The sequence below is a fragment of the Oryctolagus cuniculus genome, chromosome 7 (genome assembly GCF_051225735.1).
Source record: "Oryctolagus cuniculus isolate XC-2025 breed Fujian yellow rabbit chromosome 7, ASM5122573v1, whole genome shotgun sequence".
Classification (NCBI taxonomy): Eukaryota; Metazoa; Chordata; class Mammalia; order Lagomorpha; family Leporidae; genus Oryctolagus; species Oryctolagus cuniculus.
Window position 1 is genome coordinate 18,676,193 of NC_142873.1, and position 72,089 is coordinate 18,748,281.

The 72,089-nt window shown below is 44.4% G+C and overlaps 5 pseudogenes; 1 reads left to right on the forward strand and 4 right to left on the reverse strand.

The window, feature by feature from the left end:
* Window positions 1-27,421: 27,421 nt before the first annotated feature.
* LOC127493522 (nucleoporin SEH1 pseudogene) lies at window positions 27,422-30,155 on the reverse strand (annotated as a pseudogene).
* Window positions 30,156-31,334: 1,179 nt separating this feature from the next.
* LOC149125342 (phospholipase DDHD1 pseudogene) lies at window positions 31,335-33,899 on the forward strand (annotated as a pseudogene).
* A 13,805-nt stretch (window positions 33,900-47,704) lies between these two features.
* LOC149125343 (protein crumbs homolog 3 pseudogene) lies at window positions 47,705-48,365 on the reverse strand (annotated as a pseudogene).
* A 3,956-nt stretch (window positions 48,366-52,321) lies between these two features.
* LOC100346030 (syntaxin-18 pseudogene) lies at window positions 52,322-53,079 on the reverse strand (annotated as a pseudogene).
* Window positions 53,080-60,931: 7,852 nt separating this feature from the next.
* LOC100340363 (ADP-ribosylation factor GTPase-activating protein 2 pseudogene) lies at window positions 60,932-63,529 on the reverse strand (annotated as a pseudogene).
* Window positions 63,530-72,089: the final 8,560 nt, after the last annotated feature.

A 72,089-nucleotide genomic window follows, 5' to 3' on the forward strand; every position in this document is an offset into this window, starting at 1 on the left:
CAATTCAATGCGATGGTATTCTTTGTGTATACAAATGCAATTGATTTTGTTAATTTTATATCCTGCAACTTTACCAAACTCTCTTAAGAGTTCCAATAATCTCTTAGCAGGTTTTTTAGTTCCCTTACATATAGGATCATGTCATCTGCAAACAGGGATAATTTGACTTCCTCTTTTCCCATTTGTATACCTTCAATTTCTTTTTCTTGCCTGATGGCTCTGGCTAAAACTTCCATTTGAATAGTAGTGGTGAGAGTGAGCATCTTTGTCTGGTTCTGGATCTTGGGTGGAAATACTTCCAACTTTCCCCATTCAATATGATGCTGCCTGTGGGTTTGTCGTAAATTACCTGGATTGTGTTGAGGGATGTTCCTTCTATACCCAATTTGCTTAATGTTTTTATCATGAAAGGACATTGTGGTTTATTGAATGCTTTCTCTGCATCTATTGAGATAATCATATCATTTTAATTCTTCAGTTTGTTAGTGTAAAATATCACATTTATTGATTTGCATATGTTGAACCATCCCTGCATACCAGGGATGGGTCCCACTTTGTCCAGGTGAATGATATTTCTGATGTGTTGTTGGATTTTATTTGCTAGTACTTTATTGATCATTTTTTTGCATCTATGTTCATCAGGGACATTATTGTATTGATCTCTTTCTTTCTTGTATCTTTTTCTGGTTTTGTAGTTAATGTGATGCTGACTTCATAGAAGCAGTTTGGGACAATTCTCTCCCTTTCGATTGTTTTGAATAGTTTGAGAATTTTTGAGATTAGTTCTTTAAAAGTTTGGTAGAATTCAGCCATCCAGTTCTGGGCTTTCTTTCTCCCCAAACTGAACTAATTTTGCACATATGTTAAGAATGGTACAATTGGTAGATAGTGGCCTTCAAGATTATTCTATTTGACAGACTAGGAGTAATATTGAAAGAGTTCTTATGGGAACAGACTATTTGTGGCAGCTTAATCACATGATATCTACGTGCAGATGGTAATACCAGACCTGCTAACAGGTCCTGCTAACAGACCCTTGGGTATAATAAAGTGGAACAGACTCGAACCATTCTGCATTATCAGCCAAGCCACCACAGAGGGGACTAAGGTCTCTAAGGTCTCCCTGATGTCTTTGGACCATTTACAGAGTCCCTGTTGTCCTGCTGTGGCTAAGGGGAGGATACAAGCCCCCCCTACCCTCAGGGCTCTTACTTTCCCAGGGACAAAAGTACAGATATCCTGGCATAGCTCATCCCGGCCTTCTCCTACTGCTCCCACTCTGCAACACGCCTGTTTCTGTGAATGCACATACCCCTGAGATTAGCCTAGTGAGCCACACCACTGGCGGCAATGTGCCTTCTTCCAGGCTTTTGGCATAACTGACAATCTGCACAAGAGTGACCAGCACTCAGTCCTCTGGTGTGCCCTGTTTCTGTTTATGTGTTGCCCTTCCTGTTTGCATGATCCTGAGAGCAGAGAAATTCTACCCAGGCAGGCTCTGCGGGAAGCAGGAAGAGGGGTGTTTCTTTGTTACAGTTCTTGTGGAACTGCTACAAAGACTTATCATACACGTCTCCCTTGGTTTCATCTTCACTACAGCTCTGTGAGCTAGATTGTCCTCATTTTGCATAGGAGGAAACCAAGGCTCAGAGAGGTCAGCCAAGGTGCCTGAGGTCACACAGCCATAAACAGGACGCCAGAATGCAAGGAGTCCCCACCTGTGCCCTTCCGACTCTGCCAGTCAGTGGCTGTGAGCCTAGGTAGGAGCAGACTGGCAGCTCCTCTCAGTGTCAGATTCAGAGAAGTCACCAATTGCATTGCTGGTCTAGCACCTCCTTCATTGATGGTCTCGAAGCCCCAGTTGCTTATATTAATCAGCGCAATTCCAAAAATGTGACAGCTCCACAATGTAATTAACAGTTCATCTTTTTTTTTAATCAGCAAAGTGAATGATATTTCTTTTTTTTCTTTTCATTATTTATTTTACAGCTAGAGTTATAGACAGACAGAGACAGAGAAAACGGTCTTCCTTCTGTTGGTTCACCCCCCAAATGGCTGCTATGGTCAGAGCTGTGCCAATCCGAATTCAGGAGCCAGGTGCTTCCTTCTGGTCTCCCATGCGGGTGCAGGGGCCCATGTACTCGGGCCATCCTCCACTGCCCTCCCGGGCCACAGCAGAAAGCTGGGCTGGAAGAGGAACAACTGGGACAGAATCCGGCGCCCGTATGTTATGCTGGCACCACAGGCAGAAGAATAATCAAGTGAGCCACAGCGCCAGCCTCAATTATCTTTATTTTTGTTTTCAGTTTTCTTTCAGAAATATTCTCAGCTTCTTGAAGGAAAAAAGTTTTCAAAAGAATTAAATCTCATAATATTAGAGTGTATGAAAAACAATTTTAACAGTAAACATTAATGTACCTGCAGTACAGTTGCTGACTATACACAATGTAAGGATCCCAAATCAGTACCAGGAGTGTGGTCTTATGATCACTTTAGGCCAAGTATATAACTGCATAGGATCGAAAATTCCTATAAGTACATTTTAATTTGACTACACAAGGAAATAGACTTAGTTGTGAAAAGAGCACATTGCTATTAGATTTTTTTCAATATTTATTTATTTGAAAGTCAGAGTTACACAGAGAGAGGAGAGGCAGAAATAGAGAGAGAGAGAGAGTTCTGTCCATCAGCTGGTTCACTCCCCAGTTGGCCACAATGGCCGGAGCTGGGCTGATCTGAAGCCAAGAGCCAGGAGCTCCCTCTGGGTTTCCCATGGGGATACAGGTACCCAACGACTTGGGCCATCTTCTACTGCTTTCCCAGGCCATAGCAGAGAGCTGGACTGGAAGTGAGGCAGCCAGGTCTCAAATCAGGGCCCATATAGGATGCCGGCACCTCAGGCCAGGGCATTAACCCCTGCATCACAGTGCCAGTCCTGATATTAGATTTTTTTCAGCATTCACTTTGTGATGTTGTGGTATATGCTTGCTCATTTTCTCACATATCAGTTAAAGACATGTGATTAAAATGATAATGATAGTTTTATTATGAATGCAAATTATTGAACCATTTAAAAAATCAATGAATTATTCTAAAAAATAGAAGTTTGTATTCCTTAATAAAAATTTTAAAAAATATGGATGACAACCAAACAACAAAAAATAGTACATTTATAGAAAATTGAGGCACTAATCAGATTGATCCCATTTTAGCCTCACCTTGCACAATGTCCTCCATTAATGACAATTTACATAAATGTTGTACCTTTGTTAAAACTAATGTACCAATATTGATATGCAAATTTTCCCCAGAAACCTTTTATTTATGGAATACAGACTACATGCATTTCATAAATACAACTTTAGGAACATAGTTTTGATTTTTGTGTGTTGATTTTATATCCTTCTACTTTACCAAACTCTTCTGAGGGCCAATAGTTTCTTAGTGGAGTCTCTTGAATCCCCTGTATAGAAAATAATCAGAACTCACTACAAAGAGCTGTATGCCAATAAATTGGAAAACTTGGAAGAAATGGATAGATTTCTGGACACATACAGCATACCTAAATTGAACCATGAAGACTCAGAAAACCTAAACAGACCAATAACCAAGATGGAAACACCCTCCCAGCAAAGAAAAGCCCAGGACCGGACTGCTTCACTGCCGAATTCTACCAGACATTTAAAGGACAACTCACTCCAATTCTTCTCAAGCTATTCAAAACAATTGAAGGAAGGGAATCCTCCCAAACTCCTTCTGTGAAGCCCGCATCACCTTAATTCCTAAACCTGAAAAAGATACAACAAAAAAAGAGAACTACAGACCAATTTCCCTGCTTAGTATAGATGCCCAAATCCTCAATACAATCCTAGCCAACAACACATTAGAAAGATCATTCATCTGGACCAAGTGGGATTTATCCCAGGTATCCAGGGATGGTTCAACATTCACAAATCAATCAATGTGATACATCACCTTAACGAATTGAAGAAAAAAACCATATGATTATCTCAGAAGAGGCAGAGAAAGCATTTGATAAAATACAACACCCTTTCATGATGAAAACTCTAAGTAAATTGGGTATAGAGAGAATATTCCTCAATACAATCAAGGCAATTTATGACAAACCCATGGCCAGCATCCTATTGACTGGGGAAAAGTTGGAAGCATTCCCACTGAGATCTGGAACCAGACAAGGATGCCCACCTCACCATTGCTATTCAGTATAGCCCTGGAAGTTTTCTCCAGAGCCATTAGGCAAGACAAAGAAATCAAAGAGATACAAATTAGGAAGGAGGAAGTCAAACTATCCCTATTTGTAGATGACATGGTTCTACATATAGTTCATCTTTAAACAGATTTCCACATCTGCAAAGTGACAATCATATAGCAGTATTCTTATGAAAATTATGATAGCACACCTGGGGTTTAACCAGACCTTTTGGTATAAGGCATTGGACTAGGTCCTCCCCATGTGTTACTTCCCATCTGGGTAAAAACTCCCTCATGATAAAGGTAAGAAGACAGAGACTCAGAGATGTACATGGCCTGGGCAGGAAAATGGCAAAGCTCAGTGCATTCATTATCAATTGCTATGCAACACCAACTCAAAAGATTGTAAACAGAACATGTGCTATCTCACAATGTTTGCGAGTCAGGAATCCAGGAGTCTCTCAGCCAAGGTGGTTCTGCTTGGGGTCATTTATGACACTGAGGCTGGCAGAAACTGTAGTCATTTCAGCATTCAATGGGGGAGAAACTTCTTCCAAGCTCATTCACATGGTTTTTTTGTAAAGCCTCAAAAGATCCACTTCCAGCCTTACTCATTAGGCCCCTCCACTGGGCTTCCTCAAGACGTGGGAGCTGGTTTCCTTCAGCATGAGCAAGGCAAAAAAGAGCCCACAAGAGTTCCAAAGTGGTCAGCCACAGTCTTCATTAGAAGTGAAGTAATGGGGGGCCAGCACTGTGGTATAGTGGGTAAAGATCCCATATGGGCACCGGTTCAAGGCCTGGCTGCTCCACTTCCAGTCCTGCTCTCTGCTATGCCATGGGAAAGCAGCAGAAGATGGCCCAAGTCCTTGGGCCCCTGCACCCACATGGGAGACCCAGAAGAAGCTCCTGGCTCCTGGCTTCAGATTGGCGCAGCTCCGGCCATTGTGTCCAACTGGGGAGTGAACCAGCAGATGGAAAACCTCTCTCTCTCTCTCTCTCTCTCTCTCTCTCTCTCTCTCTGCCTCTCCTCTCTCTGTGCACCTCTGACTTTAAAATAAATAAATAAAATCTTAAAAAGAAAAAAAGAGATGCAGTAGTGGAATGGACCCTGTAGCTCAGCGGGTTAAGCCACTATAAGGATTTACATACTGAAACAAGACACCAAGGCCATTTAACAGAAAGTAGTCTTTTATCAGGTGGAATTTCTTACCCAAAATCCTGATCTCAGAACAAAGAAGAGTTTTTCCTTTTATATGGTTTTAGCCTCTTTGTGTCCCCTACATGGTTACCTGCATACATTCGATTGGATATTCTAATGTTACGTAGCAGCATGAGAACATAGTTACTGAAGATTTTTTTCCTGCACACATACTGACTGGGCTGTAAGCTCTCTGGCAAAGGTTAGCATCATTGTTCTGTACTAACAAGCAGAACCTGAAATGGTTGCACACAAGCAGATAGGGACTATACTGGAAGCATTCATAGGCAAACAGATATGGCCACATTTCATTCCCAGGACAGATGCCTTCCTTTCTTCTTCTGACCTTGGGAAGGCCTCTACCACAACTTTCATCATGTCAGTTAGAAACAAGTTTAATTAAAAGACAGAGGCCTCTGGGCCGGCGTTGTAGCATAGCAGTTAAAGCCGCTGTCTGCAGTGCTGGCATCCCATGTTGGCGCCAGTTTGAGTCCCAGCTGCTCCACTTTTTTTTTTTTATTTTTTGACAGGCAGAGTGGACAGTGAGAGAGAGACAGAGAGAGAAAGGTCTTCCTTTGGCCATTGGTTCACCCTCCAATGGCTGCCACGGCTGGCGTGCTGCGGCGGGCGAACCGCACTGATCTGATGGCAGGAGCCAGGTACTTATCCTGGTCTCCCATGGGGTGCAGGGCCCAAGCACTTGGGCCATCCTCCACTGCACTCCCTGGCCACAGCAGAGAGCTCACCTGGAAGAGGGGCAACTGGGACAGAATCTGGCGCCCCGACTGATACTAGAACCTGGTGTGCCGGGGCCGCAAGGCAGAGGATTAGCCTAGTGAGCTGAGGTGTGGGCCTGCTCCACTTCTGATCCAGATTTCTCCTGAGGCCTGGGAAAGCAGTAGAAGATGGCCCAAGTCCTTCGGCCCCTGCAGCCACATGGGAGACCTGGAAGAAGCTCCTGGCTTTGATCGACGCAGCTCCGGCCATTGCAGGCATCTGGAGAGTAAACCAGCAGATGGAAGACCTCTCTCTCTGCCTCTCTCTGTAACTCTTTCAAATAAATAAATAAAATAAATCTTTAAAAAAGAAAGAAACACCATTGAAAATACAGTAGGAGCCGCATGTTTTCCCCAGTGCCCTCTCTGGTGGAGATAATCACCATTTAACTGCATGTCATTCACATGCATGGTTTTTCCATGTTTTAGCCACATATGCATGTATCCACACACAATGGCATTGTTTTTCATGCTTTACAAATTCACATCCTATTTTGTTCCTTCTTTGCACAGCATTTGTTTTTTTAGATTTTACAATATTTTTAAATATATTTCTAGTTGATGCATTTCTATCATTGATAGAAGAGTCTCATTTTGTCAATGCACCTGTTGAAACTTTAGTGTCCAGTGTTTCACCATTATAACCAATGCTTCAATAAAAATTCTTGTACATAATCCCATTATACATCTTTAGATGAGAGATGCATCCAATTCATTGGCAGTCTTTTTAGAATACATCCCTAGGGATGGAACTGCTTCACCACATCATATACATGGGATATATATATTCATGGGGGGTCTTCAAAAAGTTCACAGAGAATGCATATTATGAAAAACTGCATGAAATTCAAAAAATGTTTGCACAAAAATAAATTTATCTTTTAATTCCATTTTTCTATGAACTTTTTATGGTGATAAAATATGTATTTGGAATTGGCCAGCTGAAGTAAGTTAAGATAATCATAAGTTTGTGGACAATGCCCAAAGCATCACAATCAGGAGCCAGTCAAGTGCATGGCTTCTTCTACCCATCCGGCCTGACCAGTGTCTTGACCTTGGCCACATGGGTGTCCTAGAGTTTCTTCACACCCATTTCACGTGGTGCTTGTTGGCCTTGACATCCACGACAAACACCAGGATGTTGTTGTCTCTGTCTTCATCATGGCGGACTCTGTGGTCAGCGGGAACTTGATGATGGTGTGGCGGTTAAGCTTGTTTCTCCTGGGGGTACTCTTCCGAGGAGATCTGAGCTGCTGCCCAAGCTTTAGTGTGTTGGGCCACCAGAAGGTGGGTGACCTGTAGATCGTGTTGTGTGTGTGTGTGTGTGTGCGCTGTGAACACCTTTCAGCACTGCCTCCTCTGCATTCAAAGGCTTTGCTTTGACTTTGCCTTGGAGAGAAGTAAGAGTTGATGGAAGAGTCTGAATTTTTGGAGGTACTCTTATATACCTTTTTTTTAAGATTTATCTATTTGAAAGTCAGAGTTACACAGAGAGAGGAGAGACAGAGAGAGAGAGACAGAGAGAGAGACAGAGACACACACAGAGAGAGAGAGAGGTCTTCCATCCAATGGTTCACTCTCCAACTGGCCGCAATGGCTGGGGCTGTGCTGATCCAAAGCCAGGAGCCAGGAGCTTCTTTTGGGTCTTCCATATGGGTGCAGGGACCCAAACACTTGGGCCTTTCTCTACTGCTTTCCCAGGACATAGCAGAGAGCTGGACTGGAAATAGAGCAGCCAGGCCTTGAACCGGCGCCCATATGGGATGCTGGCACTTCAGGTCAGGGTTTTAACCTGCTGCGCCAAAGCTCCAGCCACTATATCTTAAATTTAGCTAGATAATTCCAAAATGATTGTACCAATTTATAGTACTATCAGCAGGAAACCCTAGGTCTCATTGCCTGCGTTTTCTCCAGCATGTAACCTCACATGTTTTTACAATTTTTAAAAATATTTTATCTATTTATATGAGAGGTAGAGTTACAGACAGAGGGAGAGACAGAGAGAAAGGTCTTCTATCTGCTCATTCACTCCCAAAATGGCTGCGATGGCCAGAGCTGGGCCAATATGAAGCCAGGGGCCAGGAGCCTTCTCCATGTCTCCATGCAGGTGCAGGGGCCCAAGGACTTGGGCCATTCTATGCTGCCTTCTCAGGCCCCAAGCAGAGAGCTGGATCAGAAGAGGAGCAGCCAGGACATGAACCAGTGTACATATGGGATGTCGGTGCCGCAGGCTGAGGTCCAACCTACTATGCCAGAATGCTGGCCCCTGTTTTTAAATTTTTAACAACCTGACTTGTATTCAATCAGAATTTTTAGAGACTGTACTGTTACTCCAAGATGGGTTGCCTTCTTTCATAGTACCTTGAACTGTATGCTCAGGAGTATGGGCCAATGACTTTAAACCATATTGTATGTTTTATAAGCATGTTATATATTTTTATATTAGATAATCTTATAAATATCAGCTTGTAAGAGTTTTTTTCTAGTAGAAAAAATATTAATTGTGTGCTTGTATATGGTGAGGACTGATATAAAGTGATAGTTTATGAAACATTGACAATTGAATTTAAGCTATGTAACTGATCTACATATATTGAATTATCTAATACTGCATCTCTTAAATTGTTCCTGACTTAGAAAGCTGAAAAGTGGATCTTCAAAAATGCTAGGTCTACAATGAGAAAACCTATAATTCAATGTTTATTATGTGGATTCTTGACATTTGGGATAGTGGAAGCTCTGTTATTCAGATATTTCCACCACAATGTGAAAAACGAGCAGAAGACAATTCGGGAATCAGCATCAATTTGGTCTCTTGAAAAAGATATGCCTCAGCAAATTAACCATGGCTCATTGCAAAATATCAATGATGAACCTGCATTTGAACATCTGAAGTCATATTGTGAGCCAAGTAAGTATTTTCATTTTCTCTGTTCGCCATTTCAAGGGAAGAATGCAGTACAAATTTGATAGCTGGAAGTGTAAGAAAATGTCCTTTTAGAGCAATTTTTAAATTAGGAAATGGTTCACTTATATGTGTATATTTATACACAGAAAATAGTAAAACAGGCATGTGTGTATTTACCACTTAAACATGATTTACATAACCTATATCTGCTTTACATAACTTTTTTTTCAAAGAAATAAATTAAGAGTTCCCCCATGCACACACTCTCCTTTCCTTCTTTCCAAGTGTGGAGGTAGCTGCCAATACACTTTGGGGGGCATTTTCTCATCTCTGCCTTTTCCACTCCCTTACTATTCCTAAGCAAAATCTGGCAGTATATGGTTTTAATATACCCTGCTGTGCATATCCTTTTGGAACTTGCATTCCCCACACATCTTTGTAAGATATTTTCCACTTGGGCCAGCATTGTGGCGTAGCAGGTAAAGCCACCAGCTGTGACAACAGCATCCCAAATGGGTACCAGTTTGTGTCCTGGCTTCTCCACTTCCCAACCAGCTCTCTGTTAATGGCCTGGGAAAAGCAAGGAGAGATGGCCCAAGTAGTTGGGCCCCTGCCACCCATGTGGGAGACCCAGAAGAAGCTCCTGGCTCCTGGCTCCTGGCTCCCAGTTCCTGGCTCCTGGCTTTGGCCTGGCCCGGCTTTGGCCTGGCCCAGCATTGGCCTTTATGGCCATCTGGAGAGTAAACCAGTGGATGGAAGATCTCTCCATCTCTGTCTCTCCCTCTCTCTCTGTAACTCTGACTTTAAATAAATAAATTAATTAAAAGAAAAAAAAAGGTAGTTTACCTTCAATGTTTACTCCCGTGAAGACCTAACTTAACAAAATAAACCTAGAGAGACAGGAAAAGAATAAGAACAAGGAGAAATGAAAGCCATGACCAGGCCTCTGTGTTGTGGATCTCAGCTCGGCTTGGCCCTACTCTGCATGGCAGGTGCTGGCTGACATCCAACAGCTGGTTCCCCTGGGCCACACCCTGGTGTTTGATCTTAGTCTCACTGCTCCCGTGGTGACAGCACAAGAGGAAGTGATCAGGGGTGAGGGCCCAGGAGAACAGTGCTCTCTGAGTGGAGGGTGCCCTTTCTCGGGGTGAAACAGCTGGTTCATGTCTTTTATGTTTTATCCAAGTAATCTTTGCCTGTCTCAAGTATACAAAGATTACATTCGATGAGTATGTTTCCTTTTAGAAAGTACAAGTTTGGGATTTTACCTAAGGGCCAGGATCCATGGTGAGTTAGCGTGTGTGAGGCCGTGAGGTAAGGGCTCATGGCCGTGTTTGCCCTTGGACATCAGGTGACACAGCACCATGTGTGGGAACTTTGCCTTTTCCCATCTCGGCACCTTTGTCAAAACCAATTGACCATTCACGTGTGGCTCCAGGTCTGGACTCTATTTGGCTCTTTTAAAAAATCATGCTGGTTATTCTAGATCTTTTGCTTACCCATAAAACTCTTGGAAATACTTATTCATTTCTACCCCCCTCCAAAAAAAAAAAAAAAAAACCCTGCAGGAATTTTGAATGGCATGGCATTGAATCTATAGGTTAATTTGGGAACTGACATCTTCTTCATATTGCTTTAACTGCATCCCACATAATTGAGTGTGTTGTGTGTTCATTCTCATTTGGTTCTGTTTTCATATTTCCTCTGGGATCTTCTCTCTGGATTATTCTGAAGTTTATTGTCGGGTTTCCAAATATCCAGATACTTCTGTTGTCTGTTGGTCACTGATCCCCTATTTGATCATATTATGCTTATAAAATATACTCCATCACTCAATTCTTTTACATTTTTGAGGTGTGTTTTATAATCCAGATTATGGGGAATGTTCCATGGATGCTTGAAAATCAAAAGTATATTCTGCTACTGTCAGGTTGAGTGTTCTCTATATATTTCAGTTAAATCTTGTTCACAGTTCACCCTGTATCCTTGCTGATTTGGGGACCAATAGTCCTGTCAGTCACTAACAGTGGGTTTTTGAAAGCCTCAACTATAATTCTGAAGTTCACTTGGTCCCCTTGCAACTCTGTTTTTTGTTTCATGTTTTATTTTATTTCATTTCCTTTCATTCATTTCATTTCATTTTTTAGGGTCTGTGTATGGCATATTTATTTTCAGCATCATTATGTCTTTCTGGTAGCTTGATCCTTTTGTCATTATGTAGTATCTCCCTCTGACTCTGGTGATTTTCTTGGCTCTGAAGCATTTTTTATCTGCTATAAACACAGCCACTCCTGCTTTTTTGATGAATAGTTGCATGGCCTATCTTTCCTAAACTCTTTATTTTCAATCTACCTGTATCACGTTGAAGTGAATTTCTCAGAGACAACATAATGTTGGATCATTTTTAATCCAACTTGCCAATCTGTGATTCAGTTGGCAACTTATGTCATCTGCATTTAATAAAATTGTTGATATATTAGGGCTTAGGTAAACCATTTTGTTATTTTTCTATGTGTGTATGTTTCTTCTGTTTCTCAGTGCTCTGCATCTTAACTTCCTGGTGGTTACTTGGACAATTTTCACAATTCCATATTGATTTGTTTATAGTATGTTTTAAAAGGTTTATTTATTTAGAGGCAGAGTGACAGAGACAGACACAGACAGAGACAGAGATCTTACTGGTTCTACTCTCCAAATGCCCATAATGGCCAGGTCTGTGCCATGCCAAAGCCAGGAAAGGCAGGAGCCTGGAATTTCACCCAGGTATCCCAAGTGGGTGGCAGGGATCCAGGTACAACAGCCGTTACCCACCACCTTCCTAGGCATATTAGCAGGAAGCTGGATCAGAAGCAGAGTAGTCAACTGGCACTTCAACAGTTAAAGGCATGCAGGTGATTTAAGCTGTGGCTTAGCCCACTGTGCCACAACACCTGCCCCCTACAGTACTTTTTAACATACTGCTTTGTATAATTTCCTTAGTGATTGCTTTAGATGTTATGCCATATACATAATTTATCAGAGTCTCCTTGAACCACTGTTTTGCCACTTCAAGTGTAAGAAATGAAGTTCTTAACCTCTCCAATTTTAAAATTCAATTATCCTTAGTATTTCTTGTATGTACACAGAGAACGAGTGATAGACAGATAGACAATTATATTTATTCCTGTTTTTGCCCATTTTGGGGTTGTTTTCTGAAGTTCTAAGCCTTCTTTTATAATTCTAAGCATTTCCTTCTGTTCTTTAAAGGTTCGTTTTCTTTTTATTTTTTTTCTTTTCTTTTCTTTTTCTTTTTTTGACAGGCAGAGTTAGTGAGAGAGAGAGAGAGAAAGGTCTTCCTTTTTCCGTTGGTTCACATCCCAAGTGGCCGCTATGGCCGGTGTGTTGCAGCCGATCCGAAGCCAGGAGCCAGGTGCTTCCTCCTGGTCTCCCAGCAGCTGTAGGGCCCAAGGAACTGGGCCATCCTCCACTGCCTGCCCTGGCCACAGCAGAGAGCTGGACAGGAAGAGGAGCGACCAGGACAGAATCCGACACCCCAACCAGGACTAGAACCTGGGGTGCCGGTGCCGCAGGCGGATGATTAGCCAAGTGAGCCGTGGCACCGGCCCCCTATTTTCTTTATTTTCCCATGATTCCTGAAGGATATTTTCAGTTCACTGTTGATAGTTCTTTCCGTTCCACACTAGAACATGTTTTGCAACTTCTTCTAAGCCTCCATGGTTTTAGAAGAGAAATCCACAGTATTCACTTGGGTGTTCCTTTATAAATATGTGATCTTTACTCTGGTTGCTTTCAAAATTTTTTCTTTGGCTTCAGTTTTCAGATTAATTATGCTGTTTCTTGACATGGATGTCTTTGGTTTCTCCTGTTTGAAACTGTATCAAGCCTCTTAAAGCTTTGACCAAATTTGGGAATTTTTCAGGTTTTATTTCTCTTTAGATTTTTATTTTATTAGAGAGAGAAGGAGAGGAAGAGAGGAGGAGCAGGGGAGGGAGAGAGAGAAACCTCCCATCTGTCGGTCTACTCCCCAAATGCCCGCAACAGCTGAAGCTGGGAGCCGGGAAATCACTCTAGATCTCCCACTTGAGTAGCAGGAATCCACCTACTTGAGCTTCCCAGGCTCTGCATAGGCTGGAAGCTGGTATCAGGAGCTGAGGCCCCAGCGCCTCGCCCCGCCCCATCCCTCCACCCAGCCCCGCTTCCTCTCCGCCCCCTCTGTTTCCCGAGCCTATCAGAGCGCAGAGGTGGGGATGATCTACATATTCCTGAGGCCGCCAGCTGACCTACAGCCAGAACTTGCCTTCCTCTTCAGAGCCTAGGCGATTGTGACGTCAGGAGTGACGTCTGAAGTTATCCTTAAAGGTGCAGTACCCTCCCTGACCCCGAGATGGCTTTGCCGCCCTGAGTGAAATCCTGGCAGACTCGATGGGCGCACCCTGCCCGCCAAAGTATTCAGTTCCGGGGGTCGCGGACAGCTCCAGGGAGCCTGGGAACCTGTTCAGGCCTTCAGCCCGCCCCCAGAGGCAAGCGCTGATCTCTGCCCGTCACAGCATCGGGGCTGCTGTCCGGGGCGCCTCTGGTTCCGAATCAGCTCCAGGTCCAGTCCACCGCCAGATTCCGTCGCTCTGTGGCCGCACTCGGTCCAGAGCGCGCCCCTTCTCCCCTCCCCTGGGCGCGCACCTGCCAGGCTTCGCCTGTGCTCCCCGCAGTGGCCGGCAGAGGGCGCGCGAGCGTCGGAGTCGGGCCCTGTCCGCCGGAGAGTGTGGACAAATTTAACATTAACCAAAAAGAGATTGATTTGGAAGTGGGAGTTGAGAGAGAGACAGAGAGAAAGATCTTCCATCCGCTGGTTCACTCCCCAGCGGTCCGCAGCTGCGCCGATCAGGAGCCAGGGTCCAGGAGCTTCTTCCAGGTCTCCCACGCGGGTGCAGGGGCCCAAGGACCTGGGCCATCTTCCACTGCTTTCCCAGGCCACAGCAAGGAGCTGGGCCTGAAGAAGAGCGGCTGGGACTGGAACCCGCGCCCATGTGGGATGCACCCGGCGCTGTTGTCTCTTTAATGGGACCTCCGCCCGCCCTGAGCTCTGCTCTGTGCCCGCGTTTGGTCTGGGCGTCATTAGAAACCCCGGCCTTGAGCGTGGCCCTGGGGGCTCCGCCCCGGTTCGTGGGTTCCGCCCCTTGAGGGCTTCAGGCAGCAGAGTGTGGTCCCGCCCCCCACCTCCCTACCAAACACTGCTTGCGGTCTCCCCGGGGAGCATGCGGTAGCCCAGACGCCGGGGAACGCGCGGCGCAGCGTGGGCAACGCCCCGGGCCTGGGTCCTCACCCTGCCCGGCCTGGCCGCTGGGTCTCGGCCTCCGCGGGTGGAAATGCGCCCGGGGAGGGGGGGCTTTGGGTGAGAGGGGGCGGCCGCGGCCTCCGCCCTTCTCCCCTCCTCTCCCACCCACCGCGTCCGCTTCCCGCCTTGGCCCTGCCTCCCCGGGACCCGCACAGCCCTGTGTCCCGCACAGCCCTGGGTCCCGCACAGCCCTGAGTCCTGCACAGCCCTGGAGTCGTCCTCCGCAGCGACCACGAGGCTCAGAGGCAAATGACGGCGCGGGGCGGGGCCTCCGCAAGGAGTCCCACAGGCGCCGCGTCCGCGCTGTCCCGGGCACCAGCGGCTCGCCAGGCTTTTCCTCGCCAGGGCCGGGTGCGGTCCAGGTGCTGGGGCAGGGTGCTGGCTGGGCGCTGCCTCCTGGGCCCTCGGGCCGGCTCTGGAGCTCCCGTGGGAGTCCCCGGGGCCCGAGGGAGGAAGCGCCCTCCTGGGGGAGACACGATGCGGGGTGGGTACTGGAGGAGGGGGCACCCTCCAGCTGCCAGCCGCACCCCTACCAGCCCCGTGGCTGCCCCGCTGCCCAAAGCAGAGGCAGCCAAGGCCGCTTCAGAGCCCCGGGGTCCCCTGAGGTCCTGTCCTGCAGGCCGAGCACACCCTTGGCGCCCCATGCGTGCAAGGCCACCTCAGCGCCTGCAGCCCGGGGTCCTGGCCCCTCCTCCCCCCCTCCCCCGGCCCCGGACCTTGGCCTCCAGGAAGGGGCCCTGGAAGGTGGTGGGAGGTGTCCGGCGGCTCCACAGGCCCTGTGAGCCCGACTGACACAGGAGCTGGTGAACAGGCGGCGGGGCTGGGAGCAGCTGCTCCTCCGGGGGGGGGGGGGGCGGGGGCGGGGGGCTGCTCCCAATCAGAGCCGCGGCCGCCCCTGCGGCCGGGTGCCTTGGGCTTGGGTGGCCACTCACCAATCAGCTGGAGCTCCCTTCGCAGCCGCCCCCTCCATCTCTCTCTCCCTCTCCCCCTCCAGCTCCATGGGTCCCAGGCCATGAGGGCCGCGCACTCCGAGCCCGTGGCCCGGCGGGGGTAGGGTTGGCCGGGCGCCCTGCGCCAGCATGGAGGTGCTGGGCGCCCCGGTGCCAGCAAAGCTGGCGAGGCCGCGGTGAAGTGGCAGCTGTGCTACCACATGACAGCCAAGATGTGGTGGATGGTGAGTGGGCGCTGGGCCCACGTGGGCCAGCGTTGTGGCCCCGGGGCCATGTGGCCAGCTCAGCTGGGCCCCTGAGCCCCCCCGGGGGGGTGTCTGTGGGCAGGCGGCTCCCGGGGGTTCCAGGCAGGGCCGGAGGCGGCCGCGTGGAGCAGGGCTGGGGCAGCTCTGCTAAGCTTGGGTGCCCTTCCAGAAGCTTCTAGGGTGCCAGGCCATGGCCCTCGGGGCTGGGACCGTGACGTGGGGGGGGGAGAGATTCCCGGTCGGGCTGGGGGCTGGGAGAGGCCCAGGCCATCCACCAGGGACTCGGAGCTGCGGCCGGGGGCCAGGTCTCGTCCCCCTCCAGGAACCGGCCTGGGTCTCACGGCCGTGGCTCCGGGGCCCTGTCCCCTGCAGCTGCCGGGTGGGGGTGGGGATCCCCAGTCCCTGGTGCCGAGTTCCGGGGTCAGCTTCAGCTCTTGGTCTCCCCTTGCCCAGCATTTATCATGTGCCTACTGTATCCCCGCCCCGTCTCGGGTGCTCAAGAGAAGGGCAGATGGGGGCAGCAGGGGGCAGGGGCCCGCGTGGGCCTGGGTGGCCACAGAGTGGAGTCCCAGCAGCTGGCAAAATGGACAAAGAGAAAAGGGAGCTGAGGATAGGGCCGGTGCAAAGGCCCTGGGGCAGCATGGAGCCAGGAGGCCAGCGTGGCTGGAGCGGGGGTGGGGGGGCGGCCGCACAGCAGAGGCCCAGGCTCCAGTTCAAGAGGGTTATGCCCCCCTCCAGCGAGCCAGGGGCCCACGTCAGCGGGGGTTCCTGCAGAGGTGTGGCCTGGGGGCACCTGGGTGCTCGCCCCTTCCCAGCCCTCAGCAGGAGCCATGAGCCGCATCACCCCCCCCCCAGGCCCCCAGCACAGCGCAGCCGCCCTGGAGCCGGGGATGGGGCCACGTGCCTGCCAGGGCCACGCCGGCCTCGCTGTGCGTCCCCATCACGGGAGGCATCTGAGCCCAGTGGGGCCGCGGCATCTACAGGAGCAGCATCTACACTGGGCCAGCAGGGATCCAGGGCGGAAAAACAGGACCCATAGCCAGCGTGGCTGTGAGAGCCGCTTCTGTGGCTTTGTCCCTTCCGTGGGGGGACCCACGGAGGAACTAGGAGCACGGGCGCGCGGGGCTAAGGACAGGCGCCGGTCGCCAGCCTCGGTCTCCCCTGCCCGCCGCGAGGCCGCTGCCCAGGCTGGAACTGCAGGACGGGCACGCAGGGGCGGCTGTGGTCAGACCCCCAGGAGGCTCTGCCGTGAATCTGCAGCCAGGCCGGGGGCTCGTGGGCACGGGCCCGGTGCTGAGGAGGGGACACTGGCGGAGGGTCTGAGGTCTGGGGGCCGAGGGCGTGGCTGTGCAAAGGCCCTGGGGTGGGATGGAGCTTAGGGTGGGGGGGGCAGGGCCCTAGGGAGCCACGTCGGGGTTTAGGCGGGTGGGCACCCCCATGCCCCTCTGAGTGCCACCCGCCGCCTCCCCTGCTGTGTGCTGGCACTGGGGTGGGGGTCGGGGTGCTCTGTCTCCCGGCCCTCGGCCGCCGCCCACTGTACCCACATCTGAGGCTCTGAGGAGCTGGCCAGTCTGCTGCAAACCATGGAATGTGTCCCGGAGCCGGGCGGGAATGTCGGGGGGGGGGGGGCCGGGTCGGGTCGGGTCAGGCGGGGGCCCGTGGAGCCTTGGGCGCCTCCTCGGCCCCTCCCCGGACGTTACGCGGAGGGGGGCTGGGCTCCTGGACGGGCGATTGAGTGAATGAATGAATGAGTGAATGAATGAATGAGTGGCCCGCCCCAGTGAGGACTTGGTCAGTTGGCGCCTCCGGCCCCGCCTTCTCCCAGGCCAGCGGCTGGGTGTCCACCCCTCCCAGGGCGCTCAGAGAGGGGCAGCGGCCCCTGGGGGTCGCACCCAGGAGCTCTCTGGGGGCTCTGGGCTTGGCCGGGCCGGCTTGGCCGCCTGCGCCTGGTGGACGGGGCTCGGGGCCGGGGTCATGGCCGTGGCCATGGCGGGGCAGGAGGAAGCGAGGGAGCCTGGCGCATGAGGCCTCAGACGCCGCGCTGGGGGGCGGGGCTGAGCCAGGCAAGGGGGGGGGGCGGTCCGCGGGCGGCGGGGGTCCAGGGGGCAGGGCTGAGGGTCCCGGAGGCAGCGGGGGCAGGGAGGCTGGGGCGAGGGTCCTACCTGGGGGTCCCCCAGCAGCAGGAGGGGACCCCGCGGATGTCCTGGCCAGGGTGGGGGCTGAGCCCGGGCGCCTGGGTGGTCCGCCCGGCAGGGCGGGGGCGGGGTGGACAGATGGGTGGGTGATGGATAATGGACGGATGGGTGGGTGGGTGCAGGCCGTGCAGCACCCAGGGCTGCCCGGGAAGCTCTCTCAGGGCCAGGCGCAGCCCCCCCCCCCCCCCCCCGCGCCCCAGCCCCTGCTGGCCCTGCCCCTCTGCGACCCCCACCAGAGCTGAGCCTATCCGAAGCCAGGAGCCAAGAGCTTCTTCTAGGTCTCCCATGCAGGTGCAGGAGCCCAAGGACTTGGGCCATCTTCCACTGCTATTCCTAGTCTGTAGCAGAGAGCTGGATGGGAAGTGGAGCATCCGGGACTTGAACCGGCACCCATATGGGATGCTGGCACTGCAAACTGCGTCTTTACCTGCTATGCCATAGCGCTGGCCCCTAGATAGGTTTTCAATCCTACTCTCTTCTCCTCTCCTTCTATAATTTTTATATAAATTTACCTTATTAAACCACAGAGCCATGAGATTCTCTTCATTTTTGTTTCAGCCTATTTTCTCTCTGTTGTTCTGATTGGTTACATTCTACTGAGGGGTCCTTGAGATCACCAGCTCCTTCCTACATCATCACCACTCGACCACCTGGCCCACTCAGCAAGTTTATTAAGCTTACTGCGTGTTTTAGTCCTATCATTTCCACTGGGTTATTGTTCTACAGCTTCTGTCTCTTGTGCTGGGATTTCCCCCTTTTTCATGTTTTTCCAGCATTGCTGTGTTGGCTGCTTTAACATCCTAGTCAGAGTTCAGCCTCTGACTCATTTGGGGGTTGGCATCTTAGCTCTCTTTTTCATTCAACCTGAGATCTTCCTGGTTCTTGGTATGACAAGGCATTTTCCACTGTACCCTGAACATCTCGGGTGCTGGGAGACTCTGGATCCTCTGTGACCTTCTGTTTTCCAGTCGGCAGACCCCTGTTGAGATGTAGCACCAGGACCAGAAGAATGTGTTTATCCAGCTACCAGTGGGCCCAAAGACACCACCCAGACATGTCCCTGGCCTCACAGCAGGTGAAAGCAGCAGAAGTGAGGCTCTTCCTGGTGGAATGAGACACTGACTTATAGGAACCTCGTTCTGAATGTCGCTCCCTCCTGACACCAGGGAGGAGACTCGGGGCAGGAGTGGTGGAGGAAGGTGAACTGCCCACCAGCCGTGCCTCTCCTCCCTCATTCTGCTGAACTCACTAACACCAGACAGGAGAGGCTCAGCTCCCCAGGAGGCCTCACTGGCACAAGGGCAGGAGCGACCAGGAGGGTCAACCACCCTGACCAGTGTCTCTCTTGTTACTGCCCAGGGAGAGTGAAGATTCTGTTCCCCACAGGGCCTCCCAGCGACAGCAAAGGCCAGCGGGGCCGAAGCAGGGGACCTCAGTGTGAGACCTGCTGATAAGCCCCACCTCACTTCATTAATTCTTGTTGCTGCCAGGTGGAGCTGCAAATTCAACATGCCACCAAGAGACTTGGAGTATCACCCGCTCTCCATTCTTGATCTCAGCCAAAAGGCCGAGAAAGGATACACCTGCTCCCACCAGGTTCAGATTGTAAAAGACCAACCCTCCACCCCCCACCAGCAGCAGCCAACACCACCCAGAAGGATATCCAGGCTCTGCCTGCCTCTGCCCAGTGGAGGCTTAGGTTTTGCTTAGCTTATTCCTCCCAACTGTTTCCTCAGATTCAAAGTTGTACTTCAAATATTCCATTGTTGGAATAGTTTAAGCATAGTGGGTTAAGCCACTGCAATGCCAGCATCCTATATGGGCACCAGTTCAAATACTGGCTGCTCTACTTTCCACCCAGCTCCTTGCTAGTGTGCCTGGGAAAGCAGCAGAAGATGGCCCAAGTGTTTGGGCCCCTGCACTCACATGGGGCACCTGGAAGAAGCTTCTGGCTCCTGGCATTGGCCTGGCCCAGCCCCAGCCGTAGTAGCCATTTGGGGAGTAAACCAGCAGATGGAAGACCTCTCTCTCTCTCTCTCTCTCTCTCTCTCTCTCTCTCTCTTTCTCTGTAACTCTTTCAAATAAATAAATCTTTTTTTTTTCTAATTCTATGGCTATTTATTCCTGGAAGTACATGTTAGTATTTCAAACCATGTTTCTGCAGGGCTTTGTTGTGTCATTGTGTGGTGTTACTAAACACTCCTACAAGCACACTGCTATGAAATCTCTCTGAGACATAACTCTTAGTATAACTCTTAGTATAAAATGGCTCTCTGCGTGCTTCTGCCAGTGAAATTGTATACCTTTTTGTGATGATATTTTGCCTCTTGGATTCTTTGACCGTCCTTTCACTGTGAAGCATTTTACCTTTTATGACTATGTTTTGGTTTCTACTTCCACTTAAGAATTTTTACCTTTGAGGCTGGTGCTGGGATTCATTAGGCTGATCCTCAGCCTGCAGCTCTGGCACCCCGGGTTCTAGTCCCAGTTGGGGTGCTGGATTCTGTCCCAGTTGCTCCTCTTCCAGTCCAGCTCTCTGCTGTGGCCTGGGATGGCAGTGGAGGATGGCCCAAGTGCTTGGGTCCTGCACCTGCATGGGAGACTGGGGGGAGGCACCTGGCTCCTGGCTTCGGATCGGCGCTGTCCACCAGCCACAGCAGCCATTTGGGGGGTGAACCAATGGAGGGAAGACCTTTCTGCCTGTCAAAAAAATTTAAAAAAAGTTTTTACCTTTGAAAGGGGAATCGCCCCCAGCTTCACTTATTACTGTGACTGATTTATCTGGGCTGCCGTCTGATTCTCTCACCTTGTTCTCTGGATATGGAACTTTGGAGAGGGATTTCCACGCTCATCCCTCTGCCTGCCGTAAATCCCTTTGTCACTATAATGTCACACTACAGTCGAGAATCACCAGTGCACCAAGTATCCTAAGGATTCCTTCACTGGAAGACCCAATGCTGACTACACTTTGCTAGAGAATCCACTTTGATTTGTGTCAATGCTCTGTGCTGACATCTTTAACCTTGTCAATGGTGGGCTCTTTAGATTCCAAGAAAATGATTGTGTCTCCTTGTAAAAGAATTGAGGCCAGCACAGTGTTGTCCCTGTTGATCTGCTCCATGTGTTGTGATAAGTCTTTACTTATGTGACTCTAATTATATTTTCTTGCAGTTGGCAATTTTAACCATTCTGATCTGAAATTTTATAGTGGATTTTTCAAATATGGATTAACATCCATATCAGTAAAAGTGTGGGCATCAGGAGAGATGTGCCAGATACGAGGGATAAAATGTATGTTTCTTCTATATATTTTTTTAAAAGTTACTAACTAGATTTTCGCCTTGCGGCGCCGGCACCCTGGGTTCTAATCCTGGTCGGGGCACCGGATTCTGTCCCGGTTACTCCTCTTCCAGTCCAGCTCTCTGCTGTGGCCCAGGAGTGCAGAGGAGGATGGCCCAAGTCCTTGGGCCCTGCACCCACATGGGAGACCAGGTTCACTCCCCAGTTGGCCGCCACGGCCGGAGCTGTGCCGATCTGAAGCCAGGAGCCTGGAGCCTCCTCCAGGTCTCCCACGTGGGTTCAGGGGCCCAAAGGCTTGGGCATCCTCCACCACTTCCCCAGGACATTAGCAGAGAGCTGGATCGGAAGAGGAGCAGCCGGGAGTAGAACCATCGCCCATATGGGATGCTGGTGGAGGATTAACCTACTGCGCCACAGCGCTGGCCCCAGAAATACCATTTAAAAAATATTATTTATTTGTTCATTTATTTATATATTTGAAAGGCAGAGTGAAAGAGAGAGAGATTTTCTATCTGCTGGTTCAATCCCAGAAATGGCCACAATAGTCAGAGGCAAGCCATGCAGAACCCAGAAGCCAGGAACTCCATCCTGTCTCCCACATGGGTGGCAGGAACCCAAGTACTTGGGCCATCATTCACCACCTCCCAGGTACATTAGTATTCAGAAGTTGGGTGGGAAGCTCAGAATAACTGACAGTCAAACCAGACCTTCCAAAATGGAAAGTGGACATCCTTCCCCTCTCTCTCTCTCTTTTTTTAAAAAGATTTATTTATTTACTTGAAAGTCAGAGTTACACAGAGAGAAAAGGAGAGACAGAGAGAGAGAGGTCTTCCATCCGCTGGTTCACTCCCCAGTTGGCCACAATGGTGGGAGCTGCACTGATCTGAAGCCAGGAGCCAGGAGCTTCTTCTGGGTTTCCCACATGGGTGCAGGGACCCAAGGACTTGGGCCCATCCTCTACTGCTTTCCCATGCTGTAGCAGAGAGGTGGACTGGAAGTGGAGCAGCTGGGACTCAAACCAGCACCCACATGGGATACTGTCCCTGCAGGCAGCGGCTTTACCCACTTAGCCACAGCACTGACCCCAAGAAAGTGGGTATCCTTAGCAACAGCTTAACACATTGCACCACAGTGCCACCCCACACTACAAATCTGAACAAACTGACAATAATTGAATTCAAATCCCTTTTCTGACCACAATGGTATGAAACTAGAAATCAATAATAAAAAGATTGTCCAAATAGTCGTAGATCTGTGGAAATTAAATGTGTTATTATGCACCCAATGGTCAATGAAGGAATTAAAATTTAAACTAAAAATATCTTGATAAAATTGAAAATAGAAACTCAACATACTGAGCTTATGGGATATAGCAGAAACAGTTTGAAAAGGGAAATTCACGAGACAAAACACATACATCAAAAAAGACCCCAAATAAACAACTTAATGTTAACAGCTTAGAAAACTAGGAAAAGAACAAATTAAACTCAAGATGCCAAAAGGAAGGAAAAAATTAAGATCAGAACTAAATGGGAGGCTGGCACTGAGGCACAGTGGGTTAAAACCCTGGACTGAAGTGCCAGCATCCCATATAGGTGCCGGTTCAAATCCAGGCTGCTCCATTTTCCATCCAGCTCTCTGCTATGGCCTGGGAAAGCAGTGGAAGATGGCCCAAGTGCTTGGGTCCCTGCCACCCACATGGATGATCCATATGGAGTTCCAGGTTCCTGGCTTCAGCCTGGCCCAGACTTGGCTGTTGCAGGCATTTGAGGAGTGAATCAGTGAGTTGAAGGTTCCTCTCTCTCTCTCTCCCTTTCAACTGAATTAATTAATTAGACTTTAAAACAGATCAGGGCAAAGTAAATGAAATAGAAACTGGGAAACAGGAAACAATAGAGAACAAGAAGTAAGAGTTGACTTTGAAAAAATAAACAAATTTGGGAAATTTTAAGTAGATTAAGAAAAAAAGATCGAAAATACAAATGAGTCAGAAATGAAGGACTGAAAGTTGGTACCACAGACGTACAGGATCCTAAGAGACTACTAGGAACAGTTGTGTGCCAGCAAATGGGATGGCCAAGAAGAAAACTACCATACATAGAAAAAGTGATGGCTCCATCTCACCGTCTCCTTGGCAGTGGGATTCCCGGCTCCTCCACATCTTTGCCAACCAATGGCTGATGGTGTGGCCATTATTTTATGTATCTGTTTTCCACCTGCATATCTTCTTTGTTGAGTTCAAACATTTTGCCCATTTTTTTTCGGTTAGATTGTGTTCTTGTTACTGGGTTTGGAAAATTCTTCATGTAGTCAGAAACAGACCCAGATATATGATTGGAAATAGTCTCTGTGGCTGCTTTTTTACATGTTATAAACAGTGACTTTTGAAAAGCAGAAGTTTTTCATTTTGATGACATCCAGCATAGTAATTTGATTATTTATAATTTTATTTGTATTTAATTAAAATTATTTGTAATTTTAATTTTACTTTTGCCTGATCCAAAATCACAAATACTTCTCATGTATTTCCTTGTAGAAGTACTATGGTTTCCATCTTTCCTTTAGGTTTATAGTCTATTTTGAGTTAAGTTTTGTATATGATGTGAATTCAGGGTCAAAATTAATCTTTTGAAATGATTTATATTTGAAGGCAGAGAAAGACAAATCAAAGCACTTCCCTTTCCTGGTTTTCTCCCCTGTGCCTCCCACAATGGCCAGGACTGGGCTGGGCCAATGAGTTAGAACTCAGTCAGGTCTCCCTTGGAGGTTGCAGGAGCCCAGAGACCAGTTTCTTTCTTTCTTTCTTTCTTTCTTTCTTTCTTTCTTTCTTTCTTTCTTTGACAGGAAGAGTGGGCAGTGAGAGAGAGAGACAGAGAGAAAGGTCTTCCTTTTTTTATTTTTTTAATTTAATTAAAAATTTTTTTTTTGACAGGCAGAGTGGACAGTGAGAGAGAGAGAGAAAGGTCTTCCTTTGCCGTTGGTTCACCCTCCAATGGCCACCGCGACTGGCGCGCTGCGGCCGGTGCACCGCGCTGATCCGATGGCAGGAGCCAGGTGCTTCTCCTGGTCTCCCATGGGGTGCAGGGCCCAAGCACTTGGGCCATCCTCCACTGCACTCCCGGGCCACAGCAGAGAGCTGGCCTGGAAGAGGGGCAACCGGGACAGAATCCAGCGCCCCGACTGGGACTAGAACCCGGTGTGCCGGTGCGGCTAGGCAAAGGATTAGCCTGTTGAGCCATGGCGCTGGCCTAGCCCAGTTTCTTGAGCCATCCCTGCTGCCTCCCAGGGTCTGCATTAGCAAGAAGAAGCTGGAGTCAGGAGCCAGAGCCAGATGTTGAACCAAGGTATTTTAGTGTGGGCATGGGCATCTTAACTGCCAGGTGAAACTCCTGTCCTAAATGCATCTTGTGTGCATTTTTTTTTTTTAAGATTTGTTTATTGGAGCTGGCACTGTGGTGCAGCAGGTTAACGCCCTAGCCTGAAGCACCGGCATCCTATATGGGTGCTGATTCAAGACCCGGCTGCTCTGCTTCCATTCCCACTCTCTGCTATGGCCTGAGAAAGCAGTAGAAGATGGCCTAAGTCCTTGGGCCCCTCACCCGTGTGGGAGACCTGGACGAAGCTCCTGGCTCCTGGCTTTAGATCGGCAGAGCTCTGGTCTTTGTGGCCAACTGGAGAGTGAACCAGCGGATGGAAGACCTTTCTCTCTCGCTCTTTCTCTCTCTCTCTCTGTCTCAATCTCTCTCTCTCTCTCTCTGCCTATCCTCTCTCTGTAACTCTTTCAAATAAAATAAAGATTTTTTTAAAAAAGATTTGTTTATTTATTTGAAAGGCAGAGAGACAAAGAGGTCTTCCATCCTCTGGTTCACTCCCCAAATGGCCACAATGGCCAGAACTGGGCCAATCTGAATCCAGGAGCCAGGAGCTTCTTCCAGGTCTCCCACGCAGGTGCAGGGGTCCAAGCAGATGGACCTTCTTCTACTGCTTTCCCAGGACATAGCAGAAAGCAGATCGGAAGTGGAGCAGGTGGGACTTAAACCCATGTTCACATGGCATGCTGGTGTCACAGACAGCTTAATCCACTGCACAACAATGCCAGCCCCTCTATTCATTTATTCTGAGGCCAATGCCACACTATCTTGATTACTGCAAACTTATAACAAGCTTAGAAATCATAAAGTGTTTGTCTACACATTTTTCAGTCAATATTAAGGTTCCATCCATTTCCATATAATTTTAGAATCATCTATCAGTTCTCACACACAAGCCTGCTGTAAGTTTTCATAGGGTTTACACTTAGTGCAATTTGACAATTGACATATTAATAATTTGAGTCTTCTCACCCCTGAACTAGGTATCTCTCTTTTACATAGGTCTCCTTAAATATCTCTCAAGGTTTTTTTTTTTTTTTAATTTCATTGTACAAGTCTTAAATTTTGGGGGCTGGTGTTGTTGCTTAGTAGGTAAAAGCTGCCTCCTGCAATGTCCCATGTGGGTACCAGGTCAAGTCCCAGCTGATCTACTTCCAATCCAGCTCCCTGCTAATGTGCCTGGGAAAGCAGTAGAGGATGGCCCAAGTGCTTGGGCCTCTGCACTCATGTAGGAGACCTGGAAGAAGCTCCTGGCTCCTGGCTTCAGCCTGGCCCAGCACTGGCCATTGTGGCCACTTGTGGAATGAATCAATGGATGGGAGATTCTCTCTCTCTTCCTCTCCCTCTCCTTCTCCCTGTTTGTAGCTCTTTAAAATAAACAACCAAATCTTTATTTAAAAAAAAAAAAGACTTCAACTGTCTTTTACCAGATTAAGTATTTCACATTTTGATGGCATTGTAAATAATATTTTCAAATTTCATCCTCCAATTATCTGTTGCTGATATGTAGATATATGATTGAATGTTGTATATTGGTCTTACATCCTGTAACCTTGCAAAATTCCCTGATTAGTTTCAGTAGTTTGTGAGGTTTTTGTTTTAGATCCCATTGGATTGTCTACATATGTGGGCATATCATCTGAAAATAAAGATGCTTTTTCCTTCTTCTTTTCCAGTTTGGGTGCTTTGTTTCTTGGCTTCTTAAGCAGGCTACAACCTTCAATACAGTCTTGAATAGGAATAGTGAGAGTAGGTGGCCTTCTTTTGTTCTTGATCTTAACACTCAAGCTTTCCCCATTAAATGCAACATTGACAAGAGGGTTTTCAAGCTGTCCTTTTCAAACTGAGGAAAATCTTTTTATTCCTTGCTTCCTGAGAATCTTTTTTTTAAAGAATTATTCTATTTATTTGAAAGACAGAGTTACAGAGAGAAGTAGAGCTAGAGGGAGACAAAAAGAGGGAGAGAGAGAGAGAGAAGGAGGGAGGGAGAGGTCTTTCATCCTCTGGTTCACTCCCCAAATGACTGCAATGACCAGAGCTGCACCGATCCAAAGCCAGGAGCCAGGAGCTTCTTCCAGGTCTCCCACATGGGTGCAGGGGCCCAAGCACTTGGGCCATCTTCCACTGCTTTCCCAGGTGCATTAGCAGGGAGCTGGATCAGAAGTGGAACAGCCAAGACAAACCAATGTCCATATGGGATGCTGGCTCTGCAGGCAGAGGCTTAAACTACTACACCACAGTGGCGTCCCCTGTCCATTTTTGTTGTTGTTGTTGTTTAATTAAATGTTGACCTCATAGAATAAATTGGAAATTATTCTTTTAGTATTTAACTTTCTAATGTTTATGGTTGACTTCTGACCAACCCTGTTTAAGGACATCAAGAACATTTTTCTCTTTCACTTAAAGTACCCCCCATTTATTCTATTAATATTCATTTTCTTTTCCTTTCTTTAAATGCAATTCTTCTCATAGATATGACACAAAAATAGCAGGAAGTTTGAATTGCTTTGTTGGTACAAAGCCTACCTTTAGCATGAACTCTGATCAGCCAAAACTGCATCATTTGAAAATCCGTTTTGGGATTTAATCAGAAATAACTGCTAAGTTCTGTTTATGAAAGATATTTATTCAATCTTCAAATTAAACTTATAAAAATTCATCATTTTTGCTGTTTTAGAAAACAAAAAAAAACATGCCTACATTCTCCAAAGGGAGTAAAATGGTATTTTCCTTTCTCCCCACTACTCAGAAGGATAGTAAGGATTTTTCTAATTTTTAAGCCAAGTTAGTTTCAAGAACATTTCAAAAAATTGTTTTGCTGACAATGTCTCAACAAAAAGCCTCTCCATTTATATCTCAAAAGTTTCAAGTAGTGTCAATAAACTGAGTAGTACAAACAGATTGATATCCACTGTGCTTTTAAAGGCCTTTGGACTGTGGTTAGTAGTAAGCAGGCTGCTGGTGTATCTTGGGAGAGGTCAAACGGCACTGGGGAAGGGGAAAAGGAGTTTGCTTTCCATTCCTGTGTGCATGCAACAAGCAGCAAAACAACAAAGTCACTCCAGTTAGCTTGTACTCAGCTGTGCTTTCTGCCAGCACAAGATCCATTTTATGAATTTTGAAGATTTGTAATATTTGAACCTAGGGAAGGATTCACATTTCCCTGCTGAGAACTCCCATTGACTGGGCTCCCATTACCTTTCAAAATACCAGTGCACTTCCAATTGTCTATATAATTAGCTTTCGATAGTCGTACACAACCATCATCTCCTGAAGATGCTAGCACTGTTCCTATTATATTCCAGCTCACTCTCCAGACCTGAGAATTGTGATTATCAAACTGAGCCGCTACATGGATTTCAAATTTTGTTGGTCCACCAAATGAAGTAAGTTCTTTCCTCACAGGTTTTAGTGTAAAAATCCTCACATCTTTGGTTGCTATTGCTAGAATATGGAAAGATCTTCCCAAGTTTGGAGCAAATGCAATATCATGAACAGGATCAGTGACTGTCATAAGAGTTTCAGCTTTTGCATATTTCCTGGTGTTTTCATTATATTCGAAAACCTGAACTTTGGCCATTGCATTTGGACTGTTGTCATCACTCCCTACAGCTCTCCTGGGAGAATGAGAACGAGAGCTTGAAGGGTTCCAAGAAATACAACTATGGCACAGGCTTGGGCCAAGTCCCTGCCTCTAGGAAAACATCCTTAAAAGTGCGAACTGATTGCTCAGTGTCCCCCAGATTAATGCGGTCTTATGCCTGTTGCTCTATAAGTTATGATAATGCCTCTTTCGCATGGGAAAAATTACTCCTATCCTGTAAGGCACTGACATAGTCACATATAGGTCTACAGGATACAGTTGAGATGGACAGCTCCACAACACATCAGGAGTCTATGGGTCAATGCTGATGGAGATGAGGGTACACTGCCTTCCTTCTCCACAGTGAGATACATCACAGGTGTCAAGAGAGGCACTCAGGAGGAGCAGACCTGGTTAAGAGAGCGTCCATGAGCTGCAGGCTTTCTTCCTAGCATCCTACACAACTCACCACCTAGTCTCACTTTTATGGCATGTGATGACACCTGAGCCATATCCCTGAACTACAAAACACCTGACTTAGAGGCTGTGAGTCTTTGAACACGTGGAGAGAAAAGACTGATATTGAGCATCTCAGAAGGTAGCAATCTCTTTGGAGTTTGTGCCCTGTTTCACTGAGAGGCCTGTTCTTCATATCAGTTTTCCTGATTGGCATAGTAATGGTTTTTGAGTGTCAAATGCTCAAAGGAGAGATTCCTGGCTTCAGTGGAGGCAGATCAGAAAGAATGTGTAAATACTCAGTGAGAACAAGATTCTCAGTATCTTTGCCTATTATTGACTTCTTAACAGTATCAGACACAAAGACGCACAGAGATACAAGATACACACACAGACACACAGATGCACACACATACATCTTTGCTCAGGAAATCAAACTCAGTTTATTGGAGATTATATCTACTTGAATTACTGCTGACTAATGTAAATGATTTTTAAAAATAGTGAAGACCTCTAGCTAAGGCCTCTCATAATTACAGGGTATAATTTAAGATATGAGATATGCACAATGTAAATATCCAAGAATTCTCTGGGCACACATTTAAAATGGTCCCTATCTGACTCTATTCTTCCTGGTTACTCTAATGACTTGGACTTTAAGGCTTTGGAAATGACTTGAGAATTGATTAGCTTGCTTTCTTGAGGCTAAGATGGCGAGTTTGCAAATATAATAATAATTTACATGGATAGCAGTGTTTTTATAACAGAATTGAATGTTCAAATGTAAGTTTCTTTTGTGAATTGATTGCATAAAGTATTCTCTTTTCCAAAGCAATGACCTAGAATTTCACATTTATTTCCTTTCTGTGAATAGTCTGTGAGAGATAACAGATAGTGACCAAATTCCCACCCATGCTGCATTGGAAGGGCCTGTGGATGAGTCTGCAGTTGGCTGTCACTGTGCTTTATTTTCTTAAAAAGAAAATATTTTATTTATTTATTTGAGAGGCAAAGTTACAGACAGAGAGAGAGGTCTTCCATCCCCTGGTTCACTCCCCAAATGAGAGCTCAGTCAGAGCTGAGCCAATATGAAGCCAGGAGCCAGAAGGTTCCTCCGAATCTCCCATGGGGGTGCAGGGGCCCAAGGTCTTAGGCCATCTTCTACTGTCCTCCCAGGCCATAGCAGAAAGCTGAATTGGAAGAGGGGCAGCTGGGACATGAACTAGTGACCATATGAGATGCCAGTGCCACAGGAGGAGACTTAGCCGCCTGCATCACATCACCGGCCCCATAAACCGTACGGTTCTAACACCAAAATTTATTTTTCTTTCTATACAGTGACTTATTTCAGTGAGTCAGTCTCAAGTTACAAAATATGTAATTCAATAGTCTTCAAAAAATATACAGAAATGCAGCTTGATAACAATTCAAACACTGTCAAAGATTCTGTCCCGACACAAGGTGAATGAATCCTATGACTGGTTCTGCAAGTGGTTACCCCCACGTTTAACAGAGGGCAGTTTCTGTTAGTGCACCCAAGGACAGACATGTCCTTCCCACTAAAGAATCCTGCAGTATTGAGGCCTGTTTACGTACTTGGCAGTGCGCATTCTTCAAGTCTTTTGGCATAACTGACAATCTGCACAAGATCGACAAACACTCAGTCCTCTGGTGAGCCATATTTCTGTTTATGTGTTGCTCTTCCTGTTTGTGTGATCATGAGCGCAAAGAAATTCTACCCAGGCAGGCTCTGCAGGAAGCAGGAAGAGGGGTGCTTCTTTGTAACAGTTCTTTGTGGAACTGCTACAAACACGGTATCATGCACGTCTCCCGTGGTTTCATCCTCACAATCTGTGAGCTAGATTGTCCTTATTTCGTGTAGAAAGAAACCAAGGCTGAGAGAGGTCAGCCAAGGTGCCTGAGGTCACACAGTCAATAAACAGGACGCCAGAATGCAAGGAATCCCCACCTGCGCCCTTCCGACTCTGCCAGTCAGCGGCTGTGAGCCTAGGTAGGTGCAGACCAGCAGCTCCTCTCAGTGTCAGATGCAGAGAAGTCACCAATTGCATCGCTGGTCTAGCGCCTCCTTCATTGATGGGTCTTGAAGCCCCAGTTGCCTTATATTAATCAGTGCAATTCCAAAAATATGACAACTCTAAAATGTAATTAACAGTTCATTTTTTTTTAATCAGCAATGTGAATGATCTTTCTTTTTTTTTTATTTTCATTATTTACTTGACAGGTAGAGTTATAGACAGTGAGAGAAAGACAGAGAGAAAGGTCTTCCTTCCATTGGTTTACCCCCCAAATGGCCGCTAAGGCCAGAGCTGCGCAGATCCGAAGCCAGGAGCCAGGTGCTTCCTCCTGGTCTCCCAGGAATTTGCAGGGGCCGAAGTACTTGGGGCATCCTCCACTGCCCTCCCTGACCACAGAAGAGATCTGGGCTGGCAGAGGATCAACTGGGACTAGAACCCAGAGCCCATATGGGATGCCGGTGGAGGAGTAACCAAGTGAGCCACGGTTCCGGCCCCAATGATCTTTATTTTCGTTCTCAGTTTTCTTTGAGAAATATTCTCAGTTTTTTGAAGGAAAAAAGTCTTCTAAAGAATTAAATCACGACAAAGGGGGTGGCCGCCGAACGCGGCTGTGGCGGCCGCGCGCCTCCTAGAAGCCGCCGCTGCCGCCGCCCGCCGCAGCCCTATTCTGGATTTGAAAGATTTAAAAATCCCGGTGTAGAGGGCGGCGGCGTTGGATGTGTGGCGGAAGCTCTGGGGGCCAAGGCCGGGCTGCCAGCGGCGTCTCCACAGTATGAACTACGCGGGCCGCGTCTCCCCGCGGAGCCCCGAGCCTAAGGGCCGGGGCGGCAGCGCCTGGGAGCTGGGCTCCGACACGGGGCCGGCGTTCGGGGCAGCGTCTGCTGCTGGAGCACCTGCCCAGCGGGGACCCGGGCGGTGGCAGCGCGCCCCTGACCCTGCTGCGCGGGGAGCCCGGGCTGCGCTTGCCGCTGAGCGCCGACGACCACGACCCCCACCTGGCGCTGGACCCCTGCCTCAGTGACGAGAACTATGGCTTCAGCTGGACCGAGTCGGGCTCGTCGCTGCGCTACTTCAGCGAGGGCGAGAGCGGCGGAGCCGCATCGCTGCACCCGTCGCCGCCGCCGCCGCCGCCGCCACTGCCCGGCAAACTCGGGGGGCGGCGGGTCCAGGTAGAGGAAGCGCGCGCGGCCCGGAAGCCCTGCCGCCCGGCATCGCTACAAGGTGGTGACAGAGCTGGGCCCAGAGGAGGTGCGCTGGTTCTACAGGGAGGACAAGAAGACCTGGAAGCCTTTCATCGGCTACGACTCGCTCCGCACCGAGCTCGCCTCCGGACCCTGCTGCAGGCCACCGGGGCCGGGCCCCGGGCCAAGGCCCCGGATGGCGACCATGTGTGCGGCCCAGCCTCCAGTTCCGGAGAGGAAGACGACGAGGACCGCGCCTGGAGCGGTTTCTGCCCTCGCGCTGCGAGGCAGGAGCCCGCGATGCAGGAGCTGGTGCCCATGGAGCAGGTGTGCCTGCGGGGTGGCCTCTAGGAGGTGGACGTGGTTCAAGGAGAGTGCTACCTCGTGTATTGGAACCAGGCTGATAAAATACCAGTGATGCGTCGACAGTGGTTTATTGATGGTACTTGGCAGCCTCTAGAAGAAGAAAGTAACTTAATTGAGCAGGATCATCTCAGTTGTTTTAAGGGTCTGCAGGTGGAGGAAAATTTTGATATTGAAGTGTCAAAATCCTTAGACGGAAAAGATGCTATTCATAGTTTTAAGCTGAGTCGAAACCATGTGGACTGGCACAGTGTGGATGAAGTGTATCTTTACAGTGATGCAACAACATCTAAAATCGCAAGAACAGTTACCCAAAAACTGGGATTTTCTAAAGCATCAAGTAGCGGGACCAGACTTCATAGAGGTTACCTAGAAGAAGCCACGTTGGAAGATAAGCCATCGCAGACCACCCATATTGTGTTTGTTGTACATGCATTGGGCAGAAAATGGACCAAGGAAGAATCATCAAAAACACAGCCATGATGAGAGAGGCTGCAAGAAAAATAGAAGAAAGGCATTTTTCCAATCATGCAACACATGTGGAATTTCTGCCTGTTGAGTGGTGGTCAAAACTTACTCTTGATGGAGACACTGTTGATTCCATTACCCCTGACAAAGTACGAGGGTTGGGGGACATGCTGAACAGCAGTGCCATGGACATAATGTATTACACCAGCCCTCTGTATAGAGATGAACTAGTTAAAGGCCTTCAGCAAGAGCTGAATCAATTATATTCCCTTTTCTGTTCTCAGAATCCCGACTTTGAAGAAAAAGGGGGTAAAGTCTCCATCATGTCACGTTCCTTGGGCTGTGTAATCACTTACGATATAATGATGGCTGGAATCCAGTTCAGCTTTATGAACAGTTGCTGCAGAAGGAAGAAGAGCTGCCTGATGAGTGATGGATGAGCTATGAAGAAAGAAATCTTCTTGATGACTGTATATAACAAAACGACAGCCGAGGGAAATAGAAGAACCGCTACATGGACTGAAGGCATCATCTGTATCACAAACGCCTGCCTTAAAATGTAAGATTGAGAACTTCTCCTGCATGGGATCCCCACTAGCAGTTTTTTTGGCATTGTGTGGCATCTGCCCAGGAGACAATGGAAGTCAGGACCATATTCTGCCTAGAGAGATTTGTAACCGGTTACTAAATATCTTTCATCCTACAGATCCAGTGGCTTATCGATTAGAACCATTAATACTAAAACACTACAGCAGCATTTCACCTGTCCAGATCCACTGGTACAATACTTCAAACCCTCTACCTTATGAGCCCGTGAAGCCAAGCTTTCTCAACCCAGCCAAAGAATCTACCTCAGTTTCAGAGGATGAAGGCGTTTCTGCCATCCCAAGCCCTGTGACCTCACCAGTCTTGTCCCGCAGACACTATGGAGAATCTATAACAATCATAGGCAAAGCAAGCATATCAGGGGCTGCTAGCATCGGAAAGGGACTTGGCGGAATGCTCTTCTCAAGATTTGGACATTCATCTACATCGCAAGCATCCGAGACTTCAAAGGACTCCATAGAAGACGAGAAGAAGTCAGCTGCCTCACCGTCTACAACCACTGTGGCAACACAGACCCTACCACAGAGCAGCCCTGGCTTTCTGGAGTTGGATCACAAGATTGATTTTGAGCTCAGAGAAGGCCTCATTGAGAGCCGCTACTGGTCAGCTGTCATGTCGCATACTGCCTACTGGTCCCTGGATGTTGCTCTCTTTCTCTTAACCTTCATGTACAAACATGAGCACGACAATAATGCAAAACCCATTTAGATCCAATCTGAACTCTTGAAGGACATTCATGGCCCAAAACTGATTTTTTTTTTTTTCCTGTTCAAATGGTGTTTGTCAAGATAAGGAGATTTCAGGGCTGAGTTGTTTCAGTTTTATTTAGGGGCAAGAAATATTTGAATTTAAAAGCACTTTATTTTATTTTTTAAAAAAATGTTTCCCATCCTAAAGAACTTATTTATAGTTTGCATCATTTCAATTATGAATCTGAAAGAACCTCCTGCAGAGTGATCACACAAAACCTGGAAAAGAAGAAAGTTTGAGTCAACTGCATGTGAATGTGATAAATCACAATCTGACTTTACCCAAACATGAAGGCATATTGATCTGCTAGAAATCTAAAATGGCCAAGGCCTAGTGTATTCTATGTAAAGATTACAAGTGGTATCATTGTTTAGATTTCTATGAAAGCTTGCATTTCCACAATTCCTTAAAAAAAAGAATATAACATTTAAAATGTTTTCAATTTAACTTGTTTAAAGAAGACTACTACTTAAAAAGAAACAATATTTGAACTACTGTATTTATAATTTATTACCTATAACTGCTTGATTTCAATATGAAACATTACATTTTTAATGTTTCCTTTGAGCGTAATGTAAGAACCACATTTATTTTTTATAATGTTTAAGATCCTTTTTTCTCAGAACTCCATCTTTGTACTCTTCAGATGAATATTTAGGCACTGTGGCTACTTTCAGGATTTTTTTTCCATTAAAAAGTGTAGTTTCACATAAATAATGCTAATTCAATTATCTTTCCTTTAAATATTAGTTTTTCACATGTACCTCAGAGAATGTTAAAGCCTTTCTAAACTTGGGTACATCTCATTAACTTTGTTAGAAAATTAATAGATACTTTAGGAATAGAGACTGTGACACTATTTCAAATTCTAAACATCCGTGTGCCAAACATTCAACACGTAGGAAAGAATGGAGTGCCAGTGACATTTTATTTTTGATGTGTTTAAGAAAACAGGCACAAGGCACAGCACCTCAGGACTCTGGGCACCAGCAGGGTTTTCCTCAAGGGTTTGCACAGTGCTTTTCATCTGAGGAGCTCAAAGTGCTTTGAGAGGTGTGCACTCAGTTCCCTGTGTGGTGGCTCCTCGAGGTGAGTGAGCTGATTCTTGTAGTCCAGGCTAACACACCAAGGCACCAAAACCCTCCAAGTGCCTTGCATTCGATCACAGGGCAAGTCCACGTGTGCTCGGGCTGAGGCCAGGTTGTATTCTTTGACACGCTATGGGGTGACTAACAGTTCGTGTGTGACCCCTTAGTGATTGGCAGGCAGTAATAGCACATCGCAGTTTCTGTTTGGAAGAAGCGGCCAACAAGCCGACGTGTTCCCCTGTCTGTGTTCTCTGAGGCTCTCACCCTCTGGAGAGGATTGCTTCTGTGACGCTCTTTGGGTTCCCCGAAAGGTGCTGTCCTTACCTATCTTGCAGGGAACGTGTTGGCTACCAGGTGACCCCTGTCAGAGCAGGGGCCGTGTTGTCAGCTGTGGCCTCACCCACTCCTTCCTCTGTAAGATAAGCTGTGGCCCTGGTGTGCATAGGCTTTCCCCAGCCCCATCAGTACTGTCAGCTCTTTTGGCCTTCCATTGCATTTGCACAACAGAAAGCAGTTCTTCTTAGTGTTAAAAAAATAATCCCAAGGCTCCATGAGCATGTGCATGATTCATTGGGAGACGTTTGCTATAAAAGGCCTTTGGTGAGCAAAGCTGAAGCAATCTTTCTCAGACTTTGAGATTCCTATGAACTCAGGTCATTTTTGTAGCCCGTTGTGTTGTAGATCTAGTTTGTTTTCAGGAAAATTAAACTCCTGTCACGACTCTTTTAAAGGTACTGAGTGTGGGTTGCTGGCTGTGGTGTCAGACACAGACGCTTAAGCCTCACGGGATTCGTTCTTTTCCACGGGAGCGTAAAGAACCCTTTCCACCTGAGAAGAGTGAAAACTGTCAGAGCTTTGAGTTTGGTATCTTTTTTTTTTACGTGTTCCTATACCCATTGGAATGTCTTCTTCCTTTGTTCACACTGAAAAAAGTCAAATGTAAACACATGGAGTTTATTTGAATTTTTGGAAAGAGCAACATACAACACACCCTTTTCAAAATAGATGTTCCAGACTCCTGGATAGGTAGTCTCTTTTCCATTCAGTATTTCATCAGTGGAGATGACGATTTGGGGTTTTGTGGTATTCTTGTTTCCACGTCTCTGCATGTTATCATGAGATGTACTTGTATACTCAAGTATTATACAGAATATGTGTAATTCTGGCTTGATTTAGAAGCTAGGTCAGTTACTGAGTAACATTTTGCAACTCTATTCCAGCAAGTACTAAATTGACCCAAAAAAGTTCTGTTTTTGATACCATTAGAATTTTATTTTCCCCAAAAAAAGAATTAAATCACATAACATTGGAGGGTATGAAAAACAATTTTAAAATTAAATATTAATGTGTCTGCAGTTCAGTTGCTGACTATACACTATGTAAGGATCCCAAAGCAATACCAGAAGTGTAGTCTTATGATCACTTTAAGCTACAAGTGTATAATTGTGTAGGATCTAAAATTCCTATATGTATATCTCAATTTGACTATGCAGGAAATAGACTTAATTGTGAAAAAAAGGGCCGGCGCCATGGCTCACTTGTTTAATCCTATGCCTGTGATGCTGGCATCCCATATGGATGCCTGTTCTAGTCCCGGCTGCTCCTCTCACAGTCTAGCTCTCCGCTGTGGCCCCAGAGGACAGTGGAGGATGGCCCAAGTGTTTGGGTCCCTGCACATGCATGGGAGACCAGGAGGAAGCACCTGGCTCCTGGCTTTGGATCGGTGCAGTACCGGCCATAGTGGCCATTTGGGGAGTGAACCAATGGAAGGAAGACCTTTCTCTCTGTCTCTCTCTCACTGTCTATAAATCTACCTACCAAATTTAAAAAAAGAAAGCCAAAATATTGTGAAAAATAGCACATTGCTATTACATTTTTTAAAGATTTATTTATTTATTTGAAAGAGTTACACAGAGAGAGGAGAGGGAGAGAGAGAATATGCTCATTTTTATATTATAATATCCTATTTACTACTCTTTTCTTGAAATTAAGGACTGCTTTTTAGAATCAAGTTAGACTATTTCTTTGCTATCAAGTATTGTGGGAAAAGGATATGCAAAAGTATCAGTTCATTTTGGCTCCAACTCCTGTTAAAAGATGTATTATTTCATTTCATATCAAATCTTTTTTTTAACACTTATAGAAAGTGGAGTCATTATATTGTATTTGTGCTTCTCTGTAAACTTAAAGACCCTAGTTTATTGGGAATATAGACAATGGCTATACATAATAATTGAATGGAAAGTGATCATTTAATTTGTATACAGTAAAATTTAAAGTAATCACAGATTATTAAAACTATAATAGTATAATATTTCTTTTTTTTTTTTTGACAGGCAGAGTGGACAGTGAGAGACAGAGAGAAAGGTCTTCCTTTGCTGTTGGTTCACCCTCCAATGGCCGCTGGGGCCGGCACACCACGCTGATCCGAAGCCAGGAGCCAGGTGCTTCCTCCTGGTCTCGACATGCGGGTGCAGGGCCCAAGCACTTGGGCCATCCTCCACTGCCTTCCCGGGCCACAGCAGAGAGCTAGACTGGAAGAGGAGTGACCAGGACAGAATCCGGCGCCCCGACCGGGACTAGAACCCGGTGTGCCTGTGGGGAGCAATCCGGACTAGACTGAGTTACTGGAATTAAGACTTATTCTATGCATCTGCTCTCCCACTGTGGGGAGCAAACCGGACTAGACTGAGTTACTGGAATTAAGACTTATTCTATGCATCTGCTCTCCCACAATATGGCGCTGGGAGAGAAGTAAACAGCTTCCGCACAGCTGCCTCCAGTTCAACCAATAAACTGTAGGACTTGCTACTGATTGGAGGAGAGCAGCATACTCGGCGTGTGGGCAGCCGAGTTGGGATTGGCGGAGGAGGACTATAAAGGAGGAGAGAGACGGCATGCACCAGGAACATCTATGGGGAACATCTAAGGGAACCCGTGCAGCCCCCGAGAGAACCGGCCGGCGGTGTGCCGCTCCCCTGCGGAAGTGGGGAATGTGGCCAGGGGGAACTGCCCTTCCACGGAGGTGGAAGGGATAGTAGCCAACCCGGGAAGAACCAGCAGCAAACCCGGGGAGGGCCGAGCAGACGAAAGAACAGCGCAGGGTCCTGTGTCGTTCCTCCACGAAGAGGGGGAGCGACAGTGCCGGTGCCGCAAGGCAGAGGTTTAGCCTATTGAGCCACAGCACCGGCCAATATTTCTAACCATTGGTTTGACAAAGGTGTAAAACAAAATTTGACAAAACTATATCTGCAGCTATACTGATTTGCACAGATTTTTTTCTCTTTCCTTCCTTCCTTCTTCCCTCCCTCCTTCCCTCGGTTTTTCCCTCCCCCCTTCCTCTCTCTCTGCCTCCCTTCTTTTTCTCTTTCCTTCCTTCCTCCCTTCCTCCATTCCTCCCTCTCTCCCATCCTTCCTTCCTCCCTCCCTCCCTCCTTCCTTTTTTGAATTTTAACTCCCTCATATAAGGGAGAACATGCAGTATTTGTCTTTCTGAGTATGGTTCATTTCATTCAACATTATGTCCTCCAACTGCATCCATTTTGCTGCAGATGGTAGAATTTCATTCTTTTTATAATGAATAATATTTCATCATGTATATATATATATATATATATATATATATATATACCCACACACAACATTTTCTTTATCCATTCATTTGATGATGGACACCTTGGCTGATTCTGAATTTTGACTATTGTGAACAGTGCTGCTATGAACATGGTAGTTTACATACCTCTTTGATACAACCTGTTCATGTCTTTTGGGTTTATACCCAGTAGTGAGATTGCTGGATTGTATGACAAGTCTATTTTTTATGACATTGCTGTACTGTTTTCCACAGAAGCTGCACTGATTTACATTCTCACTAGTAGTGTATTAGTGTTCCTCTTTCCCTGTATCCTCACCAGCATCTGTTACTCTCTGTGTTTTGGATTTTAGTCATTCTGACAGGGGTGAGATGATACCTCACTGAGGTTTTGATTTGCATTTCACTGATGGCTAATGGTGTTGAACATTTTTTCATATATTTGTTTGCCCTTTGTATTTCTTCTTTTAAAATTTGTCTGTTAAGGTCCTTTGCACTTGCAGTCTTTTTTTTTTTTTTTTAGATGTTGCTGAGTTTTTTAAGCTGATACATTCAGGACATTAATCCTTTTTCAGATAGGTAGCTTGCAAATACATTTTCCCATTCTATTGGATGTCTTTTCACTCTATTAATTGTGTCCTTGCTGTGCAAAAGTTGAGTTTGATATAATTCCATTTGTTTAGTTTTGCCTTTGTCATATGTGCTTTGGGGGTCTTGTCCAAGAAGTTGTCACCTACACCAATGTCTTTGAGTGTTTCTCCTATGTTTTCTTCCAACAACTTCATAGTCTCCGATTTTACATTTAGGTCTTTGCTCCATCTTGAGTTGATTTTTGTATATAGTGAGAGCCATTGATCTGATTTCATTCATAGATAGCAATAGATATAGATAAAGATATAAATGTATGTACAGATTTGCCTGTGCCATTTGTTGAAAAAACTATCCCTACTCACTGTATGGTCTGAGCACTTTTGTCAAAAATCAGTTGTCATGTATATTCGGTTTAATTTCTGGACTCTATTCTGTCCCATTGACCTATGTATCAATTTTTGTGTTAATATTATCATGTTTTAATTACTATTGCTTTGAAGTCATATATTTTGATGCCTCCTGTTGGATTTTTCTTGTTCAGGATCGCTTTGGCTAGTCAGTATCTTTGTGATTCCATATGAATTTTAATATTGCTTTTTTCTAATTCTGTGAAGAATGTCATTGGTGTTTTGAAAGCATTTACACTGAATCTGTAGATTGCTTTAGATAGTGTAGACATTTTAATGGTAGTGATTCTTCCAATCCATGAGCAAGGAATATCTTTCCATTTTTGTGTCCTTGATGACTTCTTTTATCTATGTTTGATACATTTAATTGTAGAAATTTTTCACTTTGGTTAAATTTATTCCTAAATATTAGATCTTTTTGTGGTTATTGTGAATGGGATTTCTTTTTTGATTTCTCCTTCAGTGAGTTCACCTTTACCATATAAAAAAGCTACTTCTATGAATGTTTATTTCATAACCTGCAAATTTACTGAATAGGTTTATCAATTCTAAAGGCTTTTAGTGGAGTGTTTAATTTTTCCATGTATAGCATTGTGCCATCTGCAAACATGGATAATTTGATTTCCTTTTTTCCAATTTTGTTTGTATCTCTTTCTCCTCCTTACTTGTTCTTGTTAAAACTTTCAATAGTATATTGAATTAGAGCAGCAAAAATGGAAGCCCACGTCTTGTTCCAGATCTGAGGGAAAATGTCTTCAGCTTTTCCCCATTCAGTATGATATTGGCTGTTCCTTGTTGTGTACAGCCTTTATAATTTTGAGGAATGCTCCTTAAATACCTAATTTGTGGAGGGTTTTTATCATGAAGGGGTGTTGAATCTTATCAAAGGCTTTCTGAGCATCTGCTAGGATGACCATAGGGTTTTGGCATTAACCAAGGTGACCATGTAGTTTTTGTTCTCGTTCCATTGATGTGATATATGACCTTTATTGATCAGCAAATGTTAAACCATCCTTATACTTCTGGGGTAAATCTCACTTGTTCATGATATAGGATCTTTCTGATTTGATTTTGAATTCAATTTGCTAGTATTTTGTTGAAAATCTTTGTATCTATGCTCAATAAGACTATAGGTCTATAGTTTTCTTTTCCTGCCAGGTCTTGTTTTATTATCAAAGTGATGCTGGACTTAAATTAAGTTTAGCAGAATTCCATCTTACTCAATATTTTCTGATAGTTTTAACAAGTATTAGAATTACTTCTTTTATTGCTTCTCAGCCTTTTGGCTAAGATCAAGTGTAGAACTACTTCTTTTATTTTAATACCCTGGATATATCGTCCTGCTTTCTTCTGATGTGTAGGGTTTCTGCTGAGAAGTTTGATGTTAATCTAGTTGATATTTCTTTATACTTAACTTGATGCTTTTCTCTTGCTGTCTTTAGGATTCACTCCTTATTCTTAAGTTTTGAGTTCCTAGTTTCTAGATGTTCATGTCTCTTTCAAGACAGGGTAAATTATCAACTAGTATTTCATTCAGTAGGTTTGCAACACATTTTTACATTTCTTCTCCTTCAGGAATACCTATGAAACTTGCATTTGGACATTTAATGGCATCCCTTATTTTGTAGACTTTCTTCATTCTTTTAATTCTATTCTGTTTATTTTTCTCTGGGTTATTTCAGGAGTCTTGTCCTATACTTTAGAAATTCTTTCCTCCACTTGGCCTTTTCTGCTATTTAAACTGTCAATCTTATTTTCTATTTCACTGATGGAAAATTTCATCTCCAAAATTTCTATTTGATTCTTCTTAATGAGAGTTCTAGCTCCTTAGAAATATTTTCATTCATGCCACTGATTTTTTCATTTCTTTAATCTGCACTTTTTTGCATCTCATTGAGTTTTATTACAATCATTATCTTTGGATTCTATAATGGACATTTCATAGATTTCCTAAGTGCAGATCTAATTCTGGAGGATTATTATGATTTTTTGTGGGGGAGGGAGGCATCATACTACTTTGCTTCTTCATGTGTCCCGAGTCCCTGTGTTGACATCTGCATATCTGGTTTACTCATCCTCCTTCATGGAGTAAGTTTTGTTAGAAAAGAGTTTATGATTTAGCTGGAATACAGGGTATCACTTCGCTTGTTTGTTTGGCTTTGGTTCTAGGTGAGCCCTGGAGTCTATGTCTATGATGTCTTTTGTCTTAATCATTGCCAGCTGTGTCTATAAGTGATAGAGTAAACTACCCTGTTGCAGTTCATAGGGGTAGAATTATAACACAGGGATGAATATGGGTTTCCTAGAGTATGTATCTTTAGTCCATAGATACTTTGGTGTCAGACTCCCTGGTGATTATGATGTCCAAGGACTTGTTCTTGGTGCTGAGAGAGACAAGAATGGTTCTCCGCTTGTCCTACTATCAAGCCTGAGTACTATCAGGGCTTGTGGCACCGATTTCTGTGGCTCTAGGACTGTGTGATGTGGATGAACCCTTCCTCAGATCCTGCCAGGAGAGTGCATTTGGTGCTGTGGCTTATTTCTTTTTAAAGATTTTATTTATTTATTTGCTAGGTAGAGTTACAGACAGTGAGAGGGAGAGACAAAGAGAAAAGTCTTCCATCCACTGGTGCACTCCCCAGATGGCTGCAATGACCGGAGCTGCGCCAATCTGAAGCCAGGAGCCAGGTGCTTCTTCCAGGTATCCCACGCAGGTGCAGGGGCCCAAGCACTTGGGTCATCCTCCACTGCCCTCCCAGGCCACAGCAGAGAGCTGGACTGGAAGAGGAGCAGCCGGAACTAGAACCGGCACCCATATGAGATGCCAAGGCCACAAGCAGAGGATTAACCAACTGTGCCACAGTGCTGGACCTGGTGCTGTGTCTTGTAACAACAACAGCATGAGTCCTAGGACTAGCAGATGTGAGCCACCTCGCTGAAGTCCTACAGGGTTGCTATAAGGTACACAGGAGACTTTGTTCTGGAAGGTGTTAGTCCAGAGTAATGGAATGAAGGCAGGTTCTCCCTTAGATCTACCAGGCAGATTACAATGCATTGAGAAATGAGAAAGATTGTTACAGTCCTGGTGTTGCAGAGTTTAGTGGCATTATAAAGCAGATCTGTGAGTTCTTTCTTTTAGAGTGAGATATTAATTATATCATATCTATATTCCAATATTTCTATTAGCATTTAATTATTGAAATTAAGTACTGGGGCCAGCACTCTTGCATAGCCAGTAAAGCTGCCTCCTGCAGTCCTGGCATCCCATGTGGGCACTGGTTGGAGTCCTGGCTGCTCCTCTTCCAATCCAGCTCTCTTCTGTGGCCTAGGAAAGCAGTAGAAGATGGCCCAAGGCCTTGGGCCCCTGCACCTGTGTAGGAGACCCAGAAGAAGCTCTTGGCTCCTGGCTTCGAATTGGTGCAGCTGTGGCTGTTGCAGCCAATTGGGGAGTGAACCAGCAGATGGAAGACCTTTCTCTCTCTGCCTCTCTTCTCTCTGTGTAACTCTGACTTTCAAATAAATAAATCAATCTTAAAAAAAAGAAGAAATTAAGTCCTAAGGGTTAACAAAATAAAAAAATAAATTAAGGATTATTATTTTTTCCCTTTTCTTTATCAGTTTGTTCAGGATACTGGCCATTGGCATATACAATAGAGAGTTTAAAAAGATTTACATAATACTTTTATTAACTCTTAAAATTGTATAAAGTACATCATTTGCTAATAGGAAATTTTGTTTATTCATATTAAAATCAATTATGTAATTTCAAGCTTGAGAGAGAATTTATGAAATTTTAATTCATTAATATTAGTTGAAGGCTCATAAATGAAAGGATCTATTTGATTCTTTTTCTTCTGATGTAACATAATATGACAACATCATGATCACATGTAGTATAAAAAGGTTGTTAAATAGAAACAATATCTCTGGCAATTTAATATTGTTAATTATCAGTTGCTAGTATTTCTCTTCAACTTAAAATTACAGATCCAAAGCCTTGAAACCTCTTATTCATAAAGTGCACATTTGTGTACTTCTCCTTGACTTAGGTTTTATTAACTTAGATCCCTCTATTAACTTAATGCTTCCCTGATAGAGTTATTTCTACTGACTCATTTTATCTCCTTCAAAGGTTTCTTTGACTACCGTCTGTTAATAAGTTATCCTATAATGTAAACTTTTTATTAATCATCTTCCAATTGTTAATATCAATTAAGTATCAACATATTTCAGATGACAGTATATTCAAAATTGAATTTTCTTGGATGAGCATCATATAGCAGTGTGTTAACCTACCCCATGGGATTCCCGCATCCCATATTGAGTGCTAGTTCAAGTTCTGGTTCCTCCACTTCCTATCTAGCTTCCAACTGTGAATCTTGGGAGTCACAGATGATGGCTCAAATACTTGGGCCCCTGCCACCTATGCGTGAGATGCAAATGGACTTCTGGGCTCCTAATGTTGGCCTGGACCAGTCCTCACAGTTGTGGACATTTGGGGCATGAATTAACAGAGGGAAGACATTTCTCTCTCTCTCTCTCTCTCTCTCTCTCTTTCAATTAGATGAAGATAGATAAACTGGTATTTTAAAAATATAATTAATACTCCTTTAAAGGTTCTGTTTTCCCAAATACAATTTTCTTACCCCCTTTCAAATGGGCTAAACTGAAAGAAGAAAAAAATAACCTTCACTATCCTTTACTTCATGTTCTAAAAATCATCGTTGGAATACTTTTATCATTCATCTAAAAACAATTCAGTCAACTTCTGCAAATCAATACCAAGCACACTTAAGATTGTGAAGCACTTTGATCTCTTTTTTTCTTGTTAGCTATCAACCTTGGATAAAATTATAAGAATATGTGTGTAAAAATGGTCAATTTATGCCATGATGTTCAGCTGGACAGATTTTCTTTTAAAGTAATACATAGAATTTTTAAGACAAAATGAATCACTGATTACCTGAATTTTATTTGTGTAACTGAAATTTGAAAACTATGCATATGAACAAACAGAATATGATAAATAATTTTGTAAAGAGTTTGATAGGTGACATTAAACATAATAACTATCTGAAAACAGAAGAATCTGGATTCCAATTCTTGCTTAACAGTAAATAACCAGAGTAAACCCTGAAAAGAAAAAAAGAAGTAATTACAGTTACACAAGAACATACTTATGGAGAAGACACTTTGGGGGCCAGCGCTGTGGCACAGTGGGTAAAGCTGCTGCATGCAATGCTGGCATCTCATATGGTCACTGGTTCAAGTCCTGGCTGCTCCACTTCCAATCCAACTGTCTGCTATGGCCTGGGAATGCAATACAATGTGGCCTAAGTCTTTGGGCCACTGCACCCAGGTGGAAGATCCAGAAGAAACTCCTAGCTCCTGGCTTCGGAGCAGTGCAGCTCTGGCCATTGCAGACATCTGGTAAGTGAACCAGCGGATGGAAGACCTCTCTCTGTCTCTCTGCTTCTGCCTCTCAGTAACTCTGCCTTTCAAATAAATAAAAAAGAGATACTTTGGCTAAATAAATATGATAAGACCTATATACTATAGTATATTCTATTTTCTCTATCATTTCTTCATCAGTTTTGAAATCATCTTTGAAATAATCTAATTTTTCAAATAGAGTTGTGAACACCAGAAAAAATGTTAGACATTACATCTATGACATCATTCCCTTTGTAATTAAATATGATAATTATATAAAAGTATTATCTATTCTATACTTATGTAAATTTTTATATAAGTTGAGTGGTATTGAAATGAATGACATGGGAACTCTTAAAATTTTGGAAGTACACTGCTTCTACACTTTCTTTTGATGTATTGCTATTTCTAAAATGAGTCAGTAGGAAGCTAGCTACTGAGAAATTTAATCTAAAAATTGTGTATTAGAATGACAAGTCTACTGGTTTAAAACAAATTATTATGCCTGTGCTGACAACACAGGTATTTGTGTTTTCTCATTAAGTCTCTCTTCTATTTGATTATGCTGTGGACTACTTGAAATATCTCCTTCAATTTAGACTGCATACCTACTTAGACCTGAAGACTGTAAGCAAGTAATCTATTTAATACTTCTAATTCTCAGTGTTTCTGGTCATGTATAGAATACTTTGAAACCAATTCAATACTATTGCATTTAGCTATGTTGCAAGCTTCTTAAGGAATCAATTACCACCTATTATATTCCACACACATGATTAATTCACTAGTCATAAAGCAATTATTTCAAATGTGAATCAATTTTCATCCTGTCTAAATGTAAGAGTTAGGAAGATCCCTTTTTGAATTATTTATTAGCTATCAGTGGTGCTCAATTAAAATGATTTTAAATTATATAGGTGAAAGAAATTTTTTAAAAAAACCATCTATTTCTCTCAATTTTTGGCTCTTTTCCTCCAGTACAGGGATGAATGAGAAATATGGCAGTAAGCCAGCATGCCATTTTCGCAAAAGCAGCCACAATAGAATCCACTGGAGTGAAATAGACATTTAGAGTTGAGTTCGGCACTCAGTTCTTTCAACCAGTACTATTTTTGTGACATGATTCACTGGGCCAACCAGCCAGAGGAACTCTGTTTCTGGCTGTCCAATTTGGAAATATAGAAAAGAGTTCATGACCACCATGCTTTGTAAACCCATATTTCTGAAAATTATATTTCTCTATTTAAAAGGCTATGAGATAGCCAGATGTGTGTATTGGGAAAAATCAACCTTTTTGTAAAAAGGCTTTGTGTACAATTTCTAAAAACTCATTGGTATCACTTGAATTGGTTACACATTGCTTGCTGGCAGAGTAATTTCTGTATTTCTACAGTTGGCTAAAAATGATCAGCATTCCAATTCCATTCAAAGATTCTACAAATACATCATCAGTGATATTGTGTCTTATTAAATATGCTATTAGGTAAACTACATGGCATAGTGAAAAAAGCATGAACTTTTGTGCCAGAGAAATCTGGATATGAATCAGAATTCATTCTTATATAAGAATGAAGAGATTTATTACCTAAATCTCCCCAGATTTAGTTCTTCAACCATCTGAAAAAATCACCTCATTGGAAGGTGGTGAGGATTACATGAGATAACCTATGAGAATTCTGATAACAACCTCCTTATGCAGCACTGAACATCAATGTGTCCATGTTGCAAATAAGGCTATTAGAGTTCAAGTAATTCCTTCAGAATCGGAGAAGAAGCAAGTCTGTAATGTCATGACAAAATGTAAATGTGTCTTTCACAATCTAAATTTACCTAAAAAGTAGTATTCTCACAAATATCACCTTCCTGATAAAAGTTTAAATTCTCCTAATAACAATCATTATTATTATTTCAATAGCATTCACACCATTTTCTCACAGTTGTTACATTCATTGAATTATCATGCACGCATCAACATCACTTTTGTAAGCATAAGTTCCAAATCAAAAGCCCAGTTAAGGTTGAAGGTCTATAACGTGTAGTCACAGCTTTTGTAAATCTCAGCTTGCATTTTCAAATTGTTGTTGATCATAGCGTTGTTGCATCATTTAAGTAAGAATATTTGGTAGACTGTTTTGAGAGATGAATATATATTGCAGCTATAAATTTTGATTAGATTAGAAATTTGCATTATATTTGTTTAGATGAAACATGATTATTGAATATGTGGCTTGAGTAATGCTCAATATTGACAGTTTTCACGAGAATTCTTTAGGTATAATTTAAAGGTGATTCTCAAAGATCAATGCATTGCTTAAGACATTATTTGGAACTTAGAGTGAACAAGACAGACAAAGCATTACAAATGGAGTTGAGGTCTTTGCAGTGTCATCAATGAATAAAGTGATCATATAGGTAAGCTGTAACCAGTCTAATTCCATCTTCCTCATCAAAAATTTTCAAAATAGCAATTACACACTTACGTCCAAGAGGGTGGAATGGATTATAAAATATTAATAGAAGATATGAATTGAAAACCAGTATTAAGGTAAAATTACTTGGATCTTTTTTTTTTTTTTTTTTGCAGCTCAAACAGCTTTTATTATCTCTCTCTCTCTCTGCCAATTTTATATAAATATATACAAACTGAGCAGCCCCACCTTCGAAGCACCTCGCCCCCCCCCCATTCCTAAACACTGAGTGAGTCTGGTTGCCCAGGGAGGCCACAGCATCTCCCCCCAGGTTACACAGCAAGGGAGGAAGATGGATGGAAGAGAGGAGACCTAGATGGGCAGGCAGCCCCGCACCGTCTCCTTCGAGTCCTGGGGGGCCTGGGCCTCGGCTGCATGGGAGAACTGCTCCTCGCTGCTGGGCCGGTAGGTGCCCTCCGTCTGCCACTTCTCCCGAAGCTTCTGCACCAGCAGTACCAACAGCAGCACCGCAACCAGGACGCCCAGGATGGAGAAGACCACAATGATGGCGGTGATGGCCCCCTGGGACAGGCCCCCATTGGAGCTGGGGCTCGTAGGCGGGACACTGCTGGTATCATTTAAATGCAGGTTCGGTGTGGAGACAGCTTGAGCCCAGGCTCGGCCCCAGCGAGCCGGCAGCAGCTGCAGGCCGATCGCCAGGAGCAGCCCCAGCGTGGGGGTCGCCATGGGCTCGGCGCCCAGGTGGTGGCGCCGAGACGGGAGCGCGCCACTGCTACCACATCACGGGCAGGGGGTACCTGCGACTGGGCACCTGGCCAGGGCGTCTTCGCTCTCGCACAGGTTCCCTGTCAATTACTTGGATCTTTAACCCTTTCCCATGGTAATTATTCAACTAAATCAATTTTGGAATGGCAATGAGTCCTACGATTAGACATATCTTTTGATGAAATACTGGGTTCATGAGTTTGATTAATGAAGAAAGATTATTAATTTTATGGTTTCCAAAAATATATAAGTAGAAACAAAGTCATTTATTGGACTCAAATGCAAGTATCCCTATGATTGAATGACACAGATCAGAAATAAGTCTAGGAGACATACTATAACTGTCTCTGCATTTGAATAAATGAACTATTAGTAATTAGAATTTACAAAGCACATAGGCTAATGGATGGAATAACACAATTCTGCTATTTTAAAGTTTTTAGTCCTCATTTGTTCAAATGGCTCTACTAAGGACAACACTGATGGAGTACTTTGACCCTTTGCACATCACTTCTTTCCAAGTCAAAATTTCACTTGTTCTCTTTCTCCTTAAAGTTCTGCTTGAAAATGATTCATGCTTATAACTGAAGGTGAAGAAACCTGGGCATTCATCTAGATGATTAATTATTAAGAAAATTTTTCTCAGTCTGAAAAAAAAAAGATACACAACCTTATTATCCGCTCACCATTGGCTGAGAGTGAGATGTGATTCCCAGAAGTAGGATTCGTTTTCCTGGTGATGATGGAATTACTATCAGGATTAGCCTTCCACTAACTGAGCTGACTTCACCTCATTGGCAAGACATTTTAAATGTCCTCATTACATTCACTTACAAGTGCTGTAGTTATCTAAAGCAAAAAGGATGAACTGATTTGAAATTGATTTACTCACATGTCCATATTTATACTAACAGATGGAATCAAATTTTCTAAGAATACTGATTTAAATGTAACTGACTCTTGTTTATGTTTGAATCTTTTTTCCTTTAAAGGAAATGGGCTAGATTATATAAATATCTATTTCATTCATATCCTTTGTGTTGTTTTTTTCTCCTGTAGATTTTCTAGCTAATATATAGCAATCAAAATGATAACTACTGGTAATTAGAAAGCCCACATTCCATGATTTCCATTAAATTTTATACTATGTTCCTACCTTGTGTTGCATGGTGTTCTTGGGTACTGATAGCTTCTAAGCAGTAAATTGAAATATATTTCATGGGTAACATGGAAATAACATTTTCACTATGTTGTGTACTCCTATATTATATAAGGTCTGAAATATTTAGGGAAGCAAGTATTTGTCATGATAAATAAAATGATAAGCTGTCATTGGATCATTTACAGAAATTTTCTTTAACTAAAATTATAATTGTTGTTATCATAACTAAGGTAATAGTGGAGCAAGTTTGCCTAACACAGAAAGTTGGAAAAAATGGAGCTTTTTAATGTGAAAGAGATAATAACAAAGGGAATAAATGTTATTTGTGGCCTAAGCATTCTGTAAACAGTTAAACCAGTTTTGGTAATCATATACATTACTTCCTTTCATTAGATATGAGTAAAATTTGTAACAATTGAGGATTAAAGTTCTTTCCTTTTCCCCTCTACCCAAACCTGTTGTCAAGTGAGAGACTTTAACACACAAGCACGCATTAGCAAATAGGCATAAACTCAAGTAGCTTACACTTTTGAAAACACTCAGTTGTGTGACTTCACCCTGTGCAAAGAACCTTGAACGGACATTTATTAGAGAGCATTGTGACATTATCCTAGAGTAACACTTCTGTTTGTATTTTTTTTTTCTGGGCAAGTGACATAATCTTATTGATTAAAAGTTGGGCTAGGCTGGTGCCGCGGCTCACTAGGCTAATGCTCCACCTGCAGTGCCGGTACTCCAGGGTCTAGTCCCGGTTGGGGTGCTGGTTCTGTCCCAGTTGCTACTCTTCCAGTCCAGCTCCATGCTGTGGCCTGGGAAGGCAGTGGAGGATGGCCCAAGTGCTTGGGCCCTGCACCTGCATGGGAGACCAGGAGGAAGCACCTGGCTCCTGGCTTCGGATCAGTGCAGTGCGCTGCCCTTAAGAGGTCATTTGGGGAGTGAACCAATGGAAGGAAGACCTTTCTCTCTGTCTCTCTCTTTCTCTCACTGTCTAACTCTGCTTGTCAAATAAATAACGAAAATGAAAAAAAGAAAAAGAAAATAAAGATCATTCACTTTGCTGATTAAAAAAAAGATGAACTGTTAATTACATTTTTGGGTTGTTACATTTTTGGAATTATGCTGATTAATATAAGGCAACTGGGGTTCCGATACCCATCAATGAAGGAGGCGCTAGACCAGTGATGCAATTGATGACTTCTCTGCATCTACACTGAGAGGAGCTGCTGGTCTGCACACCTACCTAGGCTCATAGCCACTGACTGGCAGAGTTGGAAGGGCACAGGTGGGGACTCCTTGTATTCTGGCATCCTGTTTATTGGCTGTGTGACCTCAGGCACCTTGGCTGACCTCTCTGAGCCCTGGTTTCCTTCTACACGAAATGAGGACAATCTAGCTCACAGAGCTGCAGTGAGGATGAAACCAAGGGAGACTTGCATGATACCATGTTTGTTGCAGTTGCACAAAGAACTGTTACAAAGAAGCACCCCTCTTCCTGCTTCTGGCAGAGCCTGCCTGGGTAGAATTTCTCTGCTCTCAGGATCACACAAACAGGAAGAGCAACACAGAAACAGAAATATGGTACAGTGGAGGACTGAGTGCTGGTCGCTCTTGTGCAGATTGTCAGTTATGCCAAAAGCCTTGAAGAAGGCACATTGCTGCTGGCACCGAGGTTCACTAGGTTAATGCTCTGTCTATGGCGCTGGCACCCCAGGTTCTAGTCCTGGTTAGGGGTTAGGGTGCCAGTTCTGTCCTGGTTGCTCCTCTTCCAGAGGATTTTTTTTTTTTTTGTAAGAAATCACGTTTCAATTTGAATCTCCACATTAAAATGTTTACAAAAACCACCAGTTAGATAAACTAAATGTGTAAGACAATTAAATAGAAAAAAAGATATTCGCAGCCATTTTCTCCATGTTGTTTGTGCTGTCTCTGGCTGGCACGCCAAAAGTCACACAGCTGAGGTCAGAAATAAATCACAAATAATGAGACCGCCACGGTGGCCACGGTCAGCCCCACTGCTGCTTCCCGGAATATGCTTAGTGACATCAAAGATGATTGACACCCATGCCCTCAGCAGGTGGGCGAGTGCTGCCCTGGGCGCAGGCACAGGGAGCTCAGGAACAGAGGCAGCACACTCGCCACGCCCACTCTGTGCAGGGACGCTAGGCCGCTGGTGCTGCTGCCGCTGACCGTGTACACACCCCGCACACACAGCCGACTCGGGCCTTGTTTCCGGCTGTAACCGGCTGCTGCCCTGCTGACATTTCCGGGGTCGGGGCAGTAGGCCCACGCTTCCGTGGCCCCTTCCATAGACCCAGTGATGGGAAAGCAGGCCGCAGGTGCCCTGGCCTGCCCCTGCCGTGAGTGGTTCTGGGCTGAGTCGGGCCAGGCATCCTCTGGCCGAGGGCCTGGGCTGTTAACTCACCGACAACACAACAGAGGGCCGTCATCAGATTTATTGGATGAACAAGGCAGGTGGGAATTTTCTCGGGCCACGCATCCGCTGACTCCGTGCAGACAGGAAGCCGTGCAGAGACAAGGGAGCGAGCATTCGTGAGAGCCGTCATTAGACGCGTTCTTCCCTGGAGCCCCGGGGACAGGCAGGGTCAGACTCTGCTGCGTGAGGAGCCGCCGCCTGGCCGGCAGCCTCGCGGTCAGGTGGTTAACGCCCCTCCCCGAGCCCACCCTGCCCAGTGACTGCTGCACAGACCACTTCCGTGTGCTCGTCACGTTCTTTCCCAGGCGCTCAGCTAAGGACTCAGGTCTGGGTGTCGCTTCGCATGGGAATCCGCAGGTGTGGCTCAGGCCCCTCTCCCCTGAAGCAGCTCTGTGACACCCTGGTGACAGTCACAGTGCCAGAGACATGCAGAGGCGCACGCTTGCCAGGCTGCCCGTGCAGACTGCTGGCGCCGCCGCCCGAGGCCGGCTCTCTGTCCTACCAGTCGAGGAAGAGCAGGGAGAAGGAGCACATCACGAGGAAGAAGAGGATCCACACGCGGAAGCCGGCGTTGTTCTTGATGGCCTCTCTTACGTCTTCCTTGCCCTCCTTGATGTTTTCAGTCGCTCCAACCACCAACTGGTGAATGTTGTCAACCTCCGCTTCCTGTTGCAACACCTTTTCCGTGAATATCTCTTGGCGTCTGGAAATTTCAACTACTTTCCCTTCGATTTGCCTCACTTTGTCAAACAAGCTGTTCATCTCCCCAATGGGCTGCTGATTTTCTTGTTCAAACATTTGCATTTCTTCTGGGGATAACTCATCTTCTCCTTTGCCGTCTCCCCAGGCACTCCAGTCAGGCTGGGCTTCAGACAGTCTTTTCTGGGAACTCTTCAGAGGCAGGTTTCTCTTCAGAGTCTTTTGAAGGATTCTGTGACGCTTTCTCAGAAGAGATGGATTCTCTTGTTTTTGCATTTGGTTCTGGTTCCAGCTTAGATAATCTCTTCCTATCCACCACTCGTTTAACTCGGATGACTCTCTGTTCTGAGTCAAGTTCACACACTCTTTTTAAGTAATCCTCGATGAAATCCAGAACGGCAGTGCTGTGCTCCTTCTCCTGCTGGGAGTGGACCTCCCTGTGCGCATCTGTCCTGAGCTGCTGAATTGCTTCCGAGCAGGTCCTCATGAAGATCTGCGCGTCCTGGTCTATCTGGTCTCCTCTGTGTCTGTCATCTTGCCACAGTCAGACAGAACGTGGCTGTAAGCATTAATATAATCTTTCCTATGCTCCAGAAGAAAATCTCTCAGTTTGCTGTGGCCTGGGTAGGCAGTGGAGGATGGCCTTGCACCTGCATGGGAGACCAGGGGGAAGCCTGGCTCCTGGCTTCAGATTGGCGCAGCTCCGGCTGTAGCAGCCATCTGGGGGGGTGAACCAATGGAAGGAAAACCTTTCTCTCTGTCTCTCTCTGTCACTGTCTAACCTGTGAATCTGAAGGGTCAGCTACTGATTTTTATATAAATACTATTCATGGACACTAAGGATGCTTGAACAGCATTTACCTCCAACAAAATACTTTGAATAAGACTTAAGCAGGAAAAACAATTCTCTGCTGTGCTAAAGAAGAAATATTTATACCGATGATCAGAGAGAAAAGTGAGCCCCTAGCTCAACTATTTTAGTATTAGGTTACCACGTGTGTGTGTGTGTGTGTGTGTGTGCTGAGATTTGAAGAAGCTTCATGTATCTACGTATACACATGCACACACACACACACAAATCTGTAAAGCTCCTTCAAATCTGAGCTATCTATGGTATACATAAAATTGATTTGCATCTCTAAATAAGTACAGTTAATATTAACATTTCAAAAAATATAAATAATTCAATTTTTAATTCTTGCATATTTCAGATAAAATTATCTTACATTGTAAAGATGACATATCACAAATTTAAAATTGCTCATCAACTATTCCAGTTTAATATTTTTCCTCAAAATCATCATGACAGCTTATTTTCCACAACAGGATCTATTCAGAACCAGTTGTAGGTGGTTGTTATGTACCCTGACTTTTTAATTTTCAACAGTCCTTTTGTTAATAATATTCTGATTTATTGATGAGTAGACATATATCCCTATTCCCTATTTTGGTGATGATTCAATCATTTCAATTCCCTCTAATTCTTTTAAATGGAGAACTCAAAAGTAAAGAACTATTAGACTCAAATTAAACTTTCCCAGCAAAAATTGCATTATACATGGCATTTAATGGTTAAGTTTGCATAAAATGTTGCATAGAACTTAGTCACCTGTCTCCTGATATGAGTGGTGTTGAGACTGGCCAGCAGATTAAAATTGTGAAAATTTGCTTCCTTTTTATGTATTATTTTTCTTCTAGTTTCAAAACCATACCTTATCATTACACAGATATTCAATTACTCTTCAGATAATTGCCATTATCTGTTGATCACTGGTATTTCTTTTTTTATTTTGTATTTATTTATTTTTTGACAGGCAGAGTGGACAGTGAGAGAGAGACAGAGATAGAGAGAAAGGTCTTCCTTTTTTCCGTTGGTTCACCCCCCAATGGCTGCTGCGGCCAGGCATTGCAGCCGGCGCACAGCGCTAATCCAAAGCCAGGAGCCAGGTGCTTCTCCTGGTCTCCCATATGGGTGCAGGGCCCAAGGACCTGGGCCATCCTCCACTGCACTCCCGGGCCACAGCAGAGAGCGGGACAGGAAGAGGAGCGACTGGGACAGAATCCTGCACCCCGACCAGGACTAGAACCTGGTGTGCTGGCGCTGCAGGCAGAGGATTGGCCTATTGAGCTGTGGTGCCAGCCAATCACTGGTATTTCTAATAACTAATGGCTACATTAGCAGTTGACAAATAGTTTTTCTTTGGAAATTTGTAATTTCGGGCCAGAACTCATGACTAGAGCCTAGGGAGATTACTGACGCCATAAACAAGAGTGTCAAATTGTTAAGTCAACAACAGGAGTCACTGTGTACTTACTTCTCATGTGGGATCTGTCCTTAGTGTGTTGTCCAATGTGAAGTAATGCTATAACTAGTACTGAAACAGTATTTTACACTTTGTGTTTCTGTGTGGATGCAAACTGATGAAATCTTTACTTAATATGTACTGAATCGATCTTCTGTGTATAAAGATAATTGAAAATAAATCTTGATGTGAATGGAATGGGAGAGGCAGCGGGAGATGGGAGGGGTGTGAGTGGGAGGGAAATTATGGGGGGGAATCCATTGTAATCCATTAACTGTACTTTGGAAATTTATATTTACTAAATAAAAAATAAATTAAAAAAAATTTGGGCCAGCACTGTGGCATAGCAAGTAAAGCTGTCGCCTGCAGTGTCGGCATCCCATATGGGTGCTGGTTCAAATCCTGGCTGCTCCACTTCAGATCCAGTTCTCTGCTATGGCCTGGGAAATCAGTAGAAGTAGGCCCCAGTGCTTGGGCCTCTGCACCCATGTGGGAGACCCAGAAGAAGCTCCTGACCCCTGGCTTTGGAGCCATGCAGCTCCTGCCATTGTGGCCATCCAGGGAGAGAACCAGCAGATGGACAACATATCTCTCTCTTTCTATGCCTCTGCTTCTCTATAACTCTGCCTTTCAAATAAAAAAAGTTTTTAAAAAAAGAAAATCTGCAATTTAATCTAAAGTTATTATTTTTTAAAAGATTTTCTTACTTGAAAGAGAGGAAAAAAAAGAGAGGAGAGGAGAGGAGAGGGGTGGGGAGAGGAGGGAAAAAGAGAGGAGGGGAGGGGAGGGGAAGGGAGGGAAGAGGATAGGAGGGGAGAGGAGGGGAGGGGAGGGGAGGGGAGACAAGAGGCTGGTCATTCATCTGCTGATTAACACCCCAAATGGCCATAACACCCAGGGCTGGGCAAGGCTGAAGCTAGGATCCATCCAAGTCTCCCATATAAGTGTCAGGGTCCCAAGCACTGGTGCTGTCATGCTAGTGCCTTGCAGATGTGTTAGCAAGGAGCTCAACAGGAAGCGGAGTGGCTGAGACATACCCACTCTCAGATTGGGGCTGTGTGTGTCTCAAGCTGCAGAGTGTCTGTTCCTAGAGCTATTAGATATTAGTTATTCCTATTAGTTATTAGCTTTTATTTCTAAATTGGAGCTTTCTGTGACAGCACAGTTATTCATTTATACAGAAGATAGCTTTCTCATTGTAAAGGAATAATATTCATTTCTTTGACTTTCTCAAAAATCTTAATTTAATATCATATTTTGAAAACATCATTCTCTATGCTTTTAATTTTTAATGGGAAACTTAGTTTGCTCTAAAATTATGTGGCTAATTCAGTGATCAAGCATGCCATTAGTGCTATCTGGAAATAAAAATATGAATTGCATATTTGATTATTTTCACATGGTTATTTCAACTGTCATCAATATCTAAAAACATTATTGTTGTAGCCTGCACCATGTCTAACATTATCTTATGAACTGATGAAATCAATTTATCTGAAGTCACTGTTATGACCTAGATTTTTTTTCTGCAAACTTTAATGGCTGATTTGTTGTGTATACCTTAGTCACACCCTAATCCTGATATTCTCTTATTTCTCACTCTCCCACAGCAATACAATGTTTATCTTTCCACAGTGGCCACAGGATAGTCTTTAGGAAGCTTCAGCTCTCTAATTTTCCTAAATGACTACATAATCCTTAAAATGCAGTAAGGTCATAGGAATCCAGATTCCTATAAATTCTGTGAATTTTCAGATGTAAATGATTATCAAGCCAGATGAGTATTTCTATTTTCTAAGCTTTTGTGTATGAACTGAATTTTTACATTTTTTGAAATAGCTGTTTTGGATTTTTTGGATTTCTTGGATTTTTATTTTATATCGATGTTGGACAGTATGAAAAATAAATGAGGAATCTCAAAAACTCCTTCATAGCCTAAACATTTGAAAATATTTTTCTTTCATCGTAGGCAGTTTCTTATACCAGCACACAATAGAATATTGGTTATACAGCAGTGTTATAGAAAAATGCTTAATTATTATATCCAGAACTTTCTTCCAAGCCAATGCAATCCATTTTTCAAGTTTTGATGTTGATGTTACATCAGTATATCTTATTTCACTGGATTCTTATTGTGATTTATTTCCATCAAGGTAGTTAGTTGTTCTTAGAGGGTTTTTTTTTTAGATTTATTTATTTATTTATTTAAAGGCAGAGTTGCAGCAGAGAGGCAGAAGCGAGAGGGAGAAAAAGAGGGAGTGGCCGGCGCCGCGGCTCACTAGGCTAATCCTCCGCCTTGCGGCGCCAGCACACCGGGTTCTAGTCCCGGCTGGGGCGCCGAATTCTGTCCCGGTTGCCCCTCTTCCAGGCCAGCTCTCTGCTATGGCCCGGGAGTGCAGTGGAGGATGGCCCAAGTCCTTGGGCCCTGCACCCCATGGGAGACCAGGAGAAGTACCTGGCTCCTGCCATCGGATCAGCCGCGGCAGCCAATGGAGGGTGAACCAACGGCAAAGGAAGACCTTTCTCTCTGTCTCTCTCTCTCACTGTCCACTCTGCCTGTCAAAAAATAAATAAATAAAAATAAAATTAAAAAAAAAGAGGGAGTGGGAGAGAGAGAGAGAGGGAGAGAGAGAGAGGTCTTCCATCTGCTGGTTTATTCTCCAAATGGCCACAATAGCCAGAGCTGGGCTGATCCAAAGCCAGGAGCTAGGAGCTTCTTCTGGGTCTCCCATGTGAGTGCAGGGGCCCAAGGACTTGGGCCATTTTCTATTGCTTTCCCAGGCCATAGCACAGAGCTGGATTGGAAAGGAACAGCTGTGACTCAAACTGGTTTCAATATAGGATCCGGGCACTGCAAGTGGTGGCTTTACCTGCCATGTCACAATGTCAGCCCCGATTCCTAGAATTTAAGCTATTTCCATAAAAAGTACCTGGGAGATTCAAAGAAACTTATAACCTAAGCAATATGCAAATTGCTTTGGGTTCTGTCTCTCTCTCTCTCCTTCTCCCCTATGCTTCCCCCCCCTCTTTCTTTGTTCCTCTTATATTATTAGAAATCTGACAATTTCCTCTGCTTAATTCTTTCCCATTTCTAATGTTCCAAAATCCTTCTGGCTATTGCAGGATAATAAAATAGCATATCTCCCCTACTTGGCAGTGGCTTCTTACATCCCATTAAGCCATTGTTTCTTGCTTTCAAAAAAATTTTTGCAATTGCAGCCATTCCTTCTTCAAAGAATATTTGATGCACAAATGTTCTATTTATGCCCTGGATTCTATTTCTGACCTCTGCACACACAATAACATTTTGTGTTCCAAAGCTGAAACATACCTGAACATTATAAAAGACATCTTGACTAGTAATCAACCTTGACCTGTATAATTCTGATAATGCATATGATTCAATTGAGGTAATTACAGTATGAACAGTTCAGATGAAAGTCTTATAAGGCACAAAAGGACAGCTCTGTCATATAGTTTTATAGTGATAATAAAGCACAAAAAATTATCAGACTCATTCCACTATGAGAAACAGTAAGATGTGCTTCCTCACAGGAAGCTAAGTTCCAGGAAGATCCCCTAGACATGATCGAGAACATTGTGTGCTAGGTACTTTTCCTCCTATTTCTAAGTATAGCTCTGCAACAATTCTTAATTCTGAAGAGCTCATGTTTTTCTGTGCTATCTCTTTAGTGGATTTTGACAGCAAATTTTGTAGGTTTTTTTTTTTATTTAGTGAGACTTCTGAATAAAAATGTTGTTTGACAATCACCTTCTACTCAATTTCTTAGCATGATGGTTTTAAGAATGCCTCAAGAGTAAAAAAAAAAAAAAAAAAGCCCTGATGTTCTCATTTTTCTGCAATTCTTTTCTCCATAGAATGTTAATATCCAAAGTTATGACTGTTTTAGGGGCTGGCACTGTGGCACAGTGGGTTAACACCCTGCCCTGAAGCACTGGCATCCCATATGGGCACCAGTTCTAGTCCCAGCTGCTCCTCTTCCGGCCCAACTCTCTGCTATGGCCTGGGAAAGCAGTAGAAGATGGCCCAAGTCCTTGGGCCCCTGCACCCGCATGGGAGACCAGGAAGAAGCTCATGGCTCCTGGCTTTGGATCGGTGCAGCTCTGGCTGTTGCGGCCACTTGGGGAGTGAACCATTGGATGGAAGACCTCTCTCTCTCTCTCTCTCTCTCTCTCTCTCTCTCTCTCTCTCTCTGACTCTGACTCTCCTCTCTCTGTGTAATTCTGACTTTCAAATAAATTAATTAATCTTTAAAAAAAAACAAAGTTATGACTGTTTTAGAATCTTTTCAGTACTCCTAAAAATCATGTTTATTGTATTGTATGCATACTATACGATTGGTCTTACAAAAATATTTGTATGATTTAAGTTTCTGTCTTTTTAAAAGAAATGGATATTTGGGGTAGTGTTTTATCTAGTCATCCTTCTGATCTTTTTTAAAGAGTAAATAATGTATGATTACTTAACAATTCTTTTTTTTAAAGATTTATTTATTTATTTGAAAGTCAGAGTTACGCAGAAAGAGAAGAAGAGGCAGAGAGAGAGGTCTTCCATCCACCAGTTCATTCCCGAGATAATTGCAATGGCCAGAGCTGCGCCATTCTGAAGCCAGGAGCCAGGAGCTTCTTCCAGATCTCCCTGTGGATGCAGGGTCTCAAGCACTTGAGCCATCTTCTGCTGCTTTCTCAGGCCATAGCAGAGAGCTGGATTGGAAGTGGAGCAGCCGGGACTTGAACCGGTGCCCATGTGGGATGCTGGCACTACAGGCAGCAGCTTCACCCTCTACTTCACAGCGCCAGCCCCACTAATGTGCAGTTCTTTCCAGTTCTAAAACTATTTTTGCATCATTAAACTGAGAATTTTTTAAAAAAATAGTTGACATTGTTAAATACCAATGTGCTTTTGCTACAATGGAAACTGGGCAGGCTTTGGTGGAGCAGCTATGCAGCCAGTTGGGATGCCCACATTCTATATCAGTGTCTGTTTGAAACCCAGTTCTGCTGCTGATTCCAGCTCCCTGCTAATGTGCACCCAGGAAGGCAGCAAATACTGCCTCAAGCAGTTGGAGCCCTGCCATCCCTTTGAGAGATGTGAATTGATTTCCCAGATGCTAATTGCAGGCCTTTGGAAACTGAACTAGTAGATGGGAGATCTCCCTCCCCGCTCCCCCTTTCAAATAAAATAAAATAAAATTATTAAAGATTTTCAGCTAGAATCAATTTACTCTCGACTCTAAACCATTCAATTAAATAATTTATTGCTTTTAGGTTTTTTAAAAAAGTATTTATTTTAATAGGAGAGAAAATGAGCTCCCCCATCCACTGGTTTACTCCTCAAATGACCACAACTGCCAGAAATGTGCCAAGTTAATGAATTAGGAACTCAACCTTTTCTTTTTTTAAGATCTTATTTATTTGAGAGGTGGAATTACAGACAGAGAGAGGGAGAGACAGAGAAATAGGTCTCCCATTCACTGTTTCACTGCACAAATGGCCAAAACGGCTGGAGCTGAGTGATCTTAAGCCAGGAGAGCTTCTTCCAGGCTCCCATGCAGGTGGAGGAGCCCAAGCACTGGGGGTCATCATCTGCTTTCCCAGGCCATAGCAGAGAGCTGGATCAGAGGAGGAGCAGCTGGGACCAGAACCAATGCCCATATGAGATGCTGACGCTGCAGATGGAGGCTTAGCCCTCCATGCCACAGTGTTGGCCCCTAGGAACTCAATGGTAAATGAAACTCCTTAATTAGAAGGAAAATAATACCACATAGAAATCTGGGCATCCAAAAAAATGTACAAAGGCCACTAAAAATACTGAGTATAGATGGACATTTTTAGGGAATTAAATTTATTTTAAAAATAAGTTGTTTAAGCAAAAATAGAAATACTGTATAGAAGATAAAAAATATATAGAATTTTAAAAACTAACCACTATTATGAAAGCCAGGAAAAGAGAAACAAAAATATAATATTGTAGTACATGAAGTTTAATATAGCATCATGTTAAAACATTGTAAATTATCTTTTTTTTTTTTTTTTTTTTTTGGCAGGGCCCCAGCCCCATGCGGGCTTTATTTTGACACCACTTTGTTTCAATACAAACAGTCCAGAAAGAGTCCCGTCGCTCTGGGCGAGCGCGGAGTGAGTGGTCTGTGTTGCTTGGAGCCCAACCTGCAACCCGGAGGTGGCGGAGGGGCCCAGACTGCCAGCATGGCAGGAGAGGATGGCACCAAAGATGACACAGTGCATGGCCCAGCTGCCAGAGAGAGGCCCGCACGCAACCCCTCGAGCTCTCAGCGGCAGGCCAGGCCAGGTCCCTCTGAGCCTGCTTCTCTCCCTCATGTCTTCTACTTCCTTGGCCGGTGTGAGGCTCACAGCATCCAGAGTCAGGACACAGGGCAGATGGGACCCACTGCAGCCATGGGCCAGGGGAAGGGCCAAACATCTCAGGAAACGGAGGGCCCACGGCCCACAGCAGATGGTGTGCCAGGCCTCAGGGAGGCCCAGAAAGTTCTCCAAGCAATTACAGTCACAGGGGAGGAGGGGGAAGGGAACATGGGATCACTCAGGCCTGGTCCCAAATGAAATCTTTAGGCACCAGGTGAAAGTTCTAGCCCTTAGTAAGGCCCAGACCAAGGTCCTTCCTCTCCCCTGCCCTCTCCTGATACCCAGAAGAGGCACCGGCAGCAGCAGCAGAGGCAGCAGCAAGCACAGAACCCCCTCCCCGGGGGCTTTCAGCAGCTCCCCTCTTGCTGGGCCTCTCCCTGGTGCGAGAGGGCAGAGGCCCGAGCCCTCGGACCACCTAGAAGGATCCTGGAGCCAGCAGAAGGTGTACACTTTTCCCTTTCCCTGCATGGGGAAAGGCTGGGCCTCCCACCCTGAGCGAAATCCCTCCAGTGTGCAGGACAAGTGAGCAGCAGCTCTGGGGGCAGGACTGGAAGGACACTGCACAGAGGAGAGGCTGAGGGCACACAGGGGAGGGGCTCAATCCACAGGAGTCCCCCTCCCCAGAGTCCTCCAGGGCCACCCCCTGTACAGCACACACTTAGGTAACCAAGCCACCCAGCTTCCACAGGAGGCACCCATGCCCTGAGAACCATGGGTTTCTTGCTGCTGTCCCCAGTGATACCTGAGCCACGGGGCTATCAGCAGGAACCATAGCGATCCTGCAAAGAATTCATCACGCCATTGGCCAGCACAGCCATCTTGCCGGCCACAGACTTGACACCCTGCTTAAACTGGGCGATGTCCTCCAAGGGTAGCACATTGCCCAGAGACATGCTTCCTGCTGCATGGGCTCCATGCACGTCCCCAAAGAGGTCTGAAGAGCTGATGGCACTGCTGCCCGTGAGCTGCTGCAGCCGAGACCTGGCTTCATACTCAACGTCCACCTCCCGCCCAAAGAACATGTCGGATGAGATGGCTTTTGCACCTGCAAACTTCTGGCCTGCTTCGCTGGACTCGAGGCCCGAACTCCGGCTCTCCACGTCCCTCCGGCTTGTGGCTCTTTCCGAAATGGGCCGGATGCTCGAGATGGTCATTTCTGCCTCCTTCTCTACCCTATCCATGCCCCAGATGGTATCCGTATCCCAGCGGGAACCAAAACTTTCCCCCAAGGAAGAGGCGGTGTCCTTGTACTTTGGGGGTCCAGAGGTGAACGTCCAAACGTCCTCAAACAGGTCCAGTTGCGAGCAGGAGGACTTGGCGGTCACTGGGGTCTCCTGCTCGATCACCTGCATCTCGGACAGCACCGAGCGGGACACGGAGCTCCGGCTCACCAAGCCCATGCCCAGCCGCTCCGCCTGCTCTCGCTTCTTCCCCTCCAGATTCTGGAGCTGCTTCTCCTCCTTCTTCCGATCAAGCTGGAGCTCCTGGTAGGCCAGACGCATGGAGGCGACCATGGACTCCTCGGCCTGCTTCTTGGCATGTGCCGCCTGCTGCTCACGGAGCTCCTCTGCCACCTGGGCCTGCCGCTCCATCTCGCTGAAGCTCCGGCCGCTCACCTTCTGGGCGCCCAGGCCTTTCTTAGCTGCTGCTGGCTTCTTCCTGCCAATGATGGAGCTTTTCAGTTCCAGGGGTGCCTTGGGCGAGGTGCCAAGCAGGTCGGTGTTGGGACCGTGCTCCGGCTGGGCCAGGCCACTGCTCTCTGCGGACGGGGCTGGCTGCTGGATCCCTGCAGGCTCAGCGGCTGGCACATCCCAGGCAGGGGCTGAGTGTGCTCTTTGAAGAACTGAGTCCTTCTTCTCTGGGGAGTGGCTAGGAGCGCTGCTCACGCTGTCTATCCAGAGGTCAGTGCCACGCCGGGCCAGGGCCGCGCTCCCCAGCTGCCGGATCTTCTCCCGGTACATCTGGGCTGCTCGGCTGTTGCACTTGCTGTTGGCATCACTGGCTGTGCAGCCGTGCTGGTGGAAAAAGGCCGTCTGCATACACCTCAGCTGGAACCAGCTCCAGTTGGAATCCAGCTCTGTGGACCTGATGAAGCTGAGATGGACGCCCAGGGAGCGCTGGGCCCCGCAGCAGTCAATGCACAAGAAAACACCATACGTGATGCTGGCGCAGCTCGGATTCCTGGCGCCACAGTGGAAACAGGCCTTGTTGGTGGGAATTGCTCGAAGCCTCTTATAAAGAGTCTGGATTTCCGTCTTGCTCGGTTCTGCCGCCATTTTCTCTCCTGTAAATTATTTTACATATTATATTTCCTAAAGCAACTACTAACACAAAGCAAAAGATTGTCTAATAAGCCAATAAATAAAATAAATTAGAATCCTAGAGCATGCTTAGCTAATTTAAACAAGGTGAAAAGGAGGTAAAGTGAAATGTATAAGAACAGATAAATAGAAAGAAAAAAGAACAAATTAAAAAACATAATGTAAATCACTCAATAAACATTCCAAATATAAATGACCTAAATGTCTATGTGAAATAAACAAACTGAGATTGTATTAAAAAAGAAAGTAACACACAACTGTAGCCTGCCAATCAATACATTCACATTAAATATAAAGATACAAAGGATAAATGCAGTGAAAAAAACATATCATTACAACAGTTTTAACTAAAAATTATGAGCAATGATAGATCAATGTAAAATAACAAAAGATTCAGGGAAAGAATATTAACAAAGATAAACTTAGACAATACACATGAATAAATAGGCCTATTAACAAAAAGTTCTAGTGATTGAAAATGTGTCTAATAAAAGCTTAAAATACATGAAGCAAAAGCATAGTATATATAAATTAAAAATCTTTAATTATAAAATAGATTTCAATAACCTTCAATAACGAATAGAAGAAGCAGGTGGAAAATCAGTAACTATATAGAATACTTTATCAATCTTATAAGCTATCCTTTGTAAAAGTATTAGATACATTTTATTTTGACTAATTCTTTTTTTAAGATATTATTTTTATTTATTTGAAAGGCAGAGTTGCAGGGAGAGAGAGAGAGATTCCATCCACTGGTCTACTCACATAATGACCACAACAGCTGGGTTGGGCCAGCCCAAAGCCAGCAGCCAGGAGCCAGAAGCTTCTTCCAGGTCTCCCACATGGGTGCAGGGGTCCAAGCACTTGGACTATCTACTGCTGCTTTCCCAGGTGCATTAGCAGGGAGTTGAAGGGGAAGTTGAGCAGTCAAGATTCGAGCTGATGTCCATATGGGATGCTGGTGCCGCAGAAAGTGGCTGAATCTACTTTGCCACAGAAACTGCCCCAAGTTTGACTATTTCTTAGAAAATTAATCTAATCAATATTTTCTACTCAACTGAGATGAATCCATTAAAATGTTTGATACAAATGACATTTTGGTTTTCCACTGAGTATCTTATTATATTTTTAAATATAAAAGTTTGATTAGCATGTAGTGCTTGTATACCTTCATAAGCCCATTCCAAAGCCAGAAGTCCAGACCTCCATCCAGATCTTCTCTGAGGGTGACAGGGGCCCAAACTCTTGTGCCATTTTTCACCACTTCCCAGGCACCTTAGCAAGGAGCTGGGTCAGAAGTGCAGCAGTCAGTACTCAAACTGGCACTCATATAGGATGCTGGCCTCACAGGTGGCACTAGGGCCTGCTTATGATGCCAGATCACAAATGGCAGCGTAACTCACTCCAGCATAATGCAGTCTGAATTCCTTCACTAGTAGCTATTTATCGGAAGAAAATGAAACATTTGGCCATAAAAAGATTTTACATAACTGTTTATGTCATATTTGTTTCTAAAACTGAAGTAGATAAAATATCCATCAATAGGTGAATAAATTTTGTAAAATCAATTCAATTGAAGTAATAAAAAGTATTTCACTATTATTTGAAAGATTTATTTATGCATTTGAAAGGTAGAGCTACAGAGAGAGGAGAGAGAGAGAGATCTTGCATCCACTGCTTTACTCCCCAAAGGTTTGAAATAGCTAGGGCTGTGCCAGGCAGAAGCCAGGAGCCAATCACTTCTTCCAGGTCTCCCATGTGGGTGCAGAAGCTCAAGCACTTGGGCCATTTTCTGTTGCTTTCCCAGGCCATCAGCAGGGATCTGGATCAGAAGTGGAGTGCCTGGGACTTAAACTGGTACCCATATGAAATGCCAGCCCTGAAAGCCCTCCCTTAACCTACTATGTCACAGTGCCAGCCTCAGAAAGTAGAATATTATTGATGCATGAGAAAACATGATTATATCTCAAAATAATTACAAAGAGTATAAAATAATTAAGTAAGGGGGAAATTGAGAGACAGAAAGTGATTAATTCCTGTATGGTACTATTTATCTGAAATTCCATAGAAGGAAAATTAATAGTGACAATAAACTGGTGATTTTTTGAGGAATGTAAAGTTTGAGGTAGTATGAGGAAAAGCAGAAAAGTTGGATTAAGAAGACAAGACGCAGGGCCGACACTGTGGCGTAGTGGGTAAAGTCGCTGCCTGCAGTGCCAGCATCCCCTATGGGCACCAGTTCGAATCCTGGCTGCTCCACTTCCAATCCAGCTCTCTGCTATGGCCTGGGAAAGCAGTGGAAGATGGCCCAGGTCCTTGAGTCCCTGCACCCATGTGGGAGACCCAGAGGAGGCTCCTGGCTCCTGGCTTTGGATCTATACATCTCTGGCCTTTGTGGCTAACTGAGGAGTGACCCAGTGGATGGAAGACCTCTCACTCTCTCTGCCTCTCCTTCTCTGTGTGACTCTGACTCTCAAGTAAATAAATACATCTTTAAAAATAAAAAAGAAGAAAAGACGTGAATTTTGGTGTGTTTAATATTATCTTGATGAATTAATGGATGTGTAAGGTGTAAAAATGTGCAAAATCAGATTCCATATTTTATATGATGCTATTTACTGTATGTCAACTATGACTCAGAGCTATACAAGTAAAATTTTAGAAAAAAATAATTTCAATATGTGACATTGTTTAAATATATTTAAATATAATTATTTAAAAATGCTGACTAAAATGTATGGCTTCTTTTTCCTTGCAATATACAAGTATATTAGTGACATCTACCTAGCATACATCACAGAGTTTCTGATAAGCAAAGCAAATAACAAAAAAGTTGTGTGTCAGCTTAGCATGTATGTTAGCAGTTGTTTAAATTTTAGCATGTTTGTTTTGCTGTTAATTCTTGACTGAAACATATTTCCATAACATTTACTTTAAAATAACCTAAATGTCTGAAATTATATACTAATCATTGCAGTTAAGTGCTTACCTGTACAATTTAGCTTTGTTATTCTGACACTACTGCATAAACTTGTATAGTTACATAAAACATCAGTATTATAGATGTCTATGCACAATTGTTAATGAATTCATACTGTGTGCCTGTCACTAATGTAAATGTGAAGTTTATCTTATCTAGATGTGTTTCTAAGGTCTTTAGCAGATTGTAGTTAACCATGAACTTAACGCTATTATAGACTGTCCTACTCAAATTTCTTTCAACCAAAATAATATTCTGCTTCTAATGAATACTGTGACTCTGGAGAGTCCAGACAGTTTACCTCTAGTTCTTTTTTTTTTTTCTTTATGAAAGCAATTTAGCAGTTTACCCCTAGCTGTTAAGGACTAATGACATTTAGTCCAATTGCAAGTTGTATTCAAATAAATGAAAATGGGAATTCAGGTGAGTAACAATACAGGATTGATGTGAAATACTTTTCTCTTTTAAAAGGTTACCAAACTTCAGAACAGCATTAATTAGGTGTTGAATTTGCAATTAAAGATACTATCACTTTTACACCCAATGTGTGTATGCACAGGCATAATCAATCAAACACTGATTGCTTTGCAAGAAAAAGTCATTTCCATCCCCAACTCATTGAGTTCTCCCAGATAAATTTATACACAACACACACACACACACACACACACACACTTACACTCATGCATGCATGCATGATACAGACATTTTGACACTTAAACTTTTGGAAGTCACTATTGTCTGAATCATTTTGCATTTACTAGAAAAAAATATGGCTAAGTATCATAATTCCTTCCCAGTTGTATGTAATTTGCAGATTTCTGAGCTGTGTCTCAGTGAAATAGTGTTTCCTTTTTATTTAAATTGTAAGTTTATTATTTAAACAATACAGAAAAATGTCAGTTACATGGAACTATGGCTCCCTTTCATAATATTCAATGCACATTATTATAGCCAAATAGCTGAAGTAGGATACTTATATTTTCCCTTTCTTTAATTCTTTCTTTATAAACTGGAATTAATGTGGCTCATGGTTCTGGAAGTGTAAGGCTTATGGGAGTTATCCTGTGATGGCCTTCTTGATGACAGGGTCCCAAAACAGTGTAGAGCCATCATATGACAAGAGACTGAGAGCACAGATATCCATGTCTTTGTGTTTGTGAATTTTTGTAGATCCATGTGAGTTTTATCTTGGGGACTCTTCCCAATGGTCCTAATCTAAACCTTGTTTCCCAAAGATGTCACCTTTCAATATTACAATTGAGTTGTGTTTGCATCCTATTAATACTCATAATGAATATTCAACTCAGACATCAAGCTATAGTCAAGTCATAACATTTCATGCCTGGCTGCCCAAACCCATGACTTTCTCAGTATGCAAACTACAATAATTCCTTCTCCAATAAATCCAAAGTCCTAATTCCAGCATTAATGTAATTATTTTAATTTTTTAAAAATAATTGATATTCAAAAAATGGAGTGGGAGAAGGAGACAGAGAGAAGGAGGTGGGCACTTACACTCACTGTTCAATTTCCAAATGACTGGAATGCCCACAGCTGGGCCAGGCTTCAGCCAGAAGCTGAGAATTCCATCTAGGTCTCCCACATGGGTGGCAAAAATACAACTACTTCAATCATGACCTGCTTCTCCCAGGGTGGGCATTAACAGGAAATTTAAATAGGAGAAGATCCAGGACTCAAATGCAAGCACTTTGATGTGGAATCAAATCAAATCAATTTGATATGGATTCAAATCCAAGCATTCCCATCTGATGGCTTAACTGATAGGCCGAATATCCAGAGGCCAGCACTAATCCAAAAGGTTAAAATGCAAAGTCTCTTCTGAGTCATAAGGCAAAATCCTTTGCTCTGTAGACCTATAATATAAGAAGAAATTATCTACACCCAATAATGAAACAGGCAGAAGGTACACATCTTGTTTGCCTAGGGCTTAAGGCCCAGGACAAGCAAATCCAGATTTCAACAGATCATGGAGCAACTTGGAGTCATTTGTGAGTTTATATGCCCTTTATTTACAGTGGCAGTGAGGACAGCCACATGCCCCTATGGTGGTGGGACCATAGGAGCTATCTGGTGTTGTGTTCACAGTTGCAGTAAGACACACACACACACACACACACACACTTCCACATACAGCCCACAGACAGCCAAACATAGTCACATCAATCATTAGTCCCACCCACAAGCAATCACATACCTGTCCATACCCATCCATAGGCAATCTGTGTGCCATGCCCCTTGCAGTTGCTTATATACATTTACAGACAAAATTAGATCAAAGGCAAGATGTTACCTAACAGATTGTGGACAGCTAGCTGAGAAAGTGGACCTGTTAGTTATTATGATACCAGTTACCATAGAGAGAAAGAGACATGTGAACACCAAAATAAATAAATAAATAAAGGCATGGGGATTTGATATCCTCACTTTCCAAGTCCATCTCCTCTACACATTTCTATTCCAAAAAGGAAGAATAGTCAAGTAGAAAGGAATAATAGGTCCAAAAACTGTTGGAAACCCAGCAAAAAAAGTATTAAAGTAGCAAGTCTGTCATTTTGTGTGTACTATAGCAAGATATGGACTCCTCAAGGCTTTAGGCAGCACTGTCCCAAGACATGGCTCAAGTGACTGCCGCTGGTGGCTGCACACTCTTATCAGCAGCATTCACAGAAAGGCATGGGATGTTGGTGGTTGTTCTCCATTTATGGCATCACCACTGTGGCTTTACTCCCATAGCTCTACCAGACATTTAATCCACTGGGTGTTCTTTGCAAAAATTCTAGTTCTTCACCAAATTTCTTGCTGGTCTCCCAGGCATTCCACAGAAATCTCAGCAAAGATTCCATAATTTTTGCATTCTATACACCTACAAAATCAGCCATTGGTTCAGTACCCAGATGGCTACCACGGTCAGGGCTGGGACAGGCCAACATGAGGATGCAGCGGTTTCATCCAGATCCCGAATGTGGATGTAGGGACCCAAGCACTTGAACTGCCTTCTGCTGCTTTCCTAGGTGCATTATCAGGGAGCTGGATTGGAAGTGGGACACTCACTCAGGACATGAACCAACACCCTTATGGGATGCTGGCATCCCAGACAGTGGCTAAAACTGCTGTGCCACAATGCTTGCCCTAGGAACAAACTTTAAACACCATAGTTGGAATAGGTTTCCACTCTGTAATATCTCACAATGTAGATTACATTCTAGCATGACTTCTGAATGGACAAATCATATCTAAAACATATGTGGAGAGGAAAAAAGACCTAACAATGCTAGAGAAATTAGGGTGATATTTTCCCATAAATGTTTAGGATTCATTTAGTAATTGAACCCTTCAGTTTCATAAGCATCTCTTAAATTATAAATCTTAAATATGACCACTTTACATTTGTTAAATTCTATTTTCCCTTTGCTTGTCTGAGGACATTAAAATTTATTACATATGTATGACTACTTAAAGCCTTCACATTTTAATATATGCATTAGTAAGTACCTCAGTCTTTTTCACTTTTCTACAACAGAATAACTCTGAGACTGAGTAATTTATTTAAAAACAAATATGTGTCTCTCATAGTTCCGAAGGCGATGAAGTCCGAGTTTAAGACACTGACATCAGGTGAAAGTTTGTCATTACATTCTCAGGTGGTGGAAGATGGTAAGCAGTAAATTCTTGCTTGACAAATTTTTCTATAATGCCATTAATCCACTCATGAAGGCAGAGCCCTTATGATTTAAGAAACTTCCATTAGGTCCACCTTTCTAATATTGTTGCAGGAGTCTGTGATTCCAAATGCCCGGTTTGTGTTACGTGACCACAGATTTAGAATCATGTACAAGGAAGAGTGTGCAAAACTGAAGTAGTTGTTAAGTGAAAAGATAAAATGCAAACAAAATAGAAAGCTCCCAGCCACACTGAGAGGGGTTTCTGAAGGAGAGAACCATTGAGGACTGATTGTCTAGATTTTACAGGCTGTAAGACAGGAGGTTCTCATGATTGGTCTAAGAAACAAATTATGAAGTGATAGTTTTGGTTGTTAAATTGGGTGAAAGTTAATTCTACAGTTGAGACACAAATGAAACTTTCCCCCAAACTGTATAAAACTCTTATTACCCAGATCAGCAACAAATACATTGGAAAACCTTGAATAAAATGATTGGCACATGACATCAACATCATTCACAGAAGTCTGTTGCTTGACTTTTCTCATGTCCTCTAAGACTCATCTCCAAATGATGGGGAGAGTCCCCCACTCCCCCAGTCCCTGTCTACCTAGTCAGAAGTCTATCAATCCCCCTCTTAAGAGGTACCTTAACTGCTGTTAGAGAGAAGGGATGATGACTGCTCTGGCTACTTCAAGCTGGAGATGGGTGATGTTGGAGACAATAAGTGTTCCTCCTCCAAAGGTCTGTCTAGGGTTCTCAGATCAAAGGTCTGTATCTGTTGTTCCATCTGCAAGCATTTGGTAACCTCTAGACAGGAAGAGACAAGCTTTATAAGAAAGTTGCACATACAGGGCCAAACAAAAGCGGTATTACAAAACTGCAAAGAGGAGCTACAAGAGGAAAAATCCATGTCCGTATGTTAGAGTCCTAAACAGGACAAGAAGGACTCAGCTAGTTTGGACTTAAACCTGTCTAATTGTCTTATGAGCCTGATATTGCCATTTATAACTTATGTACTTTCTTATAACAGATGAGAGGTATTAATCCAAAGTCAGTATGTCTCATTTAATAATCTACATGCCCCACTTTGTTGGGACATGAGGATGTCTAACGCCTACTATTTTACTACAAGACCATAGAATTTAATAAGTTAAAGAAGTTTGTTCAGCCTTGATGGGTATAATTGTGCCCCTCCATCCCTTTTGAACTAAAAGAGTGAGATTTAAGACAGATCTCTACAAGGACGGAACACTGGCAAACCAAAAGAGGCTTCTGTATGTATAGTATCTCACTCCAGGGCTTTCTAAGAGTGGATTGTCAAGGGCATTGTGCTTGAAATGCAGGGCAATTCTGTCATCCTTCAGTGTATTCCATTGTCAACAGCATTAAAAACATGGCATCAAACCATTAGTGGAAATAAGCAGGTGAAGAATAAGATGAAAAAAATTAGCCATCTGAGTAGCAATGGTATCCCCCATCTTGATGATGGAATTAAACAATGACAAAATTGAGGGATGAAAGCTGGGGAAGAGTGTGTGTAACATTTTAATTACTCTTTTTTATACCGGAGTTCAAGTCCTTTGGTAACTTTGCAGGAATATTCATTTTCCTTTGACATGTTGAGGTCATCTTCCAAGATTGAAGTTGGTTCAGAAACAGGATTTCATTTGAGAACGGTGATCCAGGATTCTAATTGGGACACTTGCTGCAGCAGGAATAGAAAGAATAACAAAATTGGCGGCCTGATCTAATCAGAGTTATGGTAATCAAACAGTTAAAAATGGGCAGATAATGCCAACCCCTTTAAGACTCAGTTTTACCAAGCAATAGAGAATCATAGGCTCCTATTGTCAGGAGATGAAGA